This window comes from Zea mays, chromosome 3 (genome assembly GCF_902167145.1).
Source record: "Zea mays cultivar B73 chromosome 3, Zm-B73-REFERENCE-NAM-5.0, whole genome shotgun sequence".
Classification (NCBI taxonomy): Eukaryota; Viridiplantae; Streptophyta; class Magnoliopsida; order Poales; family Poaceae; genus Zea; species Zea mays.
The window spans coordinates 151,396,139-151,468,227 of record NC_050098.1 but is presented as its reverse complement, the minus strand read 5'-3'; the positions used below and the strand labels follow the sequence as shown (position 1 = coordinate 151,468,227).

Genomic DNA, 72,089 nt, shown 5'->3' with positions numbered 1-72,089 from the left:
AATATATTAAGTAAATATAATATAATTCGTCTATGATTTATTTACCCCTTTTATACCTCTTATTTTATGTTGTCTTACGATATCTATTGAAATTTTATTACGAAGACTTAAGCTTCGTAATTTTACTCTCATCAACCTTCGTCCAAGGCCCATTATCCTCAAGGGGATAATGTTTCATGGACGAAGGACGTTAACATTTAACACTTTATGTTGCCTTGTTCTTAATCCATAGCACTTGAGAACAAGTTCCCAACATTGGCGCCCACCTCCGGTGAACTCACTTCCACTTTTTGAGCTGATGGCTTCGTTCAACGACCAAGCTGGAGCTGCTTCGGACCCGAAGCTGGTGCTCCCGATCACAGGTGGTTCGTCCTCAGAGCCAGCTAACAAGAAACAAAAGAAGGAAGCACAGAGAAGGGTACAGCATGTTGGGGTGCAAGGACCCTTCATCAAGTCAAGATGGTCTCACATTCCTATTACCTTCTCCCAAGAGGACCTTCAGCTCAAGGATTACCCACACAACGATGCCATGGTTATCTCTTGTGTTATCAAAGGATTTCTGGTCCACAATGTCTTGGTTGACACAGGCAGTGCAGCTGATATCATATTTGCTAAGGCCTTCAGACAAATGCAAGAGCCAGAAGATAAGATTCATGATGCTACACATCCTCTCTGTGGCTTCGGAGGAAGACAGATTGTAGCACTGGGCAAGATCACCATGTCAGTGACCTTCGGGTTCATCAACAACACTAGAACTGAGCAAGTCGTGTTTGACATTGTTGACATGGAATACCCTTACAATGCAATTATTGATCGTGGCACCCTCAATGCTTTTGAAGCAATTCTTCACCCTGCTTATCTTTGCATGAAGATACCTTCGGATCAAGGACCCATCGCTATTCATGGAAGTCAGGAAGCTGCCAGAAGGGCCGAAGGAAACTGGACTGACTCAAAAGCAATCCATAACATAGATGGAGCTGAAGCTTGTGAACAATACAAATTCAGAAGGGAGAAGGCAGCTTCAGCAGATCAGCCGAAGCCCATGCTCTTATGTGAGGATATAGCAGAGCAGAAGGTGCTGTTGGGCTCTCAGTTATCCGAAGAACAAGAGAAAAACTTGATAAGGTTTTTGTTCAACAACAAAGATGTTTTTGCATGGTCAGCCAATGATCTCTGTGGAGTTAACAGGGATGTTATTGAACACTCGCTCAATGTCGATCCATCCTTCAGACCCAGAAAGCAGAGGCTTCGGAAAATATCAGATGATAAGGCCGAAGGTGCTCGTAACGAAGTCAAAAGACTCCTCAGTGCAGGAGTTATCAGAGAAGTAAAGTACCCAGAATGGCTAGCTAACACTGTTATGGTAAAAAAGGCCAATGGCAAGTGGCGAATGTGTATCGATTTTACAGATCTTAACAAGGCTTGTCCGAAGGATGAATTCCCATTGCCAAGGATAGACTCTTTAGTTGATGCAGCAGCTTCTTCAGATCTCATGAGTCTGTTAGACTGTTATTCAGGCTACCATCAAATCTGGATGAAGAAGGAAGATGAGCCGAAGACTAGCTTCATAACTCCAAGTGGCACATATTGCTATCTTCGGATGCCTGAGGGGCTAAAAATATGTTCTACCATGTCCTTCTTTGTTTTCCTTTTCCTGTTGGCACATTTGCTGCACGGACAAGGGACTAGACTAGCTTCTTTAGCAGCTTTGCCAAATGCCCGTTCCACGAAAGCATCGGTCTTCCTAATCCATTCAGGGGTGACATCATTACGTCTTACGCGGCCCGTGTACATCCACTCACGGTCCTCCATCCTCTAACATATATAACCGAGTATAGTTTAATATAGACATGTAATGCATGTACACTACATTTCTACCTTCTAATAGGTGAGGATAGGTTCTAATCCCACCCGCGGTTGCGTAGATGGAGTTAGTTTCCATGCTCTACTCCGATCCGAGATAGAATTTCGGCAGCACCTCCCCGCTGTTCTCCGGATACACGTCCTGGCAGGGAGAGTGTACTGTCCGGAGAACAACAGGGAGGTGACGCCGAAACTCTATTTCGGACCGGAGTAGAGCATGAAACTAACACCATCTACGCAACCGCGGGCTGTCCAAAAAACGTGGACAATTCGAAACTGATACATTTGTAGATATGCAAAGATATGCATATCTACACCGTATCTCTTTCGAACGGGAGACGCCTAACTGGGTTACGTGATCTATGACCATGATGCGGAAATAGAGGTTATACGTAGGGTGGCGGTGGAGTCAGGCTAGTGGGGCTGTGGCGGGTCGGTGCAGTGGCGACGCGACGCGGTGCAGGCAGACCCGTAGTGGCTAGGAAGACAAGTATCTTCTCTGTAAAAAAGAAACACAAGTCTGTTAATACAAAAAAATCGACAACACCTCCCATGTACGTTGAGGTTTTTAAAACCTGCAAATAAAACTAACAGCACGATGGCTGACATGCACACAGTAAAAAGAGTATGCAAAGTTGCACTTTGATGTATTCAAGATAATGAACTTGATCGGCCTACATGATATTGGTATGCCCCCCATGCCAAGACAACTTGTAGCTATAACAAAAAGAGAGTTGTGATACAAATTAGAAGCATTTCTTTTTCCCTCCACGATTTATAGCAATGACAAGCAATTATACTTTCTCTTTGTTTATCTCTTTGTGTATATATATACGGAGCATAGCACTATATATATACGGAGTATAGCACTATATTTATGCACCACAAGAATAACTCTAAAGAGAGTTCATATATATATACGGAGTATAGCACTATATTTATGCACCACAAGAATAACTCTAAATTGGAAGAACCATAAATCATAGTCAAAAGCTACCATTTCAAGGATCAAATAATAATTCATCAGTCAAAACAATCATAGTTTGGCTCAATCAAAACAATAATAATTCATCAGTCAAAACTCACGGCGACGGCGGGGCGAGCAGGGGCCGTGGGGCGGCGTCAAGGACCAGGGGTGGCGTCAAGCGCCGTCGAATGGCGGTGGCCGGCGCGGCGTCGACGGCGCGCGGTGGCCGGCACAGAGAGAGGCTGGTGGGGGCCGGCGTGGAACGGGTGAGCGGGGGCGGAGGCGGATGGCCGGGGCGGGCGGGGGCCGGCGTGGTCCGGGCGAGCGGGGGCGGATGGCCGGGGCGGCGGCGCCTGCTATCACGGCGACGGCAGCGGCGGTTTTGCGAGGGAGATGGCGGGCGCGTGGAACAGAGAGAGAAGAGAGCGAGCGAGAACAGAGAAGAGAACCCGCGTCGGTTTGATTAATGTCAAGCTCTTTGCCGAGTGCCCGCGATCTGGCACTCGGCAAAGATTTTTTTAATTTAAAAATATACTTTGCCGAGTGCCCCAGATCTGGGGCACTCAGCAAAGTTCTTTTTTTATTTAAAAATTAACTTTGCCGAGTTCCAGAGGTAGGCACTCGGCAAAAAACTTACTTTGCCGAGTGTCCAATGTCAGTCACTCGGCATAGATTATCTTTGCCGAGTGTCATTTCTTGACACTCGGCAAAGTACATTTTTATTTTCCCAACCAAAATTTTTGTGGTATGTTCCTACACTATATAGACCTACATGTACCATTTTAAGACAATTAGAAAATTGTTTTCTATAGCTAGTAGATTTAGTTCGTTTATTTGAATTTCTTCGAAAAAATCACATTTGAACTGCAGGTCACTCGAAACTTGGAAAACCGTGCATGCAAAAATAATATCCATGCTACTTAGCACAAGTTACGACCGATTTCAGGATCGGACCAGAAGCTTCGAGCACCATGCTCACTCAACATGGTCGTGAACTTGCCATACAACTGTTTAAAAATTTTATAAAACACAAACAAACTTAGAAAATCATGAAACTTGTCCACGTGTCATGATATCATATGTAGAGTCTGTGATAAAAAATTAGAATGTTTGGAGAAAGTTGTGAGACATTATGTGTATAAACCTAAGAGAACTACACATGAAATCATAGAGTTTCAGTGTGGATCTCTTAGGTTTGTACACATAGTGCGTTACAGCTTTCTCGAAACTTTTTCAAAATTTTATCACAGCCTCTACATATGATATCATGACATGTTGACAGGTTTCATGATTTTCTGACTTTGTTTGTGTTTTATACAATTTTTAAACACCTGGATGGCAAGTTCACGGTCATGTTGAGTGAGCATGGTGCTCGAAGTTTCCGGTCCGCTCCTGAAATCGGTCGTAACTTGTGCTAAGTAGCATGAATGTCATTTTTGCATGCACGATTTTCCAAGTTTCGAGTGACCTGCAGTTCAAATATGAATTTTCCGAAGAAATTCAAATAAACAAACTAAATCTACTAGCTATAGAAAACAATGTTATAATTGTCCCAAAATGGTATATGTAGGTCTACATAGTGTAGGAACATACCACAAAAAGTTTGGTGACCAAAATAAAAAAAATAAAAATATGCTTTGCTGAGTGTCTACATAGGACACTCGGCAAAGACTCTCTTTGCCGAGTGCCAGATATTTGACACTCGGCAAAGACTAACGGCCGTCAGCTGTAGACGGCCGCTAACGGCCCTTTGTCGAGAGCCATCTTTGCCGAGTGCTTGACGCTCGGCAAAACAGTCTTTGCCGAGTGCTTGGCTGTGCCGAGTGTCCTACACTCGGTAAATAAGCTCTTTACCGAGCGCAGGACTTTGCCGAGTGCGGCGCTCGACAAAGTCTTCTTTGCCGAGTGCCCGATAAAAAGCACTCGGCAAAGCCGCCGGCACTCGGCAAAGGCCCGGATTTCGGTAGTGTTTCAGGCTTTCAGCACCGCACGCACTTGCAAACTCTGCTAAGAAATTAATCTTTAAATCATCTTGAGTTGGACCATAAACAGCAAACAATGCCCAAATGAAGCTATCATCTTTATTTCAATGGCGGAACTTACAAAAAAAATTCCCCTTTGTCTATAGCTCCAATGTCATAGACACCCAGATTCACACCTAACATCGGCCCTCCTGACCACCCTCTAGGTGGCATGATGTGCTAGAGAAAATCGACACCACCACAAAAATGCCTCAAAGCGAAATCCGAGAAGGAACTACGATATGTTTCCATGAGAGCAATAAAATCTAGTTTATGCTCTCTAAAGATCTGAGATAGGTAATTATGTTTAGCCAAATCCCCTATACCTCTACAATTCCAAAAAAAATCCTTTCATTTAAAACTAATTTTAGAGGGTGTAATAGGCCTTGTGGTAGAACGACTAATCCTCCCTCTAACAAAAGCCTTATTCGCCTTCTTTCTACGCGCCGCGGTAGTAAGCTCGCAACATTGAGCTAATCCACATAACCCAGCATCGTCATCCCATCTATCAGTAATGTGGGATAACTCATCATCTAATTCCGCTTCCTCGTCACATTAAAATTGTCAACGCTATAGGGAGACAGGGATTTAGCGGCAACCATGAGTCTATCTATCTCAATATTTTTAATAGCAACCACAGATTGTAACACATGAGTTTCGTTACTACCAAGACTAATCCTAATCTTTTCACAATTTGAAGTAATGATTTTTGGGTCTAAAGGGACAAAGGATAACTCACTGATTTCCAGATTATGCTTTGCAGCCAAGCGCTGGGCTTTGGTCAAAATATCTTCATCCATATTAGTCCTCTTAGCACTTATTATGGACCCCCTTTGACTAAGCTTTTCAGCCTTTGTTCTCTTAGCAGGAGAATTAGACCTAAGCACCTCCTGCAATACCACCAATACTTGTATCAGATTGGGCCCATAAAGAGAGTGCTTGTCTCGATTCATCATTTTTCGAATTAGCTTTACTATTAAAAAATTTACATAGAACCTGAAGTATTGATCGGAGCACCTCGGTAAAGGAATTAACTTGTCCCAGATGAATGGAGCGCTCCTGTACATCTGCTTCAATTGGCAAATTAACAGAATAATCAGACCCCTGGCAGGGAATATTCAAAAAAGACACAGTAGTCGGTGAGTTAGTCTGGCGATCGAGTAAGTAAGTACGTTCCTGCGCGCGGCTTCCATTTTTCAGGTCCACCGTCCACGTTACATACATGCTCCGTACATCCTGTGATATGATCGGTGACACCAGTGCCTCAAGTCGCTGTGGCTGGCGCTGTGGACGGAGGGGGAGGCGCAGGAGGCGGCCATGAAGCTGGCGAGGGAGAACCTGGCGCTCCTGGAGGAGCAGCTGCAGCTCAATGGGAAGAAGAAGAACAACAGGTTCTTGGGAGGCGATTCCATCGGTCTCGCGGACATCGCCGGCGCAGGCGTGCTGGCACACTGGCTCGGCGTGCTGGAGGAGGTCGCCGGAGTGAGCGTCGTTGGCGGTGATGGGGAGTACCCTGCTGTCCGCCGCTGGGGGAGGGAGTACCTCGCCGACGAAGCCGTCAGGGCGTGCCAGCCGTCAGGGACCAGCTCCTGGCCCACTTCTACGCCATGAGGAACAAGTGCATCTGGGTAGCAAAGTCCATGTTGCCGAATTGATCGAGTTGGTCAGCTGACTACATCGTTTTGTAATGCAGTATTTGTTGACCGTACTGTGTTGTTTGTCGTATGAGAAATAAATCAGTGTTTACGAGAAGCAAAAGTACTCAAATATGATTAAACTTTATATAAAACCCACTAACCAAATCACTCCACGTTCATAAACTCCACTAAGTCCACTAAACTAAATGCACCTAGATTTAACACATCATTAAAATCGATGGTTCAGATTGCCCTTATATCTCTTCTCTACTACTAATTATGTGTCTATCGTAGACGTCCACAATTCCCAGTGGCGCACGGTTCTGCCGTCGCGCTGCGCGCCTGCCATCTGGAAGGGAAATAGGGTCAAACCTTTTTCTAAATGATTTTGGTGGTTGAATTGCCCAACACAAATTATTGGACTAACTAGTTCGCTCTAGATTATATGTTCTACAGATGCCAAAGGTTCATCTACAACTATACTAAATCGACTGTCCGGAATACCGTAGATTATTCCGGACAGGAGAAGCTTTTTGGAAAATCAGGCCAAGCGCGGACCGTTCGGGTCTTTGCGGCAGACCGTCCGCGACACCTAAATAAACCTCGGACAGAACCAATGCAAAAACATGTGTCTCTACTGCGGACCGTCCGATGGAAGAGCAAGCACCATCCGAGACCACGCGCGGACCGTCCGGGCCCTTGCGGCGGACCGTCCGCGACACCGCTTTGACTTCGACCAGGAACTATAAATCAGGGATAGTCCGACTAAACCGCGGACCGTTCAGCTACAACGCGCGGACCGTCCGGCTATAATTCACGGACAGTCCGCATGTGAAGACCTGGTTCAGCCCGAAGGTGACAAGTTGAGCAAAAGGAATTATATAGCTAGCGCGGACAGTCCGGGACAAAGGGCGGACCGTCCGCATGGTGTCACCGAGGCAGATAGCCGTTGATCTAACCGTTGATCTGTCAGAAGTATCCGTTGAAGATGTCAGAATCGACCGTTAGAGGGTCGCGGACCGTCCGGGCCCTAGCCGCGGACCGTCCGCCAGTGCAATTTCTGGCAGATGCGCCCCAACGGCTATATGGGTGGTTGAGGGCTATAAATACCACCCCAACCGGCCACTTCAAGGTGTGGGAGCCCAAGCAACATTCCAAGTCATCTAGTTGACATACTCAAGCCCTCCCAACCACATATATTCATTGATACATCCTATACGCAAGATCTAGACCACTACAACCAACACAAGTGCCACAAAAGAGAGAGCAAGCAATTGAGAGCTACTCAATTGAGTTTAGCCCTAGTGCCTTGTGAGTTTCATTGAGAGATAGTGTGTACTACATCTTTGTGTTCATTTGCTCGTGGAGTTTTAACTCCCATTGAACTTCCTCCAAAGTTTTGGAGGCTTGTAAAAGCTAGCAAGAGACACCAAAGAGTGTGGTGGTCCTTGCGGGATCGAGAGTGATCCTTGAGAAGAAGAAGAGCTCGTCGATCCTTGGGTGATCGGTGGAGAGAGGGAAAGGGTTGAAAAAGACCCGTCCTTAGTGGACTCCTCAACGGGGACTAGGCCTTCGAGGGCCGAACCTCGGTAAAACAAATCACCCATGTCTCGTGTGCTTATTGCTTGTGGTTTGTTTGTCCCTTCCCTTTCTAAGTTTTTCTTGCACTACTCTTTGCTAATTCTATTTGGTGTTGCTTTGAGTTAAATTCTCATTTAGTGAAGCAACACACTGCAAGAGAGAACTTGTGTTATTGCTCTTCCTGCCTAAGCCTTCTTGCTTTATTCTCATAAACTTATTAGTAGTATTGATTTATCAATTCCGCATTATTTGAAAGCAATACTCTTCACAAGCAAGGACTTAGTTTTTATACTCCGATAATTATATATCTTGTTCTAACCACTAATCAAGGGATCTAGTTGGGGGATAAAGTTTTAATTTTCAGGTTTCGCCTATCCACCCCCCCTCTAGGCGACTTTCAATTGGTATCAGAGCTAGACGACTTTCAATTGGTATCAGAGCTAGGCACTTCATATTGAGTCTAACAACTCGAAGTGATGGCTCGTGGAAGATCCCAAAAGAACAAGAAGACAACTCCGAAGGAGAACAATGAGGTAACTCTTGAAATATTACTTTCTGATTGTTCTAATTATGATTCTTGGTCTACTAGGGTGATAAATGCCTTTAGAACCATAGATCCACAATTAGAACAAATTATGGACAAGAGTATCTTCCCTCCTAGTTATAATGGAAAAATTATCTCCGAGGAGGATCAAAGATGTTTTCGCTTAAACTACCTAGCTTTTGACATCTTAAGTAATTCTCTTAGCAATGAATATTATCATGCCTTCATATCCAATTACAATGAATCAATTCATGATGCGCATGATATTTGGACTAGAATTAAAATCAAATTTGATGAGTCCAAACATGATAGTTCCTCTTGTGCTTCTACTTCTGTTGGTCCTTGTGATACTAACCCTTGCAAGGAAGAAGAAGAAAATGATCGATGGAGACCAAACGACGAATCCACCTCTCCAAGAGGTTTGTCTTCCCATTTTGATTCCCACATGTGTTGTGTGGCTAATGAAAATGATAGTGGAAGCACAAACGAGGATGAGGAGGAAGAAAGAAGCTTCATGCAACTCTACGCTCGCCTAAGCCAAGAAGATAAGGCGGTCATGCTCAAACTTCTAGAAAGAGCGAGAGAGCAAAGCGAAGCTCGTCAAAGACTAGAAGATGTTCTCACCATAAAAATGCTACACTTTGACGAGTTGACTAAAGAACATGAGGATCTAAAGTGCTCTCATATTGATTTGGTCCAAAGGTATGAAACTGTTTCAATTGAGCAAGATAACACTTTACATTGTATCGCTCAATTAGTAAATAGGAATACCTTGCTTAAGAACCAAGTAGAAAAGCTAAAAGTTGAAAATCTAGCTTTCAAGAAAAATATGATATGCTTTTATGTTCCCATGAAAATCTTAGAGATGATCATATCATATTAAACATTGCTCATGAGGTTGTGTTAGAAAACTTAAAATCCCAACAACCTCACTCATGCACATGTATTAAAATTGAAACTACATTACCATGTGCTAATGCTTGTTGTCCGTCGACAAGCAAATATTCCTTTGAGCTAGAATTTGCAGGAACAAAAGATGATACATATCAAAATCTCAAAGAAGAAAATGAGAGGCTAAAGATGAGCTTGACACAACTAAAAGGGAAGTGCACTGCTCAACCTTCTCAAGATAACCGTGATCACATGGTGAAGAAGCTTGAGACGGGAACAACCGTGGCATGCACTAAATCCCTTGAAGAAAATGTCAAGGACTTGAGGATTGCCAAGAGGAGGAAGCAAAAAAAGAAAATCAACATCTCTTCCAAAAGCCTCAACCATGCCTCCATAAAAGGTAACATCCAAGGTAATAATCAAGTCACACTTCATACAAATAGAGATAAGAAGTGTAGTGAATGCTTTGAAAAGGGGCACTTGATTAGATCATGTCCCTATATTAAAAATGGCTTGATTATTAGCAAGGATGATAGACTTTGTTTTAAATGCTCAAAGAAGGGACACTTAATCAAATCCTGTCCCTATTTGAAACAAAAAGGCTTAGGGTTAGAAAAGAAAATATTAACTGACCATGTAGCAAGCAAGAAACAAGGAAAGAAGAAGTCTTCAAGACTTGAGGATCGACTTTGCTACATATGCCGGAAAAAGGGACATCAATGCAAGGATTGTCCCATTGGTAACAACCCCACTCCTAGCTTGTCAATTAATTCTCATGTAACTAGGAAACCCAAAATTGCAACTTGTGCTAGAAAGGTAATGAGTTTACCAAGCGCTAACACAAAGGACTTTTGGGTTCCTAGATCTTTGTTGACTAACCTTGATGGACCCATCAAGAGATGGGTACCAAAATATGCTTGACAAGCTTTGCAGGAAAAGGAGATGATATGAAGCTTTGGGGTGCTTGAGAAAGTCAATTCAATTTCTATTAACTCAAGCTATCAATCTTCAATGATAAATATCCATGATTGACCCAAGGTTATTTTGAATTATTAAATCTAAAACTCATATCATCTCGGGAAAGATATTGGTGTTGTAGGAAATAAGGAATTAATACTGTGCGGAAAAATCAAGACCTACAACATGGAGGAAGGCCAAAGGATGGTAACAATTGTATTTTTGAGTGCAAGTATCATTACTTATGTGTCTTGTGTAGTCACATAGAAAAAGAAAGCACTTCAAATGTTTTTAAATTATGTCACCTTTCTTTGAAGAAATTCCTCTCATATGGTAGATTGTATATTCATCATTTCTATACCATAGCAATCTACATGCTTTAAATTGTTGTAAGTTCCCATGGCATGTTTTACACAAACTATTCTATTATTGCCATGATCTAGATATAGAAAGAGATTCCATGTTCTGAAAAGAATAAGGTGTCATGTAAGGACACTTATAAAAAGGAATCTTTCTTTATGTCTAGAATAGTGAGACGAATGTTTTTATCTAAGTAATTCAAGTAGTCTCACTTGTAGAGAATAAGTTTCTCTTTGGAGATGCGTAATCTAACATAAAAGGAAAAGTCAATCCAATGATTTATGTTGTTTTGCTTCTTGCTTATATATTGGATATGATTCTTCTACATTTATCGCTCTCCATGTTATGAATTAGATTTATTCCCATAATCTTAAAGAACTAACTATGCTTGTTCCATAAGTTAAAACTAAGCATACTTCAAGGAATAATCTAGTTCATATTATAAAGTTTCCATGCTTTAGTAATCCACTCCTTCATTCCTTATCAAAATGATTACAAAAAGGGAAACTAGTGCTTGTACTGCTATTAACATTTCTCTTGAGCTTACTTATGAAAATCTTCAAGAGAGTAAGTGCAAATTTAATGCCACAAGCCTCAAAGGGTTGATCTTCACCCAAAGGTAGAAAGGTAAAAGCAAAGGTATGGGAACTCATCTTCTTAATCAAACATAGTTCCCATCAATGGTTATGTACCTCAAATCATCATATTCTACCTATGTGAAAAATAGATTCTTTATTGGATGAAAAATTGCTAGATGTGCATTCAATCTTATTCTCTATAATGCACTTGCCTACTTGAATCTAATTCATGCCTTTGCTATATTAGTTTTCATATTGATATACCTCTAAGGTATGATATTAAATTTCAATATGAAGAAGTAAAATTCCTATGATTGACTATAATTGTCTTAAAAGTGCATATCCCACCTCTCTAATAATGTGCTCTAATATAAAGGATTTTACTTCATGTCTATGTAACTTGTGGATGATGAATTATTTATATTTCTTATCTAAAGAAATCATCATCTATCATATACTCCCTTGTGCTACTAACATCTCTCTTGAGTAATTTCAATAAGTTTGAAAAGAAAAAGAGACAACTATCAAGGGAAGACACTCAAGTGAAAAAGGAAGACATCAAGAACAACAACACCTACTTGGTTCAATGGTGTGGTTGTAAGTATTCTAAATCCTTTTTCATTATGAGAAATGCAAGGCGCAAGTTATTTATTGCAAATTTTACAAGCCTTGATCAAAATGTATTGTGCTTCTCCCTATTTACTTTCAAATGTAAATGCATCTGTTTCTTTCATTTCAATTCTTTGATGCATATCTCTAGGGGGAGCCTATTGCTATTATCTTGATTGTGCTGAGACTATTGTTTTATCCTAGTAATCTTATATAGTCTCTTGTACGAGAATAAGTTTCTCATGATATATGCTACTTCATATCAATCCAACTTGTTAAAATAATGTCGCTCTTATCAAGGATTGTTGCTTTCATTGCCAAAGTAGCATATTTATTGGATTCTCCTATTTTTGAGCTTATTTGATAATCTAATGCATATGTTGTTCTTTTGATCACATGTGGTATTTGTTTGATCATTGAATAACTTCAATTAACACTTATGTCTCTTAGTGCCTCATATTCTATCAATCGATATCTTTCTTGATATGCTCTAAGTTAAAAGGAGAATTCATGATACAATTATGCACCTTGTGATCCATTTTTGATATATGCTAAACGATGACTTACAAACGATCACTAGTTGTAGAACTCTCTCTTGTGCAAAATATTTCCATATATTGTCTTAAGTATAGGTCATAAGTGACTAAGACTAAGGACAAAGCACAATGAAGGGAGCACCTCTATGTGAAGGTACAAAAGGGTAAAATAACTTCATTTCACTTTACCTTGTACCTAAATCTTCCTTTTTCATACTTTCTTTGCATATCTTGTATAAAAGGAAGTGAAAGCATGTCCATGCATTATACCTGCTTCATACCTAGTTTAACTTCTCAAACATTCATTCTTGCATCTTTGTTAAAACTAGGTGAAGTAATTTTATTGTCAAAGAGCTTAAAGCTTAACCTTGTAACGAGGATAAGCTGCCTTTGTTCCAAAGGTGGATGGTCCTTAAGCCTCTTTGAAATCCTTAAGGATAAATGCTTGAGATATTTATAACATGCTTTCATAAGTGCATAAACTGTCATGAGCATCACACTTATACTATGACACAATGCACTTCACATTCTCTATGATATAGACATGATCTCATTAACCTAATTATGTGCACTTGGCATTTAAAACCAAAAATTTGTATTCCTCTCAAAGCACATATTTAGGGGGAGCAATCTATATTATATAGAATTATTCAAGCTTAAATGACATATCCTTTTAATCATATCTCTTTCCTTTGGTACATTTGCATATTTCCTATCTCTATTGTGCCAAGGCTAAGACTAATATGTTTTCATAAGCATCTCGTGTATTAAGTCTTAGATTGAAAGGGAAATGGAGTATTCAGCAAAGACATCGCTTCCACTCTATATCTTCGTGTCGATATTCCGCCAGCCCTCCAATTTGGTATAATCTTCACTAATATATTGTTTGCCAAAGGGGGAGAGAAAGTAAAAAGGGCTTATATTTCACTCTAAGTATCTGTTTTTGGCGATTCATGCCAAAGAGGGAGAAAGTATTAGCCCAAAGCAAAAGAACCGCACCACTAATTTTAAACTCATGATTTTCAAATTAGTATCTTATTGTGTTCAAAAGAGGGAGAAAGTAGTACTTTCAAAATTGATATCTTAAAACCCTCTTGAACACTAAGAGGAGGATTTTATTAAGAGGGAGTTTTGTTCAGTAAAAGGAAAAGCATTTGAAACAGGGGGAGAAAATTTCAAATCTTGAAAATGCTTCTCAAAATCTTATTCATATACCTTTGACTATTTTGCAAAAGACTTTCAAAAGAATTTCCAAAAGATTTTGCAAAAACAAAACTTGTGGTGCAAGCGTGGTCCAAAATGTAAATATAAAGAAAGCAATTCATGCATATCTTATGAAATGTAAATTGGTCTAATTCCAAGTAACCTTTGCACTTACATTATGCAAACTAGTTCAATTCTGCACTTATATATTTGCTTTGGTTTGTGTTGGCATCAATCACCAAAAAGGGGGAGATTGAAAGGGAAATAGGGTCAAACATTTTCCTAAATGATTTTGGTGGTTGAATTGCCCAACACAAATTATTGGACTAACTAGTTCGCTCTAGATTATATGTTCTACATGTGCCAAAGGTTCATCTACAACTATACTAAATCGACTGTCCGGAACACCGTAGATTATTCCGGACAGGATAAGCTTTTTGGAAAATCAGGCCAAGCGCGGACCATCCGGGTCTTTGCGGCAGACCGTCCGCGACACCTAAATAAACCTCGGACAGAACCAATGCAAAAACATGTGTCTCTACTGCGAACCGTCCAATGGAAGAGCAAGCACCGTCCGAGACCACGCGTGGACCGTCCGGGCCCTTGCGGCGGACCGTCCGCGACACCGCTTTGACTTCGACCAGGAACTATAAATCAGGGACAGTCTGACTAAACTGCGGACCGTCCAGCTACAACGCGCGGACCGTCCGGCTATAATTCACGGACAGTCCGCATGTGAAGACCTAGTTCAGCCCGAAGGTGACAAGTTGAGCAAAAGGAATTATATAGCTAGCGCGGACAGTCCGGGACAAAGGGCGGGCCGTCCGCATGGTGTCACCGAGGCAGATAGCCGTTGATCTAACCGTTGATCTGTCAGAAGTATCCGTTGAAGATGTCAGAATCGACCGTTGGAGGGTCGCGGACCGTCCGGGCCCTAGCCGCGGACCGTCCGCCAGTGCAATTTCTGGCAGATGCGCCCCAACGGCTATATGGGTGGTTGAGGGCTATAAATACCACCCCAACCGGCCACTTCAAGGTGTGGGAGCCCAAGCAACATTCCAAGTCATCTAGTTGACATACTCAAGCCCTCCCAACCACATATATTCATTGATACATCCTACACGTAAGATCTAGACCACTACAACCAACACAAGTGCCACAAAAGAGAGAGCAAGCAATTGAGAGCTACTCAATTGAGTTTAGCCCTAGTGCCTTGTGAGTTTCATTGAGAGATAGTGTGTACTACATCTTTGTGTTCATTTGCTCGTGGAGTTTTGACTCCCATTGAACTTCCTCCAAAGTTTTGGAGGCTTGTAAAAGCTAGCAAGAGACACCAAAGAGTGTGGTGGTCCTTGCGGGATCGAGAGTGATCCTTGAGAAGAAGAAGAGCTCGCCGATCCTTGGGTGATCGGTGGAGAGAGGGAAAGGGTTGAAAAAGACCCGTCCTTAGTGGACTCCTCAACGGGGACTAGGCCTTCGAGGGCCGAACCTCGGTAAAACAAATCACCCGTGTCTCGTGTGCTTATTGCTTGTGATTTGTTTGTCCCTTCCCTTTCTAAGTTTTTCTTGCACTACTCTTTGCTAATTCTATTTGGTGTTGCTTTGAGTTAAATTCTCATTTAGTGAAGCAACACACTGCAAGAGAGAACTTGTGTTATTGCTCTTCCTGCCTAAGCCTTCTTGCTTTATTCTCATAGACTTATTAGTAGTATTGATTTATCAATTCCGCATTATTTGAAAGCAATACTCTTCACAAGCAAGGACCTAGTTTTTATACTCTGATAATTATATATCTTGTTCTAACCACTAATCAAGGGATCTAGTTGGGGGATAAAGTTTTAATTTTCAGGTTTCGCCTATCCACCCGCCCCTCTAGGCGACTTTCACCATCTCCCTCTGCCCTCCCGCGCTCCCTCTGCCACCCTCCGCGCCATCCGCGTTGCATCAACGCCCGCGGGTTCTGCCTCTCCCTCTCACTGCGCCACTTGCCCCCACTGCACCCCTCCACCGCGCCCCTTCCCCCGTCGTGGATCTCGCCCGAAGGCGCAGCGGATCCACCACCTCCTCCTCCTCTCCCCTTCACTGCGTCGCCTGCCCCCGCCGCACACCTCCACCGCGCCCCTTCCCCCGCCGTGGATCTCGCCCATATGCCAACGGATCTCGCCACGCCATTCCAGGTTGCCCCCACGACCGGCCCCGCCCCCGCTATCCTCGCCCCCACCCCCACGATCCCTTCCATTGGCGCCCCTCCATCACTGCCCCACATCGATCCCCTTCCACCAGATCTTCTCGGGCGACCGCGTGGACGCGGCGACGTCCGTCACCGACTCACTCCTCGAGTGGGCATGCTTAGGATTCGGCGGTGGACAAGCTAATGCCATCTCCGAACGCCTCAACCTACACCCACGGGTCCAACCTCCGCTCCGTCTCGTCTCTCCCTCCGCGCTCCGGCTTCGGATCCTCTGCCGGCGCCCTCCCCCACCCGCTCAGGTATGGCCGCCGTCTTTACGCCCCCTCTAGCATCCTCCTCCTCCGTCGTCCATCCTCTACTACTCACAAAGAGATTCTTCTCGCCACCACCAACTCTAGCTCTTCAACGTGCGCATAGCATGGGAAACATCGCTCACCTTGCCACGGAGGGCAGCAGTGGCAGGGAGGAAGGGTACGACTCTGATAGGGAGCGCCCACACAAGAAGCGAGGTGAGATGGCGGGTTTGGTGAATTGTGATCCCTCCGTTTCCCTAATGTTTTGTTTGATAAGAAATTAAGAATTGTATGTTGATGATCTATTAAAACCAATGGATGATTTGTTGAAATGAACATTTTTGGCAATTTGATTCGGTTGCTTGAGAACTGAAAATCTTCTTTGGTGAGTCCTCCGCAACCAAAGAAGCGCGCCCTATCAACAAGAAGCGTGCCCTCCGCAAGGACAAAGCTAAGGTTGTCTATAGTTGACAGGCACATACCATCCTTCTTTTCAGTAAAGGTGAAAAGGTAATGAACTTTTGCTATGCTATACTATACCTTCTTTTCTAATTTTCTTTTTCAATGGTTATATATGTTAAGAATTGTTATGTGTTGCTAGAATAATTCAGTGGTTGTGCACGATATAACTTTCTCGCTTATTTACATAATGTACCTTTCCTATCTCCATCGATTTGTTGAATACTTTCTTTCTTGTTCAATGTAGACAAAAACATATTTGACAAAAAAACATTGTGCGCGCACTCGCACTGCGTCGACAAAAAAAATATTGTCCTCTTCTTGGTCAGTACATTAGAACTGGTTACCATACATCATTTTGCCCTGCTCACAATGCCCTAGGGTCCATGCCCGCCACCCACCCCCTTGTGATGCCCTGCGAGGTTTGCTATGAAGACATGTCTGTGCCGCGCGGCGGAGGTGGAGATGCACAAGAGCAAGGGAAATCTCTCTGGCATCCTGCATAAGGGTTTCAAGCCTGACAAGTGGTAAGTGGAGATCGATTTTTGTTGCTCCCGGGTGGCAGAGGATGGGCAACCTAACGTCTGCTTTGTTTATTTATTTTTTCCTACAATGATGTTGATGTCCTAGCAAGACGCCGTTGTGGATGGCGGTGGCCTGGATCAAGCTGATGCGAAATCGCAAGGAGGAGAATGGGTTGCTTGACCTGCAATGAGCATTCTCTTGATCTCTTCCTTTTTGATGAGATATAAATTCATATGCTACCAGAACAAGAAAGATGAGAGCGGTTCGTGGCCAAGGCTCCTAAAAAAGAACCTGTGTTTTTGAAGGTTGACTAGACAAATGGTAGGATGACGATGGCGAAGATGTTGGATGTTAGTATTTCACTTTTGGTTGATTATGTTTTTTCTTATGCGCCTGACAAATCTAGATATGCAACCAGACATGCTTTATTCTTGTTTCTGTTTTGTTTTCCTTATGTATTAATTCCTTAACTTGTAATACACATGATGTTTTCCTTATGTATTAATTCCTTAACTTGTAATGCACATGATGTTTTCCTTATGTATTAATTCCTTAACTTTTAAAGCACATGATGAAGGCTGGTTGTCGGGTAAGTTCTCTTAAACTTTGGTAATCTTACATACTTTTGCTATGGATCTTTTGAATCAATTACAAGGTAATTCATTTAAAAATCGTAGTAACACACATGTACCTAAATATCATATATAAAAGTCTGCATGGTACTGATGGTTGCAATGTAATGGTGAAACAACTAGATTAAAATAACAAAATTTATGTATGGATAGGATCACAAATGTATTAAGAAACCTTTTCTCATAACAGTACTGTGGTATTATGTGTTTCCGTTGCAACGCACGGGCACTCACCTAGTACTCACTTAAATCTAATAGACAATATTATTTAGATCACTCATCATCCCCTTCTTCCCCGCCGCCCCCTCCCCTCACTTACGCCATGAGGGACATGCTAGTAGTATTAAATTTTGACCTCTCCCTTCCCCTCTATAGGATCGTAGCATTAACATGGGTTACATGCTAGTAGTATTAAATTCCTTAGTGAAACAAAACAAACATAGAAAATGCCATGCTGACAGATCTTAATTTGTTCAAATGTATGTCAGTCGAGTTTATGTCAACACCACGGTTCTTAGCCCTGTCACATTTTTTTTCTTTAAAACATAATAATGCTCTATTTGCATCTTAGTCAAAATATAATAACAACATTACTTTAGTTGACCACATGTCAGCCGTCGAAGATAAGTCTATTTTCGGTGTGAATGACACGTGACCACCGAAAATAATATTTTTTTTTATTTCGACGATCGCTTTTGAGCCGCTGAAAATAAACTTATCTTCCGCGGCTGCTATAAAATCACCAAAGGTTTATTTTCGGTGGCAACTACAGATGGCCAAATTGTAACACCCCAAATTCATGTCTTAGAAATCAGAAAAAGTTCTTATAAGAATATGGATTTAAAAATGTCTTTTAATAAGAATTTTATTACCTTGGGAATCATCTCCTTAAAATAAATAAAGGATAACATTGTATTTTGATTATTCAGAGTTGTATTAAATACTAAAAATGGAATCTAAATTTGAAATTCATAAAATAAACAACCCTTAAGATTTTTTTAATCAGATATTCGGAAGGAAATTGATCACGCATCTCCATTTCCATGCTGGGGTCACTGCTTAAGCCAACATATGGTTCATTCTCTAGCTCCCGACCAGCTTGCCCTGTGTGTGTATATTACATTATCTGCTCGATCCGCTTGTGTGTTGGTGTTTCTAGCTCTTTTTTTATAAAAGAAGTTTTTATTAATCAGATATTCAGATCTCTATGACTTCAGCTGCATCAATCAGTAACCACGACTGTAGGTTGTAGGTTTGCATTCAACGATTCTGTGGGTTGAAGCAGCTAAGCAACTTCTTCTGCTGAATCCACCACACAGTCGTCGAAAGAAAGGAGCAGAAACGAGAAAACGCTGACCATAGTTTCTTGCAGAGGAAGCAGTGCGCCTGCCTTCAATCTAACTACATATCCTATAGACGATATAAATAATAATGGTCTAGGCGTCTAGCAAGCAGGAAGCCACAACCAAACAGCAGAAGAAACATGTCTTCTTCACCTGTTAAGATCATCGGCCATTCGGTAAGCCCATTCTCGCACCGCGTCGAGGCCGCTCTGCGGCTCAAGGGCGTGCCGTATGAGCTGATCCAGGAAGACCTGAGCAACAAGAGCGAGCTGCTGCTCGCCAAAAACCCTGTCCACAAGAAGGTGCCCGTGCTCCTCCATGCCGATCGTGCCATCTGTGAGTCCCTCGTCATCGTCGAGTACGTCGACGAGACCTTCGACGGGCCGTCCCTCCTCCCGGCCGACCCCCACGACCGTGCCACGGCCCGTTTCTGGGCAGACTTCATGGACAGGAAGGTACTCTCAGTTTTTTTAGTGGAATCTGAAAAATAGATCTGCTGGTTTTACTGAACTGTGCTGATGAACCTGACCGACAGCTCCTGAAGCCGTTCTGGCTGGCGCACTGGACAGAGGGCGACGCGCAGAAGGCTCAGGTGGAAGAGGCCAAGCAGAAGCTGGCGCTCATGGAGGCGCAGCTCGACGGGAGGAGGTTCTTCGGGGGCGACACCGTCGGCTACGTCGACATCGCAGCCTGCGTGCTAGCTCCTTGGCTCAGCGTCGTAGAGGAGGTGACTGGAGTGGCCGTGGTTGACGAAGGTGAGTTCCCTGCTCTGCGCCGTTGGTCCAGAGAGTACAGCTCCTGCGAAGCTCTCAAGCAGTGCGTCCCGGACAGGGACCAGCTCGTCGCCTTCTATACTGAAAGGAAGGAGGCGTACAAAGTGTTCGCTAATGCATGGTTGCAGCAGTAGTTTGGTTTTGTGTGTGGAATAATAATGTATGGATCACAGATTGTCTGTGCTGAAATAACAGTAATGAGCCTAGCTAGATAAGTAAATAACCATATGCATGTCTCAGAAAAGTTTAGATGAGTTGACCATCGAAACCCCGATTCAGAACATCCACACAATCTATCCATGTCTATTCTGAGAAACATCATTCCAAAAAATTCCTCAGATTTAAAATGCTCACCTCAATTTTAAATAACTGCTATATCAATCAACCGCCCGAGCATAGGCTAAATTTATGGCTTACATAGTTACATCTGATCGAAATTGGTTACTGTCGTGGATTCGGAAACCGGGGGACAATGAGATTTGTGTTTGGGGGTTACTGGCGCGGACTCCTTCCGGATGGTAAATCACAGTAACTCGGACAAAGAACTTGAGACATGGGGTTTATACTGGTTCAGGCCGGAGCCCTAGCCCAGTGTAGTGTTGATCGTAGTATTGTAACGGTATGTGTTACTTCTAGTGTGCTTGTGTCGAGAAGGAGGGGAACATGTCCTTTTACATCTTAAGGGTAGAACCTTACAGAGAAGACCTATTTTCTACGGAGAGAGAGAGATTGGTTCCCCATGTTGTCGTGGCCGATCCTCCATAAGGTCGTGCGTGGTCGTACTCCTGGTATGGCATCGTCTCCTACTCTGGCTCTTGTAGCAAGTCCTTTACTGACGTCTTTGTAGTGGTGCGCGGTGGATCCCACGGATCAGTCTCACGATGCGGTCGTACGTGGCGTGGCTTCTTCAGTCGTCATGAGCCCTTCGTCACCTATCAGCGCGTGAATTCGCCCAATTGGTATGGCGCCTCGTCTCGTAGCTTCTGATATACCAGCTACTGTGGAGGCCCCGGTGCCGAGGTTGCCTATGATCAGGGCTGCTCCGTCCCATCAGATAGTGCGGTATGATTATTGTAAGGATGGGGTGTGTAGGTGTGGCCCCTGGCGACGTGCCTTGCTATGTATGCTTATGTTGACTTGCTCGGCGGGGGACTTGGTCGTCCGCTCTGCCTCGTAGGCTTGTTTTGCAGGGGACTTGGTCGTTCGATGCGTCTTGCAGGCTTGCTCGGTGGGGGACTTGGTTGTCTGCCCTGCTCCGCCTTGCAGGCTTGCTCGGCAGGGGACTTGGTTGTCTGCCCTGCTCCGCCTTGCAGGCTTGCTGGGCAGGGGACTTGGTTGTCTGCCCTGCTCCGCCTTGCAGGCTTGCTCGACAGGGGACTTGGTCGTATGCTCTGCCTCGAAGACTTGCTCGGCAGGGGCCGAAAAGGGGTTTTGTAAAGCCCAAATTTTGTATCAGAAAAAAAAATATAATTATTTTTAGTGTTTGAGAATTTATGAAACCTTGTGAGACTATATAGTTTCCTTTTCGTTGTGCATATTCAAATAATGAGAATATATTAATCACATAACAAATAAATACTAGAATATGCATTTCATGCTGAGGTTCTTGTATGTTTGCATTTGTATTCAAAATTGTGAGACAAGTTTAAGTTTGAAAATTAGAAGTTTAAAATGGGAGGAGAAAAGAAAAGAGAAGTAATAATAAGTAAATAAATAAGTGAATATATTTTTACAATTGCATGCTGGAATATTTATTTTGTTATTGCATTTTCGAATCTGGAGTTTGAACTTAGATTTGAAATTTCTTTTTGAATTAAGATGAAAACCAAACTTAAAGCTAAAATAAAAAAAAAGAGAAAACAAGCCAGGGAGCGCCGTTCTGGGCTCAATCCCCAGCCGGCTCACCTCTCTAGGCTCTCCCTGCGCGGCCCAAACCTTCCCTGCACGCCGCGCCAGTCCCCAAACCCTAGCCGCCAGCCGGTCCTCGCTCCATGACACGTTTGCGTCGCTGTCGGCCGGGGCCCGCTCGGCAGCGCTGACGTGTGGGCCCGCGTCGTCAGACATATCTTCTTCGCGCTACGGACTCGCACGTGAACAGAAGCGCGCAGAAATCGCGCGGGCTCGGCCAACGGATCCACGGCCGCTTCACCACCTCCAGCGAAATCCTCACGCTCGCGCAGCTAAACCGGACTCTGTTGTGCAAAACGCGCCTGGACTCGCTTCCTGTGCTTTGCCCGCGCAACAACTGCTCCTGTAATGGCGGGATTCGTCCTCTTCCGTGTCCTTCTACACCTATAAGACCTGACCGCAATTCTTCCTTATCTCAACTTGTCGCCGCTGCCAAACATCGGGGCCGGATCTCGCGGTGAAGGAGGGTCCGCCTGGGATATAAAACAAGAACTCTCTGGCCACCTTGCCCATCCCATGGCTGGATGCTCGACGCCCCTGTCCTTCGAGCTCGAGTTATCCTCTGCTCGGTTCTCCTATCACACCAACCATGGTGGCCGCCAGATTTGCTCCCATCCGGATTCACGCCAGCGACGGGCTCTCAGGTGTTGGCTCAGAACCTCACCAGGTCACCAGGGAGGCGCTCAGGGTCGTGCCAAGTCAGGAGGATGGCTGGTTGAAGTAGAATTCCTCGCCAGATTTACTGGGCACCGCTATGGACCACCTCGTGTCGTTGGCAGTCCTCCTGTGCTGGCGAATCTCGGTGAGGACCCCACAACTAGTCTCTACCTTGTCTTTATATCATGTAGCAGTTCCTACTTGAAGCTTGATTACTGCGTGGATCGGGCCGAATCGCGGCTATGGCGCTCCGCCGTGGGGAGGTACCGCCGCCGTCGCTGTCTGGGGGGAGCGCCGGGCGTGTGTGGGGTAGAGGAGAAAGGACTAGCCGTAGATCTAAGATCATGGGGTCATTAGCGTGCGCTGGGTATTGATCATGGATTGATGATCAAATGGTCACGGTTAGGGGTTGTCGTGGATGGCGTTTGGACCACTGATCGGTGATCCGATGGCCGTTGAAGCGTAGCCCTTCGCGATCTAATCTGAACCGCAGGATACGAATCGGGCGGCCAGAATTAACCGATACCCTTTCGACCTACGTGTTTTGCAAAAGAGACCTCCTATTTAACTATAAACAACCCGCAGTCCACATTGTGGGAGTTCTGAGTCTTGGTGTCTCTTACGCAGAACCCCCTAGGTTTCTTTTAAATAGTTGCCGCAGTCCAAATAACTCAGAAATCTATTAAATTAAATACAGAAATTCTTTTTAATGCAAAATAATGTCCCAAACTTATGAAATTCATAACTTGATGAATTTAGATCCAAATTGATTCATTCCAGTGGCATTAATTTTGTTTAAGTATTGTTTATTACCTAATACCTTTGTCTAACCATGAAACTTGATTTAAAATTATTCACATGAATAACTCTATTCTAGGTATTAAATAACTTCAGAAATTCCTAACTTAATAACCGTAGCTCCGAATTTAGTGGTTCTTGTTTCTACGATCTCGTAGCAACGCGTAGAATATTATTATGCAGTTGTTCTTATGTTTGATGTAATGTTCATTTTGCCTATACCATGTTTGTTGTATTGCTACAACTAGCGTGAGGTTACGAGTCACCTGAAGATCATCCTGGTACCTGGAATCTCAAGTCCCAGGCAAGTTGTGCCCTTGAACACTTCTTTTTACCCACTCATGTTCTAATTAATCATAATGATCTGCATAGGTTAATTTTGATGGGACCCAATAGGTTACCCCAGTTTGACTATCTTTATACCTTGATTACCACTACACTTTTTGGGTAGTACTTGCTATTGCTTTATGTGGTTATGGGTATGGAGATACATTTTATTCATGATTATACCTTTATTATCAGTTGTTATTTATTGTTCATGATAAGATCATTATGTTAATTGGAACATGGAGAACCACCCGGGAAAACAGTGCTACCAAAAGGGTTTAATGGGACGCCCTTGGCTGACTAATTAGGAAAGCTAGTGGAGGACTACCTTACCCGAAAGGGGCAAGGGCACTAGGGGAGTGGTCAGTGTAGGGAGGTCCTCGGGTTGATTTTGCTGGGATGGTGGTCAGGCGAGGGATTCCTGCATTGGAGCTTCCTATAAACTGTAGCGGGTTTTCTGAAGCTAGTGGAACTTTGTAAAGGCCTCGTAGTGTTACCCTGCCTCGCCTCCTCGGTAGAGGTGTATGGGATTGGCCGTCTCTTGGCAGATGGGTAACATGACTTGTGGGTAAAGATGCGCAACCTCTGCAGAGTGTAAAACTGGTATACTAGTCGTGCTCACGGTCATGAGCAGCTCGGACACTCACATGATTAATTTATGGAACTAAATTCAATTTGTCATATGCATTGCATCGCAGGTGATGTTGTTACTTTTGTTCTACTACTTAATTGAGTTGGTATTTACTTATACTTAGTAACTGCTAATAAAATTTTGACCAACTTTAAAAGCAATGCTCAGCTACAACCATTCTCTTTGGTAAGCCTTACACTTCATGAGCTCCCATCTTTGGCGAGTTCATGCATATTATTCCCCACAACTTGTTGAGCTATGAACGTATGTGAGCTCACTCTTGCTGTCTCACACCCCCACAGGTCAAGAACAGGTACCGCAGGATGAGGCGCTTGGAGGATGTTGTGATGTGTTCGTGAGAGATCTAGGCCGTCGTCTCCCAGTCAACTTTGGGTTGTTGGACCGTTGTCTCCTTATAATGTAATTATTTATTTAGTTTGTACAAAACTCCTATTATGTAGTAAAGATGTGACATTCGATCATGTGTCATGATTCATCATATGTGTGAGACTTGGTCCCAGCACACCTGGTGATTATGTTCGCGCCCGGGTCTTGGTGCCCCGAAACCCGGGTGTGACAGAAGTGGTATCAGAGGAATGTTGACTGTAGGACGAAGCCTAGATAGAACTGGACAACCATTATCTACTTACCTTGCTACTCTGATTCTTTCTAAACTTTTCTTAATCTTTTCTCATCTATTTCCGCTTTACTCTGATTATCCTTACCTTTTCCTTCTAAAGACAAATGTGGATTTCACACTTTGAAATCCCGTACCTAAAGTGACCTTTAGGAATAGGAGACCTACTCATAAAAAACTATTTTTCTTAGTATCTATGCACTTGAATGTTTGTTCTTATGATACTTGTCTGATTTGGATCTTTGATTGAGTGAATTGAGTTGTGAAGTAATGTCCATAATTGCATCTACATATACATATAAGCAAAAAAATCATAAGGTAACTAGACAAACTAGATTATCCCTCATTAAAGTATCTAGCCTAACAAAATCCATCTCATCTTAAAAGATTCTATCCTACACTTAGATCCATCTCATCTCAAAAGATCCTAACTTATTCTAATAAAAAAATATCTAGCCTAATAGCTCCATCTTATCTTAAAAGATACTCTATTACCTTAGTAGATTCATCTTATCTTGAAAAAAATTATGTCACCTTAATAGATCTAACTGACCTCAAAAGATTTTACCTTATCCTTATGGATTTATCTTGTTCTAATAGGCATACATATCCCACTCTACAGTAACAACCATGATCTAGCCTAAAATAAATAGACCTTATCTAGTTATACCAATCTGATCTAGATCACACCTAATCTAACATGATCTAATCCAAATTGAGTTACTTAAATAAGTTAGATGATGTTGGCGACATAAACTAGGCCCTAATTCTGTAAACATATCTTACCCTAAATTAATACCTTGGACTAACTCGTCCGTAAACAACAACCTAACCTACATCATAGGTTGTCTAATCCAGATATCACAAAAGCAAAGTAAAACTTTGTTCAAACCCACCTACCTCGTGTACCCTGGCTATCCTAATTATATATCCTTAGCCATATGTCCTTAACTCGGATGGCAACTCCAGGATTGAGGGCCAAAGAAGACCAACCACGTCAAGGGAGGAAAAGCATCAACTCAAGTTTTCAAAGATCAAGTTGGATCGCTAGATGAAACAAGATCCACTGTACATGGAGTCTCTTATTACCATAATCCTGGTTATCCCAACCTATCCATTCATCAACCCACATAATAAGTGTCTAGATATATATACTCTCCTAATCGCCCATTAAGGATTTTTATACAAAGTGGACTCTTAATTCTGAACTAATGGGAAACTAAAAGCTAATTTATATCTTAATCTCTCTATACCCCCTTTTCTAACAAATCTCGAGGACAAGATTATTTTAAGGGGGGTAGGATTTGTAAAGCCCAAATTTTGTATCAGAAAAAATATAATTATTTTTAGTGTTTGAGAATTTATGAAACCTTGTGAGACTATATAGTTTCCTTTTCGTTGTGCATATTCAAATAATGAGAATATATTAATCACATAACAAATAAATACTAGAATATGTATTTCATGTTGAGGTTCTTGTATGTTTGCATTTGTATTCAAAATTGTGAGACAAGTTTAAGTTTGAAAATTAGAAGTTTAAAATGGGAGGAGAAAAGAAAAGAGAAGTAATAATAAGTAAATAAATAAGTGAATATATTTTTACAATTGCATGCTGGAATATTTATTTTGTTTGTGCATTTTCGAATCTGGAGTTTGAACTTAGATTTGAAATTTCTTTTTGAATTAAGATGAAAACCAAGCTTAAAGCTAAAATAAAAAAAAGAGAAAACAAGCCAGGGAGCGCCGTTCTGGGCTCAATCCCCAGCCGGCCCACCTCTCTAGGCTCTCCCTGCGCGGCCCAAACCTTCCCTGCACGCCGCGCCAGTCCCCAAACCCTAGCCGCGAGCCGGTCCTCGCTCCATGACGCGTTTGCGTCGCTGTCGGCTGGGGCCCGCTCGGCAGCGCTGACGTGTGGGCCCTCGTCGTCAGACATATCTTCTTCGCGCTACGGACTCGCACGTGAACAGAAGCGCGCAGAAATCGCGCGGGCTCGGCCAACGGATCCACGGCCGCTTCACCACCTCCAGCGAAATCCTCGCGCTCGCGCAGCTAAACCGGACTCTGTTGTGCAAAACGCACCTGGACTCGCTTCCTGTGCTTTGCCCGCGCAACAACTGCTCCTGTAATGGCGGGATTCGTCCTCTTCCATGTCCTTCTACACCTATAAGACCTGACTGCAATTCTTCCTTATCTCAACTTGTTGCCGCTGCCAAACATCGGGGCCGGATCTCGCGGTGAAGGAGGGTCCGCCTGGGATATAAAACAAGAACTCTCTGGCCACCTTGCCCATCCCATGGCCGGATGCTCGACGCCCCTGTCCTTCGAGCTCGAGTTATCCTCTGCTCGGTTCTCCTATCACACCAACCATGGTGGCCGCCAGATTTCCTCCCATCCGGATTCATGCCAGCGACGGGCTCTCAGGTGTTGGCTCAGAACCTCACCAGGTCACCAGGGAGGCGCTCAGGGTCGTGCCAAGTCAGGAGGATGGTTGGTTGAAGTAGAATTCCTTGCCAGAGTTACTAGGCACCGCTATGGACCACCTCGTGTCGTTGGCAGTCCTCCTGTGCTGGCGAATCTCGGTGAGGACCCCACAGCTAGTCTCTACCTTGTCTTTATATCATGTAGCAGTTCCTACTTGAAGCTTGATTACTGCGTGGATCGGGCCGAATCGCGACTATGGCGCTCCACCGTGGGGAGGTACCGCCGCCGTCGCTGTCTGGGGGAGCGCCGGGCGTGTGTGGGGTAGAGGAGAAAGGATTAGCCGTAGATCTAGGATCATGGGGTCATTAGCGTGCGCTGGGTATTGATCATGGATTGATGATCAAATGGTCATGGTTAGGGGTTGTCGTGGATGGCGTTTGGACCGCTGATCGATGATCCGATGGCCATTGAAGCGTAGCCCTTCGTGATCTAATTTGAACCGCAGGATACGAATCGGGCGGCCAGAATTAACCGATACCCTTTCGACCTACGTGTTTTGCAAAAGAGACCTTTTATTTAACTATAAACAACCCGCAGTCCACATTGTGGGAGTTCTGAGTCTTGGTGTCTCTTACGCAGACCCCCCTAGGTTTCTTTTAAATAGTTGTCGCAGTCCAAATAACTCAGAAATGTATTAAATTAAATACAGAAATTCTTTTTAATGCAAAATAATGTCCCAAACTTATGAAATTCATAACTTGATGAATTTAGATCCAAATTGATTCATTCCAGTGGCATTAATTTTGTTTAAGTATTGTTTATTACCTAATACCTTTGTCTAACCATGAAACTTGATTTAAAATTATTCACATGAATAACTCTATTCTAGGTATTAAATAACTTCAGAAATTCCTAACTTAATAACCATAGCTCCGAATTTAGTGGTTCTTGTTTCTACGATCTCGTAGCAATGCGTAGAATATTATTATGCAGTTGTTCTTATGTTTGATGTAATGTTGATTTTGCCTATATCATGTTTGTTGTATTGCTACGACTAGCGTGAGGTTACAAGTCACCTGAAGATCATCCTGGTACCTAGAATCTCAAGTCCCAGGCAAGTTGTGCCCTTGAACACTTCTTTTTACCCACTCATGTTCTAATTAATCATAATGATCTGCATAGGTTAATTTTGATGGGACCCAATAGATTACCCCAGTTTGACTATCTTTATACCTTGATTACCACTACACTTTTTGGGTAGTACTTGCTATTGCTTTATGTGGTTATGGGTGTGGAGATACATTTTATTCATGATTATACCTTTATTATCAGTTGTTAGTTATTGTTCATGATAAGATCATTATGTTAATTGGAACATGGAGAACCACCCGGGAAAACAGTGCTACCACAAGGGTTTAATGGGACGTCCTTGGCTGACTAATTAGAAAAGCTAGTGGAGGACTACCTTACCCGAAAGGGGCAAGGGCAGTAGGGGAGTGGTCAGTGTAGGGAGGTCCTCAGGTTGATTTTGCTGCGATGGCGGTCAGGCGAGGGATTCCTGCATTGGAGCTTCCTATAAACTGTAGCGGGTTTTCTGAAGCTAGTGGAACTTTGTAAAGGCCTCGTAGTGTTACCCTGCCTCGCCTCCTCTGTAGAGGTGTATGGGATTGGCCGTCTCTTGGCAGATGGGTAACATGACTTGTGGGTAAAGATGTGCAACCTCTGCAGAGTGTAAAACTGCTATACTAGCCGTGCTCACGGTCATGAGCAGCTCGGACACTCACATGATTAATTTATGGAACTAAATTCAATTTGTCATATGCATTGCATCGCAGGTGATGTTGTTACTTTTGTTCTACTACTTAATTGGGTTGGTATTTACTTATACTTAGTAACTGCTAATAAAATTTTGACCAACTTTAAAAGCAATGCTCAGCTACAACCATTCTCTTTGGTAAGCCTTACACTTCATGAGCTCCCATCTTTGGCGAGTTCATGCACATTATTCCCCACAACTTGTTGAGCTATGAATGTATGTGAGCTCACTCTTGCTGTCTCACACCCCCCACAGGTCAAGAACAGGTACCGCAGGATGAGGCGCTTGGAGGATGTTGTGATGTGTTCGTGAGAGATCTAGGTGGTCGTCTCCCAGTCAACTTTGGGTTGCTGGACCGTTGTCTCCTTATAATGTAATTATTTATTTAGTTTGTATAGAACTCTTGTTATGTAGTAAAGATATGACATTCGATCCTATGCCATGATTCATCATATGTGTGAGACTTGGTCTCTGTGATGGAACCTCCCAAGTTATTAGGCCCACCTATAGTTGTCCTTGTCCAACGGACCTCAGACAACCCTGTAAGTGCCCCTGAATTACTTGACAAGTTTGGTATCTGCTTTTCTTACCTTTCCCAAGAGCGTTTCACCCGTCACGCAGACATTACAGATCATCAGAGATACGAAAATGTGGAAGCGATTACATAAACTTACCTTTATTTAAAAAGTAAGACAAAGTTATATATTACAGACCAGGATAACTTATGAGCGCAGAGTAGTATTATTACACACCAAGGGAGGCAAAAACCCCTCCCGATAAGTTTTTAAACAAAGTTCTTATGGAGGAACTCTTCCTCCTGCAGCCTTACTCTTGCTTTTCTTCTTTTGGAACCACCTTGGAACAGAAACAACAAAAGTTTGTTGCTTCCTCACCTAAAAACAATAGGGAATAAAACCCTGAGTATGGAATTACTCAGCAAGACTTATCCGACTAAAGAAAAGACTCTCAAGGGTATGCTGGTTATAAGGGAGTCAAGGTAAGGTTTATTAATAATCGATGACTTTGTTTGCAGAAATGCTTACTAAAGTGGATCCTTAAAATCCAATTTTATTTTGTCAGGTTAAGTAAGATTACCTGTCTCTAGAGTTCTTTCTACCCTAGTTCAATCACTTGACCTGCACTAGCCAATTTCTTAACAACCCTTTATCTTTACTGGGGTTCTACTTATAGGGCAGTGACCAAGTCTTCATAACCGCGAAGGTACGGTGATCCAAATCGATTGTTCTCAGCTGAGGTTCTCCGATCACACGACATATGTAGCACTTAACCCTTGCATATGTCAACCCGCCACCGGGGTTCTTAAGACCAGATCAGGTTCACGTCAACCGAGAGCACAGATACACCACCGTCCAGCCTCTTGCCACGGAGGGTACACACTACTCTCGCCACCGCTCCACGCCCATTGCGTGTTATCTTATTCTGGCGTTAGTCTGCCCGAGGCAAGGCTTACCCATGACGAGGCATGTGACCAGTTAAAGGGTCCTCGGTCAGCAAGCCTACATCGACACGGTCCTTAATCGACTCAGACGGAGACACTACACCGAGACTCTCTTCTCGTGCAAGTCACCCGCCCGGTCTCAGCTTAATCATTTCAAAACCCAAAGCTTGGTACCTGGCAGAGGTACATCTTTTCCGATGTTGAACCCATCACGGCCATGATGGATCCACCATCAAGTTTTGTTTTCAAAAACATCCCACCCTCTTTTGCCATATCATCTTTGGTAAAAACAAAACATTTGTTTTTCTAAGGCAGGGCTAAGTGTAAAACGGTAATCAAGGAAGGCAATCAAATTCAAGGAAGGTAATGCAGGAATTGTTTTGGTAATCAACTCTATCACCTAATGCATCAAGCAAGTGAAAAAAGTTTTTAAAACACAAGGAGGTGGCAAATGCACCGAGGCAGATGTCAAAGTAAAAACAATTCCCTGCCTGAGGTTCCGCAGGTAGTGGTGGTGAAGTCTTCTCCTCTTCTACTTCAACCTCTTCCTCGTTTTCTAGATTTAACCATATATATGTATATAAGAATGAATGCCATGTAATGCTCATGAGAGTGCAAGGATAATAAGAATTTATTATCTAAAGGTCTTGAATACAATTTTCCTTCACAGAACTCCGAGCACCTAGGGTTTCCGGAGTCAACAGTGAAGTTCAAAGAGCAGGGGGTGGGGGTTTTGGGTTCTAATTATCAAACAAGGTTCAAACCAAACCAAATTCTACCCAAAGCTTCTAAATAATGTTTTGAGTTCATATAAAAAATTTGGGCATTTTTGGACTTATTATCTATTTTCTAAAAATCCAGAAGCAATGTTTTAAGCTACTTTAAATACTCCAAAATTCCCTATTTGTTCTAAAAATCAGTCAACTATTTTTATTAAATACTATGAAAAATAAGGAATCTAGGAAAATTAGTTTGACATTTCTAGGATTTTTCTATAATTTTCTATAGCTTTTCAAAGCTCTACTGAAAAAGAAAAAAGGAAAAGTTTCAACAGTACTGGGCCGATTCTAGCCCAGCCGGCCCAACAAACACAGGAAAAGGGCGCGTGCCCGCGCCCACGCTGGCAATCTTGCAGAAGGGCCCTCGGTGTTCTAACTAACTGGGAACGGGTTCGGTTACTATTCCTCTGAGTCACTTACGGTTTACACATAAACCCTTCACGTTCTATTTCCTGCCAAGCCGAGGTCCTCGACGACGGTGAGCGCGGCAGAGCTCCGGCGAGCGTGCAGACCGGCCGAAGGGAGCCAAGACTGGCAGCCCCAAGCGGCAAACACCGAATTGGACCTCCCCCGAACGATTCCCCTAACTTAATTTCAGGATTGGTAAACTATCAAGCGCTGTCCATGCAGGCCGCGGATGATGAGGACAACCGCACGCGTTCCCGGTGACCAAAGGTTTCCTAGTTCAATTGAGTGGATTGGCAGGTATCACAGACATATGAGAGTACTTAAACAAGGGAGCAGAGGGTCAGAACTAACCTGAATTGGGGTGACCTCGGTGAGATGTTCTTCGCGGTGGTTCAGAACAGATTTGGGGGAAACTTGAAATTGGAGCTCACGGTTGCAAGATTGTGGGCGATACTAGGTGGTGTGGTACGTGATGGTGCTGCGGAGCTGACAGCAGCTTCAATTTATAGGGAGGGAGAGCGGTGGCCGGGAATTGAAACGATGACGCGCGGCGGTTGCAAGAAGGGGGCTCACTGGCGCAGCGAACTCGTGTCTACCGCGGTGGCGACCTCACCGGCGATGATTAGATGGCTATAGAGAGTCACGGCGATGCAATAGAGGTGTTCAATTACGTGGCACAAGACCGGAAGGCGGCTGTCGCCGGTGAGCTTATCAGCCCAAGCCGCAAAGCACGGGGGTACAGCGATGAGTCACCGGAGTCATCCTCAGGCGAAGAGCTATTAGCTGGCAGGCTTATCGAGTCACCGGTGACGTAAATCGCAACGGCGGTGGCGCGAATCGCGGTGGAGATCGGTCGTCGGCGGTGAGCATCCTGCGCTGGCGTCCTGATCCATAGCAGGCTACTGTACAATGGTGAGTTCCATTCAGATGAACCTGACACAGCAACTTCAGGGCACTTCCTTTCCAGATTTCGCACAACAACTGCATCATCTCTCTGCACCAAAGTTGTAGAGCTACAAACCAGCTACAACTTTGCTATATTGTGCTCCCACAAAAAGTCACTGGATCTTGCTTGGAATTGAGCTTGAAGTTCATGCCATCCCACTGTTAGTCTGATTTCAGACTTTAAGTAGTCTAACAGTCCAACTTTGGGCTTAATTATTTCCAATTTCTTCTCAACAACTATGCTTACACTCTTAAGCAAAATTGTTCTCCTTTGATAGGTCTACAAGTTTGATGTGGTGACCTAGGGCAAAAACCTTAGAATTTAAAAGTTACAAAGCCCCAAAGTTGAGCCAATTCTCTGATTTTCAGACTTAGTAAAGAACTCAAATGAGGTCCATTTTGCAATTAAGTCCAAAATCCAAGATTTGGCTTACAAATCCACATGTTTGTGAACCAAATGACTTAGGATACTCATTTATCATGGTTTTTGCACTTTAGTCGAAAAGTGGACTAATTTTGCATATAGGCCCCTAGGGTTTGGATTTAGGGTTTTCTAGGGTTTCAATTAGGGTTTTTGGTATCTCAGGAGTGTAAATGCAACTTAAACCCATTCTTAGTAATATTTTATGACTATTTTACTTAAACTTTAGTGTTCTCTCAATTTGGGTCTTGTTTTACCCTCTTAATCCCTATTTAGGGTTAAGTTTCCTATTCCAGGGTTATATTTGCAAAACATCAAAACAATACAACTTGTTTGAATTTTTTTACCTAGTGGATGCACTCTAGGTGTGACAACATATGCAATGCCAATGTTTATGATGTCATGCTCCAGTTTTAGTAACAGTAACACCAGGGGTGTTACAGTCCCAGCACACCTGGTGATTATGTTCGCGCCCGGGTCTTGGTGCCCCGAAACCCGGGTGTGACAGGTTTATAGGCTTATTCCAGGTACCCCGTTCCTAGGTACTCGACAATTACAATTGGCAAGCTAAATGTAGCTTACTTGTTAGGTTAGACCCAGCGGTGAGTCCAAGATTTTAAGCTGAGGTATTTAAAAGACCTTGTTCCGTTACCTACGACTCAGAGGGGATTTAATCCCTATTTATTCAATTTTGACTAGCAAAAAAGATAAACCCCTCTAATCTCTTTCAATTCACTCCTAACTAAACAAGCCCTAAAAGGGCATCAAAATAATTTGGTAACCTTTATTAAAAAAGTGATTTTAGGTCCATATATAGATAGATAGGTATGGACAAACATCCATATACCGAGTTATTCTGGGAAACATGTTGTAATCGGGGCACTCAAACGGTCTTAGGTTTTCTCCAACAGTCTATCGCATCTCCTATTTTAAACTTCGATTTGTGAACAATATTGTATACAATGTGAAACAATATTTTGTACGACCGTATGCACAATCTGTTGGATACAAACTTAGATTGCGACTATTGGAAAATGTGTACAATACGTACTAGTATATCTATTAGTTTTAAGAAAGATAACATATGAGTAGAGAATCATGGACGTTACCACTAGACATGTAGCATAGCAAAAAAGGACACATCAATACAGTGTAAGTAGTCGAACGTCATCACGTATTAGTAACAGCAGCAACATGTTCACCCATCCTCCTCAATTTGGTTGCTGATCAACACCGTGGTAACATTAGTAGCATCTCCATAGTATCCACACGTATAGGGATGAAACATTGTGACGTCGATATGCTAGCACCGCGCGTGCAGCAAGAGAAATGGTGGCAGCGTCTTAAGCTCCTGCAACCCTAGGGAGAGAGGCGACAATTGTGGCTAAGATGATTTCTCAAGTACACTAGCTCCTTCGTATATATAGGTCCTTGTTGATGGACGTTTATTCTAAAGGCTTATTATTATTATTACGAAAATCATGATTGTCTCCTAAGCATATATTCAACAATCTCCCGCTTACACTATAGTCAATCATCTAAGCAACTGTTCTAACCACTTAATTATGTGATCTATTAGGTTCATGTGTAGACAACCATGATCAAAAAATATTTTTGAGCCATTAGTCAATAGCGATGCCTAGCGTTATATATTGAATCTCATGTACACATAAAAGATAATATCATATGAACCTTGATATACGCATGTCTTCATCCTTTTGCCACACGATATCCTTGAGATTTGTGCCACGCCACACAATATGGTTATGAACATTTCACTCGACCTATAGTGGATTATAGCTTGTGACTAACTCTATTGTCATTTCATGGTTAACTTTTTAATCATATTGGCATGGTCATGCACTTTCTTAATACAACCATATTGACGGGACCGAAGATATCTCTCTCGTTGTTGAGGAGAAGGTCCTTGACCGAAGGCCCACATTACTACAATTAATGTTTAGAAATCTTACATGATAAGAACCTCAATCAAGGACAAACATATAACCACTTAGAGAAGCTTAAGGCGATGGCAAAGCTGAAAGTCACACAAGACCAAAGGTTACACGAAGCTAAAGATTATGTAAAGCCAAAGCATTGGAAGGCAAAGCTTCAACACCTTCAGAGAAGAAAGATGAAGAAAGCTCTTAGGGAGAAGAAAAGACATGTACAACATGCTAGAATTGTAAAATAATATAATTGTATCCTCTCGATAGTGAAGGGCTATAGTTTAATAACATGGTCATAATAGTAGTTTTATATAAATGTGTACATCGGTCATAACAGAGTAATTATATAGCTTTGGAGCCTTAAGAACCAATCATGTTATACACATTTGTTATGAGACATAAACTCTATTTTGTACCTTCTTCTATTTGAGACCTTTAGAGGGAAGTATGATTATTAAACTAATGGCGTTGCCCTATTCTTGTTCTTTCTAGAATCTCGACAAGTATCCAATATTTGGCATCCACCTCTGGTGAACTCATCAATGACCATGATCATGCCTCCGCAACAGGAGTGTTGACATGTTGTTGGCACAACCAATATTGCGAACATCCTTGAAGAACAAGATTACAATGATGACATCAACCAGATCAAATCTAGCAACTTAAGACAGGAGAAGAGAAAAGATATGAGGCTCTTGGTTCAGTAGGATGATGTTGATGCAAAGATTGAGGGACTAGAAGCGATACAAAGGCAGATGGAGATACAAAAGCAGAAGCTGTTTTTGGCTGCTCAGCTTCGGAGACAGGCAGATGAATACTCTAAAGTGCTTTATCATACGAGAAGGGAAGAAGATCTATAACAAAGACAAGAGCAAAGTGGATGTCTCAACACAAGCACCTTCGTCCAAGGATCTACAATTATGATAGCGCATCTCCACTTTCAAGGGATCTACAAGTAGTCCCCTAACATGTTGCATACAAGCCACCCCCGACTTCCTTCTTATGATGGGCAGTTTGACCCAAAGCAGTTTTTCATGAACTACGAATCAACTAATCCATTCTTCGCGGAAATATGGTAGTACTAGCCATGTAATCCATCATTGTCGCAAGAGGCATATCTCAGACCGAGTATTCATCGCTTTGTCTAGGGTAGATCAATACATGAGAGCCAGCTGATCACAAGCTTTCAAGGCTTTCAAGAGAAACGAGTGACGACACAAGCATTGTTCCAATGTACACTAGAGGCAGGCAAATCTCTGCAAAACTATCTTTAAAGGTTTGTTCGGATTATAGCATAGGCACCAGGAGTGCTAGATGAGATAGTCATTAAGGCGGCAATGAAGTGTCTCAAAACTGACCTGTGCTCTTTGCTAGAAAGCCTTCATAGACCCTCGAAAAGTTGTTTCAGAAGACGGATGAATGCATCTGAGTAGACATTGACTATTGTCAGTGTTAGCAAGAGCAGCAAAATATGCAGAAATCACAAGAACGTTTGGAAGGGACACAAGACACGTCTAAAACATTCAGAGCACACCCCAATTCGATGGTAAAAAGCATGTTCCACCAACACAAGCAGCAAGTTAATTTTCTAACATGCCCTAACAAAGAAAACATAGTACCTTTCGCCTTTCGGGGTGGTCCAACATCAAGAGACAGACAGAAGAGTAGGTCGCACCTTCAAAGGAAGATATATATCGTAACAGTTGCCAATTAAGGAGGTTGTACCGTGTGTTCTGCAGGTAAGACAAAACCAAATACGGCCGCCGTGCCGTGACGATGGTACAAAGTGAAACTGAAAGAAGTTTCCAAGCCAGAACTGAAACTTGTTCGGCTATGTTCGGAAGAGAAATGCCCACACATGGATTTGCTGAGGTCACTGCTTATACCGTACCAGTCATATGGTTCATGATGATCGTTCCAGATCTTTGGTAAATAAAACCTCTCCGGCCTGCATGAATCCTAGTTTATTGGGCTTATTCTGTGGACTGAAGCAACCAAGCAGCAGATGTTTGTGTCAAAGTGCTCTTTCTCAGCAGCCCACCTGCGTTTGACCATATCGATATGCATGAGCCAAGCAGTCCTGATTTTCTCCTATAAATGGGAATGGTTCAGCAAGCTTCTCCAAGAAAAGCAGCAAGCAGCAGCAGCAGCAACACTGCAACAGCAAGCAGGCAGAGCCCAGAACCAGGCAGCTAGCAGAAACATGTCTCCGCCTGTTAAGATCATCGGCCATTTCACCAGCCCATTCTCGCACCGCGTCGAGGCCGCTCTGCGGCTCAAGGGCGTGCCGTACGAGCTGGTCCAGGAAGACCTGAGCAACAAGAGCGAGCTGCTGCTCGCCAAAAACCCTGTCCACAAGAAGGTGCCCGTGCTCCTCCATGGCGATCGCGCCATCTGCGAGTCCCTCGCCATCGTCCAGTACGTCGACGAGGCCTTCGACGGGCCGCCTCTCCTCCCCGCCGACCCTCATGACCGTGCCGTGGCCCGTTTCTGGGCAGACTTCATGGACAAGGTATATATATATATTCTCATTTCAGAAACTAGAAGGCCGGCCCCGGCACTTCATCTCCTCCGTGTGTTTTACTGGACTCTGGATGGTGTGATGAGTGAGACAGCTCGTCGTGCCGTTCTGGATGGCACACTGGGCCGAGGGCGAGGCGCAGAAGGCTCTGGTGGAGGAGGCCAAGCAGAAGCTGGCGCTTCTGGAGGTACAGCTCCAAGGGAAGAGGTTCTTTGGCGGCGACACCCTCGGCTACGTCGACATCGCCGCCGGTGTGTTGGGTCCTTGGCTCAGCATGGTGGAGGAGGTGACCGGAGTGGCTGTGCTTGACGAAGACGAGTACCCTGCTCTGCGTCGTTGGTCCGAGGAGTACAATTCCTACGAAGCTCTGAGGCAGTGCGTCCCGGACAGAGACCAGCTCGTCGCCTTCTATACTGAAAACAAGGACAAGTACAAAATGTTCGCTAAAGCATGGTTGAAGCAGTAATTAACTGTGGGTGCTACAAATTGCTAGAACATGTCTTTGTGTGTGGGATAATAATGGCCCGTGTTCAGATGTTTACTTCGTGATCTAGTGTAGTTGTTAGTGCTTTATTGGATTCTTTTCATGGAATTATTATACTGTACTGTGGTTAATTACTACTGTTTACTGAAGTGTATTTTCATTTCTTCTCTGTGGACTACCTGCTAATTTTCTTAATAAACCCAATCCAAAACTTTCCATGTCAATTCTTAATAACTTCACATATAAAAAACATCCACATAAATTTTCTCATCTCAATTTTGAACATCTTCGTTCCGAAAAAAAATATGTGTGTAATTTAAATTTGTTCAACTCAATATTGAATAAATGTTCTATCAATCAGTGCTAGGGCACGGGCTAAATTTGTGGCTTATATCGAATCAAGATTTCCTATTATTATTAAATAGGATCGAAAGCAAGATGTTCACTCGACGAGCTAAAGCAAGATGTTCGACTTAGTTTATAGGGTATTTGGTTTGAGAAAAAAACTTTCTTTTTATTTGGTTTGTGAAATCAGTGGCGGACCTAGAAAGATAGCCTAGACAGACCCAGAAATTAAAGATAACCTAGACGAGATTATCAACTGCTAATAACTATAGACCCATATTATCATCTGGGTTTAAATATTTTGACTTATGTGCTCCGATGAGGCGGCGAGGCAGACCAGAAAGTGGTCTATGGCGCCTGGGCGGTGAGTCCGTCTATGTGTGGAACGGAATGAGTTGGTCTATCATCACCTTATTTCTCATAATTAGTTAGTTAGTATTAACATGAGTAATAGAGTCATCCCAACAAATTCAAGGAATAGACTCATAATGCACTACCTCATCTTGGATAGAGTGATTCCTCAAACCGAACACCCCTTAGAGTCTGCTCACAAGCCGTACAATAATAAATATTTTTGTATAATATAATGAATTAACATCATATAAATGTAGAAAATAAAATAATTATTCAATGTTATGAGCAATCTAGATTATGAATTGTTATATATATATATATATATATATATATATATATATATATATATATATATATATATATATATATATATATATATATATATATATATATATGGACGGACTAATGTAAGCCCAGGGCTTCCATTAGTATCAGGAAGCCCTAGCCAATTAGACGGAACCGGGTAGACCGTAGGTTTGTTCGACGGTCTACTGGTCTGGTCGAACCACAGCGTAAATCATAAGCCAACAGAACGTAAACGCGTGTGTATTTTAGCGTAAAAAGGTATATGCGATAAAATCGCGAATCATAACTGAAGCCTCCCGAAAATATCGCCCAGCATGCACGTAAGCAGAAACGCGAGGCATAAATATGTATATACAATTGCGTAACTGGATAAATCTGTTTCAACAAAACGAGATAAATTCTCTCGGGTTGTTATCACGTGTCCGACAATATCTCCGGGCATGCAGGAACAAACTTTATAGACTGTAATTGACCGAACAAAATAGCGTAAACATTGTACACGAGATTGGTTAGCACAGGGCATATAAAAAGGAAACTGGCGGCTGATTGTATTGCATTGTTTACAATGGCTGACGGCAGAGAAGAAGAAACAGGCGATGATAGTTCTGCGTCATTGCACAAAGCTGCACTAGGTACATTAGCAATTGTATAATTACTTCAGTTCATAAAATAATTAGTCAAATATGATGGCCGGCTTGCAGACACATGCAGTGGTCTACCAGCAACGCCCACACCAAGAATTGTATCTCCAAACTGTGGTGCGAGTCCACGGATAAATATAGTAACACCACCTGCAGAATTACAAGCGCCAGGGGTCAATGATGGCAATACAACAGTAATTGAAACAATGGTAGCAGCAAATCAAATGGTGCCTATGAGGACCATTAGTGATCATGAACAAGATACACCTAATATCCTCCAAAGTCATGTAAGTTATTTATCTTTGGTTATGTCTATTATACAATTTAAATAACATTAAGAGTATAACTAATATAAAATTAATTGTATTTATGATTATGTTAATTCACAGCCTGAAAGTATTGATCCAACCATGGTGCCTAGGATCGATATGACATTTGGAAATGTCGATGAGGCATACAATTTTTACAGTTGTTACGCATATGAGGTTGGTTTTCACTTAAAAAGTATAGGGAGAGAAAGAACTGTAAGTGGTTAAATTGTTCAATGGAGGGTAGAAATACAGAAAGGTTAGCTAGTAATCCAAGAATCCGTAATACATCATCGAGGAGAACACAATGCAAGGCTGGTTTGAAACTAAAAAAAACTATGATGACTCAAAAGAAAATATTGTAGCCGTAAGAATCGATCTGGTCCACTTAGAACATAATCATGATTTCATTAAGAAGGATACTGTAAAGAAACACCTACAATGCAACAAGACTCATGATCCTGAGTACATGGAGTTTCTCAGTTCAATGCAGCAAAGCAGAATCCCGCAACACTGTATCATGGACTTCGTGTCTGAGATGCATGGTGGTCCTGAATTCGTACCAATTACAGCAAAGGACATTACTAATTTGTAAGAATAATTTTCTTTATGAATTTATTATATAAATTTTAAAATCCATGTCAAGTTAATGAGTAATAATTACAATTTTTTTTGAACTATACAGGAAACAGGCAAAGCAACGAGAAAAGAATGCCAATGATGTGTCTAAGCTTTTGGCTTTTTTTCATTATGCAAAAGGGATAATCCACAATTTTTCTCTGATTTCCAGTTAGACAGCGAAGGAAAAATATTGAGTATTTTTTGGTCTCATGCTAGTCAGCAAGGAGAGTATGTTGATTTTGGGGATGCAGTTACCTTTGATACAACTCATAAGACTAATTTGTATGGAAAACCCCTAAGAATGTTTGTTGGTGCAAACCAACACCTACAATGCACAATGTTTGGGTTCTCATTGTTGGGAGATGAAACTGTTGAAACATTCGAGTGGGTGTTTAATGCATTCAAGACATGCATGGGGACTGAAGGACCAAGAGTAATGTTGACAGGTATGATTTATGTATATATAATAACTATAAACTTGCAGTACATGGAATATAAATTCAATATCTTGTGCATATTTACAATGCATGTGAGTCTTGTTTTGTTATGTACCATACGATGTTTACATAAAAATAACCATCTAATATTGTCCGACAATGTATATTTACAGATCAAGACCCTGCAATGCTAGTGGCATTACGTCGGGTCTTCCCAAACATAGTCCACAGGTTGTGTCTATGGCATGTGCAAAATAGGTACATGCCATTTCTAAATGAGTTGTATGCATGTTATGCTGAAGCGGATTTTATGACAAAATTCCAGTCTATAGTACATCATCCATTGACTGAAATAGAGTTTGAGGCTGCATGGAAAATGTTGATTGATGAATTCAACCTGCATAAAGATGGAACACTTAGAAAATTATATGAAATGCGTAAGGATTGGATTCCTGTTTTTTTCAAACATGACTATTGTGGGCTTATGGTGTCTACGCAACGTAGCGAGAGCATGAACAAACTCGTGAAGAGCGCTCATGTTGATTCAAACACCCCACTTCATGAGTTTGCAAAGCAAATGTTGAAACTACTGCATAGCAGGAAGATGCAAGAAGGAAAGGAAACACTAGGATGTATGGTATGTAATATTATTTATGCATTATACTATTTAGTAGGCTCGCAAGACGTAACTAATTATTTTATATGCAGGGTCAAAAAGAAACCACAACACTATATATGTTCGAAATTAGGGTTGCAAGGGCATACACAAGGGCTGTGATGAATAGGTTCGAGGAGTCAATAAAATACGCTACTGCATATAGGATAACACTTGATCCAGATGGAGGCGCAAATGATTGGTTGGTGCATCATACATCAAGATCGAAAAGAATCGTGTGGGGGCAACACCAATTCAAAGTGAAGGCGGATGTAGAGGCAGGAATGTTTAAATGTGAATGCAAACAGTGGGAACACACAGGTAAGCAAGAGTTAAGATATAACATCATATTATTTATACTCTAATAATTAAAGGTGAATGTGAAATGTTGCACCCTTGTTTAAATGCAGGACTATTTTGTGTGCATCTAATCCGAACATTCATGCACATTCAGCTAGAAAGCATACCTAAGGAATACATTCTACAGCGTTACACATACTCAGCTAGGCAAGATGTGGTATTTTCAAGAGATGACAGGAAAATGAGTGGAAAAGATGGAGAAACAAAATCATATAGGCAAAAAATGTTGCTTAAAAAGGCAATGAAGGTAGTAAACCAAGCTAGTATGTCAAAGGCAGGGAGTGATAAGGCCTTGGACACAATGGATGAACTATTGGAGATGCTTGGGCGTTTAGAGCCAGATATAGGATGTGAAGATGCTGGTGGTGCAAGTACTGGAGAGGGCAACCATGTGGGTGTTCTTTTATATAAAATTGTTCAACATTTTATTCAGAACTTAATTATTGCTAATTGTAAAAAATAAACGTTGCAGGGCGAAGAGGATGCTGTTGGAAACGCTGAAGGTGAACATGTATCGCAATGTGATAACGAGGAGCATGTGGCAGTACATTCACGACAACAGGTAATATTATGGCAAAAAAACAATGTAATTTATGTATAATGCAAATAAATGGGATGATTTATACATTATTTGTAATATTGACTATAATGCACTAATGAGTAGGATGGAGGCTTAAATATTGATGCACATCATCAATCTGAACTGCAAATGACGCTTGTTGGAAATGATGATTGTGAAGGAACACAATATGGGGATGTTAGAAAGGTATGAATTCTAAATTTATTAAATTGTAGATATTCTGTATATTTAATGTTAGTAAATATTTATAATCTGACATCATAACATTTGTACCTATAAATACTTCTTTGTATGGCATGTAGAGACTGGAATATGATGTAGATGGCATAAGCTTAGTGCGTCCAAATAATGCAAGGCCAAAGGGAAGGACGATAAAATCTAGTGAACAAAGAGTTCTGAAACTGGGTGCGAAAGGAGAAAAGAAGAAGACTCGAAAGTGCCAAAAATATGGCATTGCTGATGGACACAACAGTCGAACCTGCTTGTCTATAGAGGAAAATAGGGTAAAATTGGCTAGCCTTGCTGATAGAAACAGAGGACGACTGCCTGGGTCTAGAAACAAAAATTCAACAATGGCCCCGCAGTGGAATGAGACATCCACATCAAAAAAACATAAACATACTGATTCTGAAGAACATGGTTCGGATGACGATAATTTGACATGATTGTAAAACATTTATACATAAATAATGGATGATATTGAAATGTTATGATCATGATACTATTTGATGAATATGAATATTTACTTTAAAAGCTCACTGTATGGATTATATTTATTAATGCAACGTAATTATTTCTTATGAGCTATGCTACTGTTGGGTTTGTTTGGCTATATAATCATATATTCACTGCATCTCATACAGTATTTATGTTGAAAAAATCACAAAGCCGGCGAACTGAAGTCAATATGTATGTACTGGCTGAAGTCAATATGTATGTACTGGCGCCAAACGAAAAAACTGAATGAATAAGCGTAAACCAATATGTAGATTTTTGCATAATCAATACAGAGAAGAACTGAAAATATTGTACATAATTGAACATAGAAAGGCAGCGCATTAGTAGTGGAGAAATAGGCGCATACAGTAAATAAGTATATAAAAAGACGTAAACCAGTTCAGTTATATGCATAAACCGTATCAGATGTTTGCATAACCGATACAGAGAAGAACTCAAAATATTGTACATAACTGAACATAGAAATGCAGCACATTGACACCGGATAAACAGGCGCATACAGTAAATAAGTATATAAAAGAACGTAAACCAGTTCAGTTATATGCATAAACCGTATCAGATTTTTGCATAATCAATACAGAGAAGAACTGAAAATATTGTACATAACTGAACTTAGAAAGGCAGCACATTGGCACTGGATAAACAGGCGCATACAGTAAATAACAAAATAAAACATCCGATGCATTGAAGTACATCACTGAAGAAGATATAAAAACCAGAACACAAATGATAAAGTGCATAACTATCATATATAAATATGTCCATCTAAAACATATCTGGAACGACATATATAAGAGTTTGCTAAGAGCTGCATATGGACATAAGTATTATCTGAATGCTAACATAAGCCAACAAACCAATATGTACATCAACACCATTCAGTGACAGTACCCTAAACTAAGCTAGTACTGAAATAACTTGAAGCCACCAAAAGCCATCAGACCATCATGTTCAGACTACCATTCAGAGAGTAAACTATACTAGGCTACTACTGAGAGAACTTGAATCTATCCAGATGGGAAACCATGGAGCTGTTTCTGTTTAGTCGATGGAATATTAGGTACTTCAGTACAATAGAGCGAATGTCCTCTGAATTATCCTGCAAACCAATATAAGGAAAAGGTGAGTTAGACAAAACTATACATACATTATGTCATAGCAACAAAAATACTATCTATATATTATGTACCGAAACAATGACTGCATTCATAGCTCCAACCATGTAGTCGTAGTATTGCATATATCTCATAACAAAAAATCCACAATCATTAGACCCCAATTTCATTGTTGGGCAGTTATTCAAGAGTTCAATAGGGTACTTCAAAAAAGCAGGGAGGGCTGATCTTGGTCGAGCATTTTGTATGGCTAGATTGAGCCTAGTCATTATTAACCTGGCCCATGAAACCTTCCTATCACCCATATCCATAGGTATACAATGGTAATTTTTCCAGATAGTCCCACCCATCTCTGGTCCATATGGGTTCGAATCTAACACATGTATGCGTCCAATCTGAAGATTAACAACATACAATGTCCAATGTTCAGAGCGTAGCATGGGTACCATTATCTACATGCACACAAAATGGAAATAACAAATGTTGAATACACTATGGTTGATATGAATGATTTGATTGAAATTTAAATGCAGCAATATGAAGTGAGAGTGTGATGGGTCAAGGAATAGAAATTAACTGATTTGTAGTCATCCAGCTGCTTGAAGGAAGGCAGTGTCTTCAATAAGTAACTCTCCAAAACTTCAGGGTCAAATGGACGAGGAGACTTACTATGTTGCTCCTACTCCTCAAAGTTCAATATAGCCTAATAGGATAGAGAAGTATTATGTAATTTCCATATATGCTAAGCATTTAAAAAAGAGGTATAAATGTAGAAGTCATACCCCAACATTAACATCTAGAATGAGCTGGTGAGCATTCAGTGGAGGAATATGTTTAGAACAGTCATCACGGACACACTCAATGAAACATTGTAAACACGTTGTCGAGACATGCGCCATCAGCAAAAGATTGTTGTATGTCACAACAATTAGCACGATATTCACCAAAGTCAATTATATTTCTACATATGAAAATATTGAACATACAACAATAGAAACAAATGTTATTTGTATAAATGAGATACAAAATTACATAATATATATGCAATTTGACCATTGAATTGAAGGTACTAAGTGGGAACAATGAGATACATAATTACATAATATATATGGAATTTGAACATTGAATTGAAGCCACAAATTAGTCTAGCTAGTCCATCAAAGTTTGGTTAAACACTGGCAAGGTAGCTCTTCTCCACGCCACCCTCTCTCAAGCCATTCAGCCACCACCCTCTCTCCGTCTCCGAGCCCTCTCCCTCTCTCTCCCAGCCACCTCTATGCGATGCCACCGCTGCACCACCTCTGTCCCTATGCAGCAGCAGCCATGCTGCCTCTGCTCTCCGCAGCAGCAGGGATTATAATAATCCGTATCTTACAATCCATTATTCTGCCATGGATGGTACATTACAGGTATTTATTACTTTTTCATAAGACCATGAGCATTCTAGTATTTCAATTGTCTGTATTTCTCTTTTATGTAAACTTGTTGTTTTGCCTTTTGATGTTCTAGCACAGCCTGCTGTTGGAGCTGACGGAAGGAAAGGGGAGGCTCAAGGCAATGTTCTTCTTGCATCAATTAAGAATATGCAATATGCTGTTACTGTAGATGTTCTTCATAATGTAAGTCAAATTGTGAAGACAATTTAAAATATCCTTAATTTTTTTGTTATTTTCTCTTCTAACTATGACAATGTGGCTACAGGTGTTCTCATCATTTGGTTCAGTCTAAAAATTGCTATTTTTTAGAAGAATGGGGGACACAAGCTTTGATTCAATACCCTGGTATGCGTCTAGAAGTAGATCATTGCAGGCTTTAAATCACTAGGCTTTGAACTAGTTTTTTTTGTCTCTTTAACAACAAATACTAGATACGTTAGGGTAGGCTAGAGACCTAGAGTTGAAACCCTATAGAAGCTACAACTCAAAGTTCAGTCATGTGTATAGCTATTTTCCTTTCGCTTCTATTCAAGGCTAAATCTTTGGGTACAAAGATTGAATAAAACTTAATTGTATCTATACCATTGCCACGATGTTGTTCAATCAGAATTAATAAGAATTAAACATTATGCCAAGTCAAACAATTTGAAAAGTATGTACCTGTCCAATTCAATGACCTTAGAACACAAGTATGCCCGAAGAGCGCGAGCACATTCTAATTCAGATAAGAAGATGCCTGGTGCAGAAACACTCCCAATAGGAGTCTTGTCAAATACTGGTCCAGAATCATGCTCAACTGTGCCACATGCCACTGTCTGACCTTGCTGCACAAAAAAGATGAAGTATACGTTAATCATAATATGTAAACATGAAATGCACGCTATCAAGACAGAAAAGATATATAAGTCAAGCTTAAATACTAACAGTATTTGGTGTAACAGATTCATCGGCCCGAAGAACCTCATCAATCAAATCTCCAAATGTAGCAGCTAGATTGGACTGCTTTGTACCAATAGTATTCAAACATTGCTTGATAGAGGCAAATATTTTGCTAACCTCTAAGTCATAATCAATCAACTTAGCTTGGAACTTCTGGCGTTGATGTACAGAAAGAATCTGAATCTTATTTGCCATTAGGTCTTGCATAAGAGGGAGTTGGATGATTATATTTGGAAGTCGACCATGTTGATTTGGCTCTTCATCAACAGTTTCTGTCCTCATTGGAGACTGAAGTAAAAAAAGATAATAATGATATGATAAGTATGGTAAAGCAACATACAAACAAAGAGCATAGTGGGTATATGATCTAACCTCAATCAGACCAATAGATGGCGATTTTGAGACATAACAAGTCTCACTGCTGCTCCGAAACTGATGAAACAGAATGAAAATTAATAATTATGTATATGGATTGACTCATGTCATGAGATCATTATATGACTACTAAAATCATTTGTTTGTAACTAGTCGTAAATAACATTGTTATAAAAAACAGGAAAATTATGATAGAAGAAATGAAGACTCACAGGGAAAACACCAAACGGTTCGCCACCCTGGCAAGGCTTCCGCTTATCGGCCATTGACAACGCCCTTATAATATTCTTATTAAAATACTTTATGCGTGGAGTGCTATTTTTGTTGTTTTGAGCAGCAGCATGGTGCAAATGATCCAAATAATACAGCTACATAACATATATATATATCATGAGAGTCATATACAAATGAACGTAAACACATAATATATCTATGTATTCTCAAATTGCAATTGATTAATCTAATAAAAGATTTGCCAAATTAATTATGAAACTTACAAGAACAACGATGGAACAGCCATATATCGTCGCCGACACATTGTTAATGCTCCTGTTGTACCATCTCTGTGCAGCCTCACATAAGTCACTAAAAATTAGATGACACCAATCAATTTGAGGGAATCGCTCCATTTCTTCTGTAAGTAGAACCTCATTGAAAGAAATAGACCAGCTAGCTGTTGGGAATAGCAGCCGGTTGAAGAGAATCAGAAAAAAAACATCTGATAGAAAGATCATCATCCTGGCCTAGCCTCAATCTGTCTTGGAGCTTTGAAATAACAAACTCATCCTTGCTAATATTCAATGAGGCCCGAAGTGTTGCCGTAGCGTTCGCTTCATCAATATTAAGGGGCTTTCCACCACCCAAATTTGGAAGACCCAATATCTGATGGACAGTCTGATTGGTGAGTTTGAGTTCTTTGTCTGGACCAATACGAATAGTCATGTCTCTGGGGTCTAGCTTCTGCATGAGCCAACAAAGAAGTGTTCGACATCCAATTGCATCAATTGTCATGTCAAGAATACTAGAGAATCCTTTTCTGACTATAGCTTGATGTTGCCTTTCATTCAATATCTGAATGGACGCAAGAACATCTCCTGGGTTGCATCTGATGTTGAGTCTCTGAAATGAAAAGGTAGACAGATGGATAAATATGTTAATACTTAAATATCACAATTTATGTGTTCTTATTTATACAAATTTCCTGTACTATGACTGTTTTGGATTAATGAGCTAAGGTAATGTAGAAAGCTATATCTTTCAGCACATAAGGTATGTATTGATATTAGATGCATGATTACAATATTGGAAACAATTAATTTCTGCAATGTTGTAAACTCACCTGCGTCTTATTTGGGGCATCCATTGAGATATTGCACTTCTTTTTTGGTGGCTCAAAGCCGTCATCATCATCCACATTAGGCATAGCAATGTTTTTAGCATCAGCTGCAACACCCCTCTTTCTATGCTGCGGAGGATCACCATCAGACCGTGTATTTGTAGGGTCTGCCATGTCAGTCGAGCGTGGAATGTCAACACTGAAACATTCTTGACTTGACTCAATGATTAAACGCTTCGGATTGGTTGGGGGTCGATCAACCTTCCGCATTATTGAAGCAGCAGCCTGCAAAAGAACAATGTAAAACATATGTGCTTTATTGAGCATTCAACACAGTCATACACATTACAATTCATCAATTGAATCATATGACCCTAACAACATAAATGTCAACACAGTCAAACATAAAAAAAATCATATCATTGCATTATAGAAATTGCCATATACATATATGCAAACCAACAGACTGTTAATCTAAAACAGTATTTAAAATAAAATAGCTCTTAATCCATACATGTCAACTAGTATTAGCAACAAAATATTTCCATGAATTGGTTGAAGACGATTGTAGCCATAAATTAGTATAGTATAGATATATTTCCATAGAATTAAAGTTGTGGACAGAAATACCGTAATTTAATTCCTCTTCAATTAGTTCTTGTCTTTGCCATTCGATCTAGTAGTCGTCACATTAGAGAAAGAAATTCAATAACACAGATAACAAATGTCAGGATGACTCTGTAACATTGACTGCAATTTCCACTACACCCCTAGAGCTATGGCAAACATAAAATTCTTTTTTTAAAACAAACACAGTAGAGCTGCGTGTCATTATATTAAGAAGAAAAAGAAACATAGGAGAGACAAGACTTGTCAACCCCTAATACTCAATTAGTTTCTACTTTCTATGTAATATTTTTTGAGAAACAGAGTCCCACATGAAAACAAAATTACTCCCATGAAAACCTTTATTTGACACCACCAAATGTGAAAAGCATCTCTCTTGGCAAGACATTTGGACCATTGACACAGGTCCATTCTCAGCAGAAAGAAATTGCAGATACGATGTTGGCCCAAATTGTATTAGCATTCTGCTCTGAAGTCAATGGGAAAATGGAAACAATGGTATTTTTGTAAATGATTCTGTCAGCAAGACCTATGTGAGCAAGAAACAGGTGTTCGCAAAAATTCGCAGCGCCGTAAGCACATATGGCCAAGTCACCCCAAGCTAATCATTTGCTTTCAGCTAGTTTGGATTGGTTTGATTTGTGGCTGTTAGCTATGCGCTAAGATCGGTTTATGATTATTGAGTGATTAGTTTGGTTTGCTAGAACCGCCTCTATGTTGAAAAAAAGCAGAACAGAGGATAAAAAAGGAATTGTATCTTGTTGTTCAGAGCCACTAAAGAGGGCAAACATGCCATTCTCATCCCTACCTTTTCTTTCTCTGTGGATAGATGGCAGGTTTCTCTCTTTCTCTGTGGTTTATGGTCGATTTAGTTCCATTTTGGAAGTTGAACATATATGTTCATATAGCTGTAGCACAAAAGATATATCTAGGCAGTGCCTATTAGTTTACTAATGTTATGAAGTAGTGGTTTATGATTGTTGAGTGATTAATTTGGACATGATTGATGACCATATTTATGTGAAAAATATGATCCAGTAAGTATATAAAAAGTGAAATGCATTTCAGTTTATCTGAATAATATATAGTAGCACGAAGTCATGAGCAGCACACTTGTTTCCACATCAAAATATCAACCACTACTTCATAAAGGTATGTATAATTCACATCATTGCATATATCTTCACCCACACAATTTGAGCATTCAATGAGTCTAAAACAACAGGTCCGTGAACCTTTATCAAAGCTAAAGGCTCTATGATAAACAACTGAACCATAATCGCACAAGAACAGTAAGATCAATGACGACCGTTGACGGGCGTGTAAAATACCAATGTGACGCGGTGGCGGAGGATTGACAGCAGCGGCTGGCTCGACGACACTGTCAACGGCGGCGCCGATTAGGGTTGAGTTCGCGCGGGGACAATGAAGGCGATTCACACTGCCGGAAGGGAGGAAGGAGATTAGGAAGTTGCATTGTAAAGCATAAATTTAAAAGACCAACTCGAGCACCTTGGATTCCGGACGACATAGCGACCGCGGACGTGAGCCAATGTGACGCGGGACGCGCAAGATTGACAACGTCAGCGGCTCGACGATGCTGTCAATGGCGGCGACGATTAAAGTTGAGGGCGTGCGGCGGCGGAGGATGGCGAAACGCGCTGGCGGTGGCGGATGAAGAAGAATCGCCCTGGCGACCCCTGAAGAAACGCGACGAGTCGGCCAGGAAGGTTGACCGCGTGAGGGTTAGGGTATAGAAATGTTTGACCGCGTGGGAAGTGGGGTAGTGGGCCAATTCCTTTATTTCTGGAACGTGGGTCGGCTGAAGTAGTTACGCTAAATCACTATTATGTATAAACAGAAGAATGGAATAGCGTAAACATGTGTTGACTAAGGAAGATATGGTTGACCACGTAGAAAGTGGGCCTAAGCCGCTATTTCTGGAACGAGGGCTTGCGACTGTTACTCTGTTTACTCTAAAATGGGTTTCCGTTTACGCTAAATCAGTTCGCTTGCATAAAAAGTGATCGGACGTGGGCTGGGGCTCTCTACAGTTATATAGAGCCCAGGGCTTTTATCTCTTAATAGATAAACTATATATATATATACGGTGGCACTAAAATGCACCTGGGTGCATTCTCTATATTGAATACACCCAGGTGCAATAACACCCCGAGCACGCCTCCCCATAAGAGCACACCCTCGGCCCTCCTTTACGCGCGCCTCCCTGCCCCCCGCCGCGGGTATCCTCTAATTGCAAACTTGAGTCTCTGTTTTTACTCCTTGATTACAATTGCATGGTGTGTTGTTGCTCCAGTTGCGACGTTTGTTGCTTGTTGATTGCAACTATGGGTATCCGCTAATTGCAAACTCATGATTGCGTGTTGTTCTGCAGGATGCAAACATACTTAATGTGTTTGTCCCCAGGGTGCGGCAAACATTTGATACAATGGAAGAAGCCTACCTCTTTTACCTTGACTATGCAAAGTTGGCTGGTTTTAGTGTCAGGACAAAGAGGTGTAATTGCAACTGCTGGTGTGGTGTGATTGCAACCCTGCATTAGGTGTGATTGCAACTGTTGTATAATTCTACCCAAATATCTGTTAAAAATGTAAACAAAATGATTGCAACTGTTGGTGTGTTGTAATTGCAACTACTGGTGTGGTGTGGATGCAACTGTTGAGTTGCTCTGATGTGATTGCAAGTACTGAATAACTCTGGGAAATTTTGTTAAAAAAATATGATTGCAACTGCTGGTCTAGTGTAATTGCAACTGCTGGTCTGGTGTGATTGCAACTTCTATATAACTAGATGCAACTGCTGGTCTGGTGTGATTGCAACTTCTATATAACTAGATGCAACTGCTGGTCTAGTTCGAAAATTGTAGCATTATGTCGGGAGCGTGCGGGAGGGACGAAAACGAAGCGTCGGTTCGGCCTGGGTGGGGCGGTTGGCTCGGACCAGGTGCTCCTGGCGCGTAGGTTCGGCCTGGGTGCATCCTGGGTGCATTCTCTATATTGAATGCACCCAAGAAGCCTACCTCTTTTATCTTGACTATGCAAAGTTGGTTGGTTTTAGTGTCAGGACAAAGAGGTGTAATTGCAACTGTTGGTGTAGCGTGATTGCAACCTTGCATTAGGTGTGATTGCAACTGCTGTATAATCCTACCCAAATATCTGTTAAAAATGTAAACAAAATGATTGCAACTGCTGGTGTGTTGTAATTGGAACTACTGGTGTGGTGTGGATGCAACTGCTGAGTTGCTCTGATGTGATCGCAAAAAATATGATTGCAACTGCTGGTCTGGTGTGATTGCAACTTCTATATAACTAGATGCAACTGCTGGTCTGGATCAAAAATTGTAGCATTCTATCGGGAGCGTGCGGGAGGGACGAAGACGAAGCGTCGGTTCGGCCTGGGTGGGGCAGTTGGCTCGGACTAGGTGCTCCTGGCGCATAGGTTCGACCTGGGTGCATTCTCTATATTGAATGCACTCAGGTGTAATATATAAATACAGTATATATATATGGCAGGTATAACGGGAGCCCTGGGCTTCCAATAGTTAAAGGAAGCCCAGGCCGACCACCCCTGCAACCTAGTTCAACCCAGCGCGCCCAATCAGGCTGTCGGCTGCGCCACCTGCCCATGTATGTTAGGGCAAAAAAAGAAATGCATGCATGAGTCAAACACGATCCAATGCATGCGCATAAATTTAAGAAAGATATGTGTGGCGGTTTCTATTTTTAAATGCTTTATTTTCTCCATAAATTTAGGATCGCTGCAACAGTCATGCAGCTAAACGCGTAAGGACCATTTTATGATATATACTGAGACTAAATATGCTACCCTGTATAGATAATTATGCAATTCGGTATACTGCGTAAAAATCTGTTACCAGCTGCATGCACACGAATTTATGATGCAAATAATGTGCAATGAAAGGAAATGAATTACACGCATAGAAACAAAAAAAATCGTATTTAATGTTTTATTTTCTTCATAAATATAGGATCCCTCCAACAGCCATGCAGCTAAACACATTAGATCTAGTTTATGATATATACTTATACTAATTATACTACACGGTGTAAGTATTTATGCAATTCGTTACACTGCGTAAAAAATCTGGCATGTTGTTCACTGTTGGACGCATCTCCGGGTTGGAGCGTAATAACCTTAAATTTTGAGCATAAAATCCCTCAATTATAAACGTATATACCGAGCCAATGTGAGAGTTTGATAGATCTAGTAGGTTATTATTACGATCCTATTTTTATGGCAGATCCGAAAAATATGGCAGCTGCATGCATGCGGTTATACAGATCCAAAAATTATGGCAAAATGCATGCATAAGTCAAACAAGTTCCCTTGTATGCGCGTAAATTTAGGAAAGATATGTGTGACAGTTTTTATTTTAAATGCTTTATTTTCTCCATAAATTTAGGATCGCTGCAACAGTCATGCAGCTAGACTCGTAATGACCATTTTATGATATATACTTATACTAAATATATTACACTGTGTAGATAATTATGCAATTCGGTATACTGCGTAAAAATCTGTTACCAGCTTGTCGGCGTTCCGAGACCGGGGGGTCCCTGAGCCGACGAGTGAATGTCGCCGCGTGCCCCAGCCCAGATGGGTCGAGCGCAAGGGCGAGCGCGAAGGGGGGAGAGCGAGGCGGCCGGAGACCGGTGTGAGAGAGGTGGGAATCCCGCGGCCTTCGTGTTCGTCTCGCGCTCAGGTCGGGTGCGCTTGCAGTAGGGGGTTACAAGCGTCCACGCGGGAGAGGGAGCGAGCGGCCTCCAGCGACGCGCGGCCAACCTTCTCTAAGAGGGCCTTGGTCCTCCCTTTTATAGGCGCAAGGAGAGGATCCAGGTGTACAATGGGGGGTGTAGCAGAGTGCTACGTGTCTAGCGGAGGAGAGCTAGCGCCCTAAGTACATGCCGTTGTGGCAGCCGGAGAGATTTTGGCACCCAGTTGGTGTGATGTCGTGGCCGTCGGAGGAGCGATGGAGCCTGGCGGAGGGATAGCTGTCGGAGCGGTTGAATCCTTGCTGACCTCCTCTTGCTTCCTTAAGGGGGCTGAGAGCCGCCGTCGTCACAGAGTATGCAGGGCGCCATCATTGCTTATCTGGCGGAGCGAGCCAGATGGGACGCCGGTCTTGTTCCCTGCGGCCCGAGTCAGCTCGGGGTAGGGTGATGATGGCGCCTCCTGTTGACGTGGCTGGTCTGCGCCCTAGGTTGGGCGATGTGGAAGCTCCTCCGAAGCCGAGGTCGAGTCTGTCTTCCGTGGCCGAGGTCGGGTCCGAGCCCCAGGTTCGGGCGAGGCGGAGATTGCCGGCTGGTGCCGGGGCGGAGTCCGAGCCCTGGGGTCGGGCGAAGCGGAGTTCGTCGTCTTCTGGGGCCGAGCCCAAGTCCGAGCCCTAGGTCGGGCGGAGTTCGCCGTCTTCTGGGACTTAGCCCGAGTTCGAGCCCTGGGTCGGGCGGAGCGGAGTTCGCCGTCTTCCGGGACTTAGCCCGAGTCCGAGCCCTGGGTCGGGCGGAGTTCGCCGTCTTCCGGGACTTAGCCCGAGTCTGAGCCCTGGGTCGGGCGGAGTTCGTCGTCTTCCGGGACTTAGCCCGAGTCCGAGCCCTGGGTCGGGCGGAGCGGAGTTCGCCGTCTTCCGGGACTTAGCCCGAGTCCGAGCCATGGGGTCGGGCGAAGCGGAGCTTCCTATGGTACCTTCGGCAGGGCCTGACTGCCAGTCAGTCTCACTCTGTCAAGTGGCACCGCAGTCGGAGTGGCGCAGGCGGTGCTGTCCTTCTATCAGGCCGGTCAGTGGAGCGGCGAAATGACGGCGGTCACTTCGGCTCTGCCGGCTGGGGGGCGCGCGTCAGGATAAAGGTGTCAGGCCACCTTTGCATTAAATGCTCCTGCGATTTGGTCGGTCGGTGCGGTGATTTGGTCAGGGTTGCTTCTTGGCGAAGGCAGGGCCTCGGGCGAGCCGGGAATATGTTCGCCGCTGAAGGGGGGCCTCGGGCGAGACGGAAATCCTCCAAGGTCGGCTGCCCTTGTCCGAGGCTAGGCTCGGGCGAGGCGTGATCGAGTCCCTCGAATGGACTGATCCCTGACTTAATCGCACCCATCAGGCCTTTGCAGCTTTGTGCTGATGGGGGTTACCAGCTGAGAATTAGGAGCCTTGAGGGTACCCCTAATTATGGTCCCTCACAGTAGCCCCCGAGCCTCGAAGGGAGTGTTTGCACTCGCTTGGAGGCTTTCGTCGCACTTTTTTGCAAGGGGACCAGCCTTTCTCGGTTGCGTTTTGTTCCGGTGGGTGCGCGCGAGCGCACCCGCCGGGTGTAGCCCCCGAGGCCTCGGAGGAGTGGTTTCACTCCTTCGAGGTCTTAATGCCTCGCGTAATGCTTCGGCTGGTCTGGTCGTTCCCTCATGCGAGCTGGCCGTAGCCCAGGTGTACGGTCGGGTCCCAAGTTCTCGGGCTGGTATGTTGACGCTGTCAACGGTTCGGCCGGAGCCGGGTTTGCGAGAGCAGCCCCTGAGCCTCTGCACAGAGCGAGAGGGCGGTCGGGGGCAGACTCGGCTTTTTTACATACGCCCCAGCGTCGCCTTTCCACAAGGAGGGGGAAAGCGCCATGTTGCCCTCGATGGGCGCCGAACATGGTGTCTCCGATGAGCTGCAAGCGGGTAATCCGAGTGGACGTACGTGCCCCGTTCGTTAGGGGTCGGCTAGGGGCCCAGAGGCACGCCCAAAAGTACCTGCGGGTGATCTGCCGGACCCGGTCCCCTGGCGACGGGGTCCGAGGGCTCGATGCCTCCCTCTGATGGGATTCCGTTACAAGATCGTTCCCGCTGGTCTCGGAAATGTCCTAGGGTACCTCGGGAGCGCAGCCCGAGCCTTGGTTATGTATCGAACGTACCCATGTCATCCCTCGCTCGGCGTCTGAGGCGGCTGTGAACCCTTCGGGGGCCAGCCTTCGAACCCCTGATCAGTAATGGGCGAGGAGCCCGAGTAGCCTGAGGCGGCCGTGGAACCCTTTCGAGGGGCCGGCCTTCGAACCTCTGACCAGTAGTGGGTGTAGGGCCCACGCAATCTGAGGCGGCTGTCGAACCCTTCCAGGGGCCAGCCTTCGAACCTCTGATCAGTAGGGGGGCTGAGAGCACCTAGAGGGGGGGGGTGAATAGGTGATCCTGTAAAACTTCAAAACTTAAGCCACAAAAACTTGTTAAGTGTTAGCACAAGTATGGCCAAGTGGCTAGAGAGGAGTCAAAACCCAATAACCACAAGAGATCAATCACAGAGATGACACGGTGGTTATCCTGTGGTTCGGCCAAGTACAAAACTTGCCTACTCCACGTTGTGGCGTCCCAATGGACAAGAGTTGCACTCAACTCCTCTCAAGTGATCCAATGATCAACTTGAATACCACGGTGTTCTTGCTTTTCTTTTCTCAATCCCGTTTGCGAGGAATCTCCACAACTTGGAGTCTCTCGCCCTTACAATTGAATTTCACAAAGAAGCACGGAGTAAGGGAGAGAAGCAACACACACAAATCCACAGCAAAATGCGCACACACACGGCCAAGAAACGAGCTCAAGAGACTATCTCAAAGTTCACACTAGAACGAGCTCGAATCACTGAGAATGACAAACGAATGCGCAAAGACTGAGTGTGGATGATCAAGAATGCTCTAAGGTTGCTTGGTGTTCTCCTCCATGCGCCTAGGGGTCCCTTTTATAGCCCCAAGGCAGCTAGGAGCCGTTGAGAGCAAATCTGGAAGGCCATCCTTGCCTTCTGCCATCGGGTGCACCGGACAGTCCGGTGCACACCGGACACTGTCCGGTGCCCGATTTCTTTCCTTAAACAGCGCAGTCGACCGTTGCCGACTGCTGCAGATCTGGCGCACCGGACAGTCCGGTGCACACCGGACAGTCCGGTGCCTCCTTCCGACCGTTGGCCAGACCACGTGTCGCGCGCAGATTCCGCGGCCGACCGTTGGCCCTAGCCGACCGTTGGCTCACCGGACAGTCCGGTGCACACCGGACAGTCCGGTGAATTTTAGCCGTACGCCGTCGGCGAATTCCCGAGAGCGGCTACTTCAGGTCGAGGCAGCCTGGCGCACCGGACACTGTCCGGTGCACCACCGGACAGTCCGGTGCCCCAGACCGAAACAGCCAGTTGGCTGTACACAGCCAACAATCTCCTTTTCTTCTTCTCTCTGTTTCTAACACTTAGACAAATATATTAGTACACAAAACCAATGTACTAAGGCTTAGAAACATACCTTTACTTGTGATTTGCACTTTGTTCATCCATGGGCATATATTCACATTTAAGCACATGTGTTGACACTTAATCACCAAAATACTTAGAAATGGCCCAAGGGCACATTTCCCTTTCAATCTCCCCCTTTTTGGTGATTTATGCCAACACAACATAAAGCAACTAGAACAAGTGCAAAATCACTTCAAATAAAACACAAATCTATTTTGATTCATTTTTGGCATATATGGATCATCCTTTGCCACCACTTGGTTTGTTTTTGCAAATCAAACTTAAATCTCTATCTCTAAGTCAAACACACATGTTGAAGCATAAAGAGAGTTATTCCAAAAGAGATTGATCAAAGATTTCAAAAACTCCCTCTAATTCCCATAATCACCACTTCTCCCCACAAGAAGCCAACTTTTGACAAGAGACACAATAAAAGAGTTTTGACAAAACAAAAAGCTCTATTCTTCTATTTTCAAAATCTCTCAAGTGGTAGCTGATCCATTTATTGCTTTGGCCTTTATTTTCTCCCCCTTTGGCATCAAGCACCAAAACGGGATCAATCTTGGCCCTGTAACCCCATTGCCTCACCAAAATCTTCAAGTAAGAGTACAAAGGCAATAAGATCATAGAGATGAACTTGGAATAAGTTACCCTCTCATCGGAGTGCAGTGGAAGTCTTTCATGGTCCAAGTCCACCTTTTCCCTTTCAATTCTCCTTCGAGACTAAATCAAGCAAACTCAAGTATATGGTTAGTCTCAAAGGGTCAAGTTGTAACACATCTCCCCCTAAACATGTGCATCACTTTGCAACGGACTTGTGAGGTCCAGGGAGTGTTTGTACAACTTGAGCACCACAGTAAGCAACAAAATGCAGAATGAACCTGATCAAATGCATAAACACATGTATGCTACAATTCAATCCAGGTTCCGCGAATCTAAGACATTTAGCTCACTACGCAACCTGCAAAAGGTCTTCTCATCTAGAGGCTTAGTGAAGATATCGGCTAGCTGGTTCTCGGTGCTAACATGAAACACTTCGATATCTCCCTTTTGCTGGTGGTCTCTCAAAAAGTGATGCCGGATGTCTATGTGCTTTGTGCGGCTGTGTTCAACAGGATTTTCCGCCATGCGGATAGCACTCTCATTATCACATAGGAGTGGGACTTTGCTCAGATTGTAGCCAAAGTCCCGGAGGGTTTGCCTCATCCAAAGTAGTTGCGCGTAACACTGTCCTGCGGCAACATACTCGGCCTCAGCGGTGGATAGGGCAACGGAGGTTTGTTTCTTAGAATTCCATGACACCAGGGACCTTCCTAAGAATTGGCACGTCCCCGATGTACTCTTCCTATCGACCTTACATCCAGCATAGTCGGAGTCTGAGTATCCAACCAAGTCAAAGGTAGACCCCTTTGGATACCAGAGCCCGAAGCAAGGCGTAGCAACTAAATATCTAAGGATTCGCTTCACCGCCACTAAGTGACATTCCTTAGGATCGGATTGAAATCTAGCACACATGCATACGCTAAGCATAATGTCCGGTCTACTAGCACATAAATAAAGCAAAGAACCTATCATTGACCGGTATGCTTTTTGATCAACGGACTTACCTCCTTTGTTGAGATCGGTGTGTCCGTCGGTTCCCATCGGCGTCTTTGCGGGCTTGGCTTCCTTCATCCCAAACCTCTTTAGCAAGTCTTGCGTGTACTTCGTTTGGGAGATGAAGGCGCCATCCTTGAGTTGCTTCACTTGGAACCCAAGGAAGTAGTTCAACTCGCCCATCATCGACATCTCGAATTTCTGCGTCATCACCCTGCTAAACTCTTCACAAGACTTTTGGTTAGTAGAACCAAATATTATGTCATCGACATAAATTTGGCACACAAACAAATCACCATTACAAGTCTTAGTAAAAGAGTTGGATCAGCTTTCCCAACCTTGAAAGCATTAGCAACTAAGAAATCTCTAAGGCATTCATACCATGCTCTTGGGGCTTGCTTAAGTCCATAGAGCGCCTTAGAGAGCTTACACACATGGTCGGGGAACCGATCATCCTCGAAGCCAGGGGGTTGCTCTACGTACACCTCCTCCTTGATCGGCCCGTTGAGGAAAGCGCTCTTCACATCCATTTGGAACAACCTGAAAGAATGGTGAGCGGCATATGCTAGCAAGATACGTATGGACTCTAGCCTAGCCACAGGAGCGAAAGTCTCCTCGAAATCCAAACCTGCGACTTGGGCATAACCTTTTGCCACAAGTCGAGCCTTGTTTCTCGTCACCACCCCGTGCTCGTCCTGTTTGTTGCGGAACACCCACTTGGTTCCCACAACATTTTGCTTCGGACGAGGCAACAGCGTCCAAACTTCATTTCTCTTGAAGTTGTTGAGCTCCTCCTGCATGGCCAGCACCCAGTCCGGATCTAGCAAGGCCTCCTCTACCCTGAAAGGCTCAATAGAAGAGACAAAGGAGTAATGCTCACAAAAATTAACTAATCGAGAACGAGTAGTTACTCCCTTGCTAATGTCACCCAGAATTTGGTCGACGGGATGATCCCTTTGAATCATCGCTCGAACTTGGGTTGGAGGTGCCGGTTGCGCTTCTTCCTCCATCACATGATCATCTTGTGCTCCCCCTTGATCACACGCCTCCTGTTGATGAACCTGTTCATCGTCTTGAGTTGGGGGTATCACCATAGTTGAGGAAGATGGTTGATCTTGTTCATCTTGTTCCTGTGGCCGCACTTCTCCAATCGCCATGGTTCGTATAGCGGCCGTCGGAACATCTTCTTCATCTACATCATCACAATCAACAACTTGCTCTCTTGGAGAGCCATTAGTCTCATCAAATACAACGTCGCTAGAAACTTCAACCAAACCCGATGATTTGTTGAAGACTCTATACGCCTTTGTATTTGAGTCATAACCTAATAAAAACCCTTCTACAGCTTTGGGAGCAAACTTGGAATTTCTACCCTTCTTCACTAGAATGTAGCACTTGCTCCCAAATACACGAAAGTAAGATACATTGGGTTTGTTACCGGTTAGAAGTTCATACGAAGTCTTCTTGAGGAGGCGATGAAGATAGACCCTGTTGATGGCGTGGCAAGCCGTGTTCACGGCTTCCGACCAAAAACACTCGGGGGTCTTGAATTCTCCAAGCATTGTCCTCGCCATATCGATTAGCGTCCAGTTCTTCCTCTCTACCACACCATTTTGCTGTGGTGTGTAGGGAGCGGAGAACTCGTGCTTGATCCCTTCCTCCTCAAGGAACTCCTCCACTTGAAGGTTCTTGAACTCGGACCCGTTGTCGCTCCTTATCTTCTTCACCTTAAGCTCAAACTCATTTTGAGCTCTCCTGAGGAAGCGCTTGAGGGTCCCTTGGGTTTCAGACTTATCCTGCAAAAAGAACACCCAAGTGAAGCGGGAAAAGTCATCAACAATAACTAGACCATACTTACTTCCTCCTATACTCAAATAGGCGACGGGTCCGAAGAGGTCCATATGCAGCAGCTCCAGGGGTCTTGAAGTGGTCATCACATTCTTGTTGTGATGTGCTCCTCCCACTTGTTTACCTGCTTGACAAGCTGCACAAGGTCTATCTTTTTCGAATTGCACGTTAGTCAAACCTATCACGTGTTCTCCCTTTAGAAGCTTGTGAAGGTTCTTCATCCCCACATGTGCTAAGCGGCGATGCCACAGCCAGCCCATGCTAGTCTTAGCTATTAAGCATGCATCTAGACCGGCCTCTTCTTTTGCAAAATCTACTAAATAAAGTTTGTCGTCTAATACACCCTTAAAAGCTAGTGAACCATCACTTCTTCTGAAGACAGACACATCTACATTTGTAAATAGACAGTTGTACCCCATGTTGCATAACTGACTAACAGATAGCAAATTATAACCTAGAGACTCTACTAAAAACACATTAGAGATAGAGTGCTCATTAGAAATTGCAATTTTACCTAACCCTTTTACCTTGCCTTGATTCCCATCACCGAATATGATTGAATCTTGGGAATCCTTATTCTTGATGTAGGAGGTGAACATCTTCTTCTCCCCCGTCATATGGTTTGTGCATCCGCTATCAATAATCCAGCTTGAACCCCCGGATGCATAAACCTGCAAGGCAAATTTAGGCTTGGGACTTAGGTACCCAACTCATGTTGGGTCCTACAAGGTTAGCACAAATATTCTTAGGGACCCAAATGCAAGTTTTATCTCCCTTGCATCTTGCCCCTAACTTCCTAGCAACAATTTTCTTATCCTTTCTACAAATAGCAAAGGAAGCATTTAGAGTACAATAAATTTCGGAAGGTTCATTCACTACTTTCCTAGGAGCATTATGAACTACATTTCTCCTAGGCATTTGGTGAACAACATTTCTTCTAAACACATTTCTACCATGCATAACATGAGAACTAGAAGCAGTCATAGCATAAGAGTCATAAGCATGTGAAAAAACATCATTACTCCTAAAAGCATTTCTAGAGTATCTTCTATCATAGTACATGAAAGCATGATTCTTCTTAACACTATTAGCCATAGGAGCCTTCCCTTTCTCCTTGGTGGAGATAGGAGTCTTATGGCTTGTTAAGTTCTTGGCTTCCCTCTTGAAGCCAAGCCCATCCTTAATTGAGGGGTGTCTACCAATAGTGTAGGCATCCCTTGCAAATTTTAGTTTTTCAAATTCACTCTTGCTAGTCTTAAGTTGGTCACTAAGACTAGCTAATTCATCATTCAATTTTGAAATGGAAACTAAGTGTTCACTACAAGCATTAATATCAACATCCTTACATCTAGTGCAAATTTCAACATGTTCAACACAAGAGTTGGATTTTTGTGCTTCTACTAGTTTAGCATTTAAGTCATCATTAATGCTCTTTAATTTAGAAATTGAATCATGGCATGTAGACAATTCACAAGCAAGCATTTCATTTCTCTTAATTTCTAATGCAAGGGATTTTTGAGCCTCTACAACCTTATCATGTTCTTCGTATAAGAGATCCTCTTGCTTTTCTAGTAGCCTATTCTTATCATTTAAAGCATCAATCAATTCATTAATTTTGTCAATCTTAGATCTATCTAAGCCTTTAAATAAGCATGAATAGTCTATTTCATCATCACTAGACTCATCCTCACTAGAAGAAGCATAAGTAGAGTTTCGAGTACTTACTTTCTTCTCCTTAGCCATGAGGCACGTGTGATACTCATTGGGGAAGAGGGATGACTTGTTGAAGGCAGTGGCGGCGAGTCCTTCATTGTCGGAGTCGGACGAGGAGCAATCCGAATCCCACTCCTTTCCAATATGAGCCTCGCCCTTTGCCTTCTTGTAATTCTTCTTCTTTTCCCATTTTCCACTCTTCTTTTCCTGGTCACTATCATTATCGGGACAATTAGCGATAAAGTGACCAATCTTACCACACTTGAAGCATGAGTGCTTCCCCTTCGTCTTGGTCTTGTTGGGATGCTCCTTGCGACCCCTTAACGCCGTCTTGAAGCGCTTAATGATGAGAGCCATTTCTTCATCATTAAGCCCGGCCGCCTCAATTTGCGCCACCTTGCTTGGTAGTGCCTCCTTGCTTCTCGATGCCTTGAGAGCAATGGGTTGAGGCTCGTGGATTGGACCGTTCAACGCGTCATCGACGTACCTCGCCTCCTTGATCATCATCCGCCCGCTTACAAATTTTCCAAGAATTTCTTCGGGCGACATTTTGGTGTACCTGGGATTCTCACGAATATTATTCACCAAATGAGGATCAAGAATGGTAAAGGACCTTAGCATTAGGCGGACGACGTCATGGTTCGTCCATCGCGTGCTTCCATAGCTCCTTATCTTGTTGACAAGGGTCTTGAGCCGGTTGTATGTTTGGGTTGGCTCCTCTCCCCTTATCATAGCGAATCTACCAAGTTCGCCTTCCACCAATTCCATCTTGGTGAGCATGGTGACGTCGTTGCCCTCGTGAGAGATTTTGAGGGTGTCCCATATCTGCTTGGCATTGTCCAAGCCGCTCACCTTATTGTATTCTTCCCTGCACAAAGATGCTAAGAGAACAGTAGTAGCTTGTGCATTTCTATGGATTTGTTCATTTATAAGCATAGGGCTATCCGAGCTATCAAATTTCATTCCATTCTCTACAATCTCCCATATGCTTGGATGGAGAGAGAATAGGTGACTACGCATTTTGTGACTCCAAAATCCGTAGTCCTCCCTATCGAAGTGTGGAGGTTTGCCGAGAGGAATGGAAAGCAAATGCGAATTCGAATTATTTGGAATACGAGAATAATCAAATGAAAAGTTCGAATTGACCGTCTTCCTGTAGTCGTTGTCGTCGTCTTTTTGGGAAGAGGAAGATTCGTCGCTGTCGTAGTAGACAATCTCCTTGATGCGCCTTGTCTTCTTCTTCTTCCCATCTTTTCGTCTATGACCCGAGCCCGAGTCGTTTGACTTGTCATCTTTTGGCTCGTTGACGAAGGACTCCTTCTCCTTATCGTTGATCACTATTCCTTTCCCCTTAGGATCCATCTCTTCGGGCGATTAGTCCCCTTCTTGAAGAGAACGGCTCTGATACCAATTGAGAGCACCTAGAGGGGGGGTGAATAGGTGATCCTGTAAAACTTCAAAACTTAAGCCACAAAAACTTGTTAAGTGTTAGCACAAGTATGGCCAAGTGGCTAGAGAGGAGTCAAAACCCAATAACCACAAGAGATCAATAACAGAGATGACACGGTGGTTATCCCGTGGTTCGGCCAAGTACAAAACTTGCCTACTCCACGTTGTGGCGTCCCAATGGACGAGAGTTGCACTCAACTCCTCTCAAGTGATCCAATGATCAACTTGAATACCACGGTGTTCTTGCTTTTCTTTTCTCAATCCCGTTTGCGAGGAATCTCCACAACTTGGAGTCTCTCGCCCTTACAATTGAATTTCACAAAGAAGCACGGAGTAAGGGAGAGAAGCAACACACACAAATCCACAGCAAAATGCGCACACACACGGCCAAGAAACGAGCTCAAGAGACTATCTCAAAGTTCACACTAGAACGAGCTCGAATCACTGAGAATGACAAACGAATGCGCAAAGACTGAGTGTGGATGATCAAGAATGCTCTAAGGTTGCTTGGTGTTCTCCTCCATGCGCCTAGGGGTCCCTTTTATAGCCCCAAGGCAGCTAGGAGCCGTTGAGAGCAAATCTGGAAGGCCATCCTTGCCTTCTGCCGTCGGGTGCACCGGACAGTCCGGTGCACACCGGACACTGTCCGGTGCCCGATTTCTTTCCTTAAACAGCGCAGTCGACCGTTGCCGACTGCTGCAGATCTGGCGCACCGGACAGTCCGGTGCACACCGGACAGTCCGGTGCCTCCTTCCGACCGTTGGCCAGACCACGTGTCGCGCGCAGATTCCGCGGCCGACCGTTGGCCCTAGCCGACCGTTGGCTCACCGGACAGTCCGGTGCACACCGGACAGTCCGGTGAATTTTAGCCGTACGCCATCGGCGAATTCCCGAGAGCGGCTACTTCAGGTCGAGGCAGCCTGGCGCACCGGACACTGTCCGGTGCACCACCGGACAGTCCGGTGCCCCAGACCGAAACAGCCAGTTGGCTGTACACAGCCAACAATCTCCTTTTCTTCTTCTCTCTGTTTCTAACACTTAGACAAATATATTAGTACACAAAACCAATGTACTAAGGCTTAGAAACATACCTTTACTTGTGATTTGCACTTTGTTCATCCATGGGCATATATTCACATTTAAGCACATGTGTTGACACTTAATCACCAAAATACTTAGAAATGGCCCAAGGGCACATTTCCCTTTCATGGGCTCGGAGCCTGGTTCCTTCTCGGGGAAGGATCCTTTTCGGGTTATCCCCCTTTCCCGGTCCCTGTTGCAAGAGAGAGAAAGAGGAAAAAAGGAAAAGGATACGAAATCGAACGACGCGGCGTACCTTTTTTGACGCGGTTATTATGGCGAAGGCGAAGCGTCGCCCGCTTCTCCTGCCAGAGGCACCGCCTGTCCCGCCGCGGAGTTAATGCGACGGAGCGAGTGGTTGGCGGGGCGGTCGTTGTGCGTGCACGAGCCGTTCGAGGAACGGATCACGAGCGCGTTGTCTTCACGCCGTGAGAGAGGGTTCTCTCGCTGCCCCCGGACGGGACGTGAGCTTGGTTGATGACGTGACCGCTGCTCCTGCCTGCCTGCCACCGCCATTACTGCCGGCCCATTCTTGGCCGCATTGACCGTCGCGCCAGGCTGGCGCCGCTGGGTCATGCACTGGGCCGCCTCGAGTCGCGGCATTTGTTCCGCAGTCGAGGAGGCGCGGTGGTGGCGCAAGTGGCGGTGCAGTTGCATGCACGAAGCATTCGGCGCGCCGGTTGCATGACGCGTGGGCCTGGGCCTCCATGCCGGGCGTGTTGGGAGTCGGAGAAGTGCGCCCACTTGGCGCAGTTGCATGCCGCCTGCATGGCTGCTCACCCTTTCTCCCGCTGGTCTGGGCAAAAGTGGAGGGTCGCTTGTAACCGCTGGGCGGTTGTACGCACCGCGCGTGGCGGTTTGGCTTCTTCTGCTCTGAGTCGGCTTGCATGACGTGTGGGACCCAGCCCCCACGCCGTAGGGGAGGACCTTGGAGTGTGTTGGAGAAGACTCAGCCCATGACGGCTGGGGACGCAAGTAGGGAGAGCCGCCTTTAAAAGGAGGGTGACCCCCTTGGAAGGCGACCATGTCTTCGCGCTCCCTTATGCATCGCGTCTTTCCACCTTCCAAGCCCCTGGATGGGGGATATCCGCCGTCTTTCCGCCTCGTCGTTGGAGGAAACACAACTCCGCGGGAGTTGGTACCTTTCAGCCATCGTTCGGCTTCAAGGATTTTCATCACGCAGCCCGGTTGCACCCCTCCACTGGTGGTCACCCAAGACAGTGACCTCCAGCCCCTGGATGGGGAGAGGCAAGCCGGGCTGTGATCTTGGTCCCGCCCTCAGCCTCGAGGGTTTTCGTCATCCTCGCTGGGGCGGGGAGCGAGGCGAGCCGGGGCTCTACCTCCCGCGTGGGCCGGCGGGCCACCTCTTCTTCCAGCTTCTAGTGGTGGCAAACACCCTCCAGTTCTACGGAGGAGACGTCCTCCAGCCATGCCGGGGAAGGCGAACTGTTGCTGCCCAGCTAGGATGCAACATTCCGCCCTCTTCCTTGCATTCGCGGCGAGGACGACAGCGAGGACCTGCCGGTGCGCTTGGGAGCGGCCCGCTCTTTGGCTTTAATAGCTGGTTCGCGTCCCTTGAGCGGGAAAGCGAACGAGAGCCCTCCGGCGGCCGCGTCCGTCCTGGGACCATGGCTGCCGCTGCAGAGGTCGCTGGCGAGTCCCCCGGTGTTCGTCGCCCAGCAGGCTCGAGGTTGTTCATACACGCGGGGACGGAACCAGAGTTCCGTTTGTAATGGCACTTTGAATGCCATTGTTTTTGTTCATTGTGGCTGTCGGGGCCTGAATATGTATGTATTTTCGGCACGGAGCCATGTTTTTCCTCATTTTCGAGCGCTAAGACTCGCCTGTTGGTTGTCCGAACCGCTTCACCAAGCATGAGTCGCCCCGTGTAAAGGTGACGAGTGAGGTATCCGTATCCCGGAGGCGTAGGAGTCCCTCGGCTCGGTCGGCCTTGTTGTCCGAGGCTTTTCTAGCTTAGTTAAAGGAACCCCTCGACCGCTCTCTGATGAGCCGAGGCCAGGGGTAGCGGCGTCAACATGAACAGAGGCAGAGTTGGCTCGAAAAGAAAACCTGGTTGGCCTGAGCCTGGCCGGGTCGTCCGTTAGCGGGACCGACACCGAAACTGACCAGCCGAGGCCTCGGGTCGGGCTGACGTCCTTGGAGGGCAACTGGCCGAGGCCCTGGGGTGACCGGCCGAGCCACCTGCTCGGGCCGGATTCCCGAGAAGACCCTGGTAGCGATGGCCCGAGCGTGGCGATGACGTCGTCCTTCAGAGTGGAGATCTTCGGACCGCGTCGCCGTCCGAGGCTAGGTCGGACCTCACCGAAGGTGTTGTCGATGTCGAGGGTGCTGCTGCTCCCTTCCAGCGTTAAGACCCGAGCCTGCAGGATCGGATTGTCTTGTAGCGTGTGTTCCCTGCGGCCGCCGAGGCCAAAACGCACCCTCGTCGTGTTGTAAAGCCGCGTCTCCTTTCCTCTTGTTTCGAGTATCTGGACCTTTTTGTTGGTAACAGAAATGTTTGTGCGAGCGAGAGTTGCTTCTCGCGGAAGGTGACGAGTGAGGTATCCGTATCCCGGAGGCGTAGGAGTCCCTCGGCTCGGTCGGCCTTGCCGCTTACGCGCACTATTACCCATCCATGGGGCTCTGTCACCGACGTAGTCGAGAAGGCTCGAAGGATCGCTTCGGCAGAAGAGCTTCCGAACGTGTAGACTTGTTCGGTCCGCGGGATCACTTATCCGAACGTGAGTTACTTATCGCAGAAGGTGATGAGTGAGGTATCCGTATCCCGGAGGCGTAGGAGTCCCTCGACTCGGTCAGCCTTGGCTGCTTACATGTACTCTGTCATTTTCAGGATCCACTTTCGAAGTAGTCAAACAACCCGAAAGACCTTCTGGCAGAAAAGATCTTTTTTCGAGGAAAATTTCGACGCAGAGGGGGTTCCCCCCCTTTTAGCCCCCGAGGGAGGGTCGGGCTTTGCCGAGGCGAGGCTGACCCTTCCTTGACGACTAAACTTTTGCTGGGCGCGAGGTATATGAACAACTTGAAAACATCTTAAGGGTAGAAGCGACGTAGCTGTTGGATATTCCAAGCGTTGCCGTAGACCTCGCCTTGACTGTTGGCCAGCTTGTACGTTCCAGGCTTCAGAACTTTGGCGATGACGAACGGCCCCTCCCAGGGGGGCGTGAGCTTGTGCCGCCCTCGGGCGTCTTGTCGCAGCCGAAGCACCAGGTCGCCCACCTGGAGGTCTCGGGACCGGACCCCTCGGGCATGGTAGCGTCGCAGGGACTGCTGGTACCGCGCCGAGTGTAGTAAGGCCTTGTCCCGAGCCTCCTCCAGCTGGTCCAGCGAGTCTTCTCAGCTTGCTTGGTTGCTTTGGTCGGTGTAGGCCCTCGTCCTCGGGGAACCGTATTCTAAGTCTGTGGGCAAGATGGCCTCGGCCCTGTAGACTAGGAAGAACGGCGTGAAGCCCGTGGCTCGGCTCGGCGTTGTCCTCAGACTCCAGACCACCGAGGGGAGTTCCTTCATCCATCGCTTGCCGAACTTGTTGAGGTCGTTGTAGATCCGAGGCTTGAGCCCTTGTAGAATCATGCCGTTGGCACGCTCTACTTGCCCATTTGACATGGGGTGAGCCACGGCGGCCCAGTCCACCCGGATGTGGTGGTCCTCGCAGAAGTCCAGGAACTTTCTGCCGGTGAACTGGGTGCCGTTGTCGGTGATGATGGAGTTCGGGACCCCGAAGCGATGGATGATGTTGGTGAAGAACGCCACCACCTGCTCGGACCTGATGCTGTTCAGGGGTCGGACCTCGATCCACTTGGAGAATTTGTTGATGGCGACCAGCAGGTGCGTGTAGCCCCCGGGTGCCTTCTGTAAGGGGCCGACGAGATCTAGACCCCACACAGGAAAAGGCCAGGTGATGGGTATCGTCTGCAGAGCCTGAGCGGGCAGGTGGGTCTGCCTTGCGTAGAACTGACACCCTTCGCAGGTGCGGACAATTCTAGTGGCGTCGGCCACCGCCGTCGGCCAGTAGAAGCCTTGCCGGAAAGCATTCCCGACAAGGGCTCGAGGCGCTGCGTGATGGCCGCAAGCCCCCGAGTGTATCTCTCGCAGGAGTTCCTGACCTTCGGCGATGGAGATGCATCGCTGGAGGATGCCGGAGGGGCTGCGGTGGTAGAGCTCCTTCTCATCACCCAGCAAGACAAACGACTTAGCGCGCCGCGCCACCCGCCGAGCCTCGGCTCGGTCGAGGGGTAGCTCTTCTAGGTGGAGATATTGCAGGTACGTGGTCTGTCAGTTTTGATCAGGCGTGACCCCGCTTTGCTCCCCCTCGACGTGCAGCGTCTCGCCTTCGGGGGCCGAGGGTACCTCGGGTTGAACCGAGGATACCTCGGGCCGAGCCGAGGGTGCCTCAGAATGGGCCGAGGGTGCCTTGGGCTGGGCCGAGGGTGCCTCGGGCTCGGGCGTGTCATCGATCTTGACGGAGGGTTGATGCAGATCCCGGGAGAAGACGTCCGGGGGAACCGTCGTTCGCCCCGAGGCTATTTTAGCCAGCTCGTCCTCAGTCTCGTTGTAGCGCCGAGCGATGTGGTTGAGCTCGAGCCCGTAGAACTTGTCTTCCAGGCGCCGAACCTCATCGCAGTAGGCCTCCATCTTCGGGTCGCGGCGGTGGGAGTTCTTCATGACTTGGTCGATGACGAGCTGCGAGTCACCGCGAGCGTCGAGGCGTCGGACCCCTAGCTCGATGGCGATCCGCAACCCGTTGACCAGAGCTTCGTACTCAGCCACATCGTTGGATGCCGGGAAATGGAGGCGTAGCACGTAGCGTAGGTGCTTCCCGAGGGGCGAGATGAAGAGTAGGCCTGCGCCGGCTCCTGTCTTCATCAGCGACCCGTCGAAGAACATGATCCAGAGCTCCGGTTGGATCGGAGCCGTCGGTAGCTGGGTGTCGACCCATTCAGCTACGAAGTCCGCCAAGACCTGGGACTTGATGGCCTTCCGAGGAGCGAACGAGATTGTCTTGCCCATGATTTCCACCACCCACTTTGCAATCCTACCCGAGGCCTCTCGGCACTGGATGATCTCCCCCAGGGGGGAGGATGACACCACAGTTACCGGATGAGACTCGAAGTAGTGTCGCAGCTTCCGCCGCATTAGGATCACCGCGTACAGCAGCTTCTGAACTTGTGGGTAGCGGATCTTGGTTTCGGACAGTACCTCGCTGACGAAGTAGACTGGCCTCTGAACGGGCAATGCATGCCCCTCTTCTTGCCTCTCGACCACAATCGCGGCGCTAACCACCTGAGTGGTCGCGGCGACGTAGACCAGGAGGTCTTCTCCGGCAGCTGGGGCACCAAGATAGGCGCCTTTGTGAGGAGCGCCTTCAGGTTCCCGAGGGCTTCCTCGGCCTCAGGGGTCCAAGTGAAGCACTCGGCCTTCCTTAAGAGGCGGTACAGAGGTAGACCTCTTTCGCCGAGGCGTGAGATGAAACGGCTCAGAGCCGCGAGGCATCCCATGACCCTCTGTACGCCTTTCAAGTCCTTGATGGGCCCCATGCTGGTGATGGCTGCGATCTTCTCCGGGTTGGCTTCGATGCCCCGCTCGGAGACGATGAATCCCAAGAGCATGCCTCGGGGTACCCCAAAAACACACTTTTCGGGATTGAGCTTGACGCCTTTCGCCTTGAGACATCGGAATGTCACTTCAAGGTCGGAAAGGAGGTCGGAGGCTTTCCTCGTCTTGACTACGATGTCATCAACGTAGGCCTCGACCGTGCGGCCAATGTGTTCGCCGAACACATGGTTCATGCACCGCTGGTACGTCGCGCCCGCATTCCTCAAGCCAAACGGCATGGTGACATAGCAGTACATGCCGAAGGGTGTGATGAAAGAAGTCGCGAGCTGGTCAGACTCTTTCATCTTGATTTGATGATACCCTGAGTAGGCATCGAGGAAAGACAGGGTTTCGCACCCAGCAGTGGAATCCACGATTTGGTCGATGCGAGGCAGAGGGTAGGGAACCTTCGGACATGCTTTGTTGAGACCAGTGTAGTCTACACACATCCGCCATTTCCCCCCTTTCTTTCTCACAAGCACAGGGTTGGCAAGCCATTCGGGATGGAATACCTCTTTGATGAACCCTGCCGCCATTAGCTTGTGGATCTCCTCGCCTATGGCTCTGCGCTTCTCCTCGTCGAATCGGCGCAGTGGCTGCTTGACGGGTCGGGCTCCGGCTCGGATGTCCAGCGAGTGCTCGGCGACATCCCTCGGTATGCTGGGCATGTCCGAGGGACTCCACGCGAAGACGTCGGCATTCGCGTGGAGAAAGTCGACGAGCACTGCTTCCTATTTGGGATCGAGCCCGGAGCCGATCCGGATCTGCTTGGAGGCGTCGCCGCTGGGGTCGAGGGGGACGGACTTAACCGTCTCCGCTGGCTCAAAGTTGCCGGCATGACGCTTCACGTCTGGCACCTCCTTAGAGAGGCTCTCCAGGTCGGCGATGAGGGCCTCAGACTCGGCAAGGGCCTCGGCGTACTCCACGCACTCCACGTCGCATTCGAACGCGTGTTTGTACGTGGGGCCGACGGTGATGACCCCGTTGGGGCCCGGCATCTTGAGCTTCAGGTAGGTGTAGTTGGGGACGGCCATGAACTTCGCGTAGCATGGCCTCCCCAGTACCGCGTGGTAGGTTCCTCGGAACCCAACCACCTCGAACGTCAGGGTCTCCCTTCGGAAGTCGGAGGGTGTTCCGAAGCAGATGGGAAGGTCGAGCCGTCTGAGGGGCTGGACACGCTTCCCGGGAATGATCCCATGGAAGGGCGCAGCGCCTGCCCGGATG

At 44.8% G+C, this 72,089-nt stretch overlaps 2 protein-coding genes and 1 pseudogene across 2 annotated transcripts; all 3 read left to right on the top strand.

The window, feature by feature from the left end:
- Window positions 1-3,018: 3,018 nt before the first annotated feature.
- On the top strand, window positions 3,019-6,603 carry LOC103652270 (glutathione transferase GST 23-like; annotated as a pseudogene).
- Window positions 6,604-19,331: 12,728 nt separating this feature from the next.
- LOC100281369 (glutathione S-transferase) lies at window positions 19,332-20,276 on the top strand. Its single transcript, NM_001154287.2, has 2 exons — window positions 19,332-19,645; window positions 19,726-20,276. Exons 1-2 carry the CDS (start codon window positions 19,634-19,636, stop codon window positions 20,095-20,097), a joined length of 384 nt encoding a protein of 127 aa, NP_001147759.2. The 5' UTR covers window positions 19,332-19,633; the 3' UTR covers window positions 20,098-20,276.
- A 16,972-nt stretch (window positions 20,277-37,248) lies between these two features.
- LOC103650740 (probable glutathione S-transferase) lies at window positions 37,249-38,291 on the top strand. Its single transcript, XM_008676304.3, has 2 exons — window positions 37,249-37,631; window positions 37,735-38,291. Exons 1-2 carry the CDS (start codon window positions 37,323-37,325, stop codon window positions 38,104-38,106), a joined length of 681 nt encoding a protein of 226 aa, XP_008674526.1. The 5' UTR covers window positions 37,249-37,322; the 3' UTR covers window positions 38,107-38,291.
- Window positions 38,292-72,089: the final 33,798 nt, after the last annotated feature.

Coding starts and splice junctions, on each gene's coding strand:
- LOC103650740 (XM_008676304.3), top strand. CDS start 37,323: ATGTCTCCGCCTGTTAAGATCATCGGCCATTTCACCAGCCCATTCTCG. Junction 37,632..37,734: donor GGGCAGACTTCATGGACAAG/GTATATATATAT, acceptor TGAGTGAGACAG/CTCGTCGTGCCGTTCTGGAT.